Raw genomic sequence first — 71868 nt, forward strand, 5'->3', positions numbered from 1 at the left:
GTTTTCATTACTTATTCAATCTCCTTGTTCTTTATTGGTTTTTTAAGATTTTGTATTTCTTCCTGATTCAGTCCTGGTAGGTTATGTGTTTCTAGGAATTTATCCATTTCTTCTAGGTTATCCAGTGTGTTGGCATGTAATTATCCATAAGAGTCTCTTATGATGCTTTATATCTCTATTATTAGTTGTAATGTCTCCTCCTTCATTTCTGATTTTATTTATTTGAGTGCTATTATCTGGGGTTTAATCTGTCTGTACCTGCTCCACTCCTCTTGCTCCCTCTTGTGGCAGGATTCTTAAACTGTTATGTCTTCTCTGGTTCCTACCAGTCACTAGGCTAGCTAGTGGAAACCTCTCTTTTGTTTTCCAGAAGATGGCGCTATAGCTCAAGTTTATGGTTTCTCCTTGCCCACAGATAGTGGCTTGTTTCCTGAATGCTCCCAGTCTACTGGGGCTGTCTATCGCTGCCTCGTGTGGAAGTGCACACCAGGTGTCGGTGCAGAGTTGGGGAAGGTGTGGGTTTAGCACTTGGGGCCTTGGAGGTGCCCATGGATCTGATAGATTCCTGGGTTCGGTACGCCGAGAGGCTTGTGGGCGTACTTCTTGCTGAGTGCAATCAGCAGGAATGAAGTCCCTTCTCTGCTTCTTTCCCAATATCCTCTCTCCCCCCTGTCATGGAGGTCCCACCTCGAGGGGTGGGGGACCTGGGAAAGTTTCTCTTACCCCCACCTCCACTGCAATCAAACTCATTTTTTTTTTTTTCTAGAATAGTGTGCTGGAATCTCTCCTTGGGAAAGCTGGACTTTTGCAAATTCTCCTTCATGCATGGATATCTACCCAGGGCAGCACGCTCCAGGTTTTTTCCTGACTGTGCTGAGAGAGGTCTGGGCAGGTTTGCTGGCTCCCCATTTCCACAGTCCATACCAAGGTCTGTCTGCCTATTACTGAATGCAACGGGGACAAGACTTCTCCCAGATTCCTTGGCATATGGTGCTAGATCCCACAACACCCACAGAGGCCCTTATGTTCGTGGATGGATATCTATTTCATTGTTTAAAAGGGGGGGATACAAAGGAGAACTGTCTTACACCACCATGATGCAGACACTGCTCCTAGGCAGCACTTCTAATGGTCTTGCTTAGGGACACTTAAGCAGCTGCAGTCAGACAACAGGTTGGCTGGGAGCTGACTCTTTCCCGAGGGCCTCATTGATAGATCTGGTGGTCAGTTTGGACTGCCACATCTTGATTCTCCTCCACATCACCTCTCCAGCAGGAGAGCACAGACTTGTTTCCTTGGCAGCTGGGCTCCAAGAGAGCCAGTATCAATGCACAAATGCTTATCAAGCCTCTGCTTGCTTCAGACTTGCTGACGACTCATTGGTCAACACAAGCCCCATGGCCAAATCCAGAGTTGATGTGGAAGGACACCACATGGGGGTGGAGCCTGAGACACATGACCTTTGGGGGACAGTAATGTAACAATGTACCATAGTCTAGTAAGACGCAGATTGAGAACTGAGGAGGGAAATAACCAACTCCAGCCCTGTCTTCCTGTCTCACTTAAGGAAGAAGGAGGGGGAAGCTGAAAAGCACTTATGAAGGTCAGAGCCCAGGAACACAGGCTCATTGGAAGACTGAGACTTAATCACAGCAGCATGGACTTAACTGATGACCTTGACAAGTTCTGTTGTAGAAGAGTACTGGGGAGGAGAGAAAACAAGGTTGGAGAGTGTTCAGGAGGAAGGTGGGAGGTAGACAAAGAAGATAGTGAGAATAGACAACTCAGAGCGGTTTAGGGTAAAAGAAAGCAAAAAAAAAGGTATATGGAGGGAGACATGAGGTAAAGAGAGGGTTTTTTTCCTTTTAATGAGAAATATTGTAACACGCTTTTATGCTGATAGAAAAGACCAATAGATGATTCATGGGACTACTGTTTCTCTATAACCTCTGTAGGACAACTAGTAACATCTGCTTGAAAGTTTTTCAAGGCAAAAATTATTCAATACTTTACCATGCTTGAGGTTTAGATCTTTAAGGATTCCACCCAGCATGGGCTGAAACGGATCTAAAATTACTTTCATAAAGAAAAGTCTGGCTTTGCCTGCAGGTGCCCTTCTATCCAGGTCACTTAATTTTTGTAATTTTGTCACTGAATGTCAACTCTGCCCCACCCTGCCCTTCCCCACTGATGTGGATTCCTAAGCACATGGAGTCTTCCTGTGGGCAATATAAAACACCAGCGTTTCTGTTTCTTATTTGCAAATTGTCTATCTTCAAGCTTCTAGCAAAAGCTAGGCTGGTAGCAATGCTATTCAGACAAGACTGACCCACAAATTAGCTTCCATCTACTCCTCCAGAATCTCTAAATTCACTCCTTACATCAAGAATTGGACACCTAAGGGATAAATAGTAAATGTCATCCATTTATCACCTTACTGACTCACCTTTACTGAGTTACATTTCTGTTATTCCCTCAACTTTTCCTAAGAAGCAACCATATTCAGCAGTTACATGTGTGTCATGAGAATTTCAAGCAATTTCTATTCTTTTCCATGAGAAAAAGTTTTCTTTTTTTCTAATAAGAAAAGCAGTTTCTCTCTGACATGTGAAGGGCTTGGAAGTGGTCATTCCTGTCCTCCCAAGAAGAAAAGCTAAACAAACTGAAAATCAACAACCCTTCTTAGATCTGTGAGAAAACTGAGGTCACGAGGCAAGTCGCCACACTGAAAATTAGAGAGACAGGTGAATACAGAGAATCACAGCTTCCTGGGAGCAGGAGTCCACCGCTGGAGCCAGGATGGGTAGAAACACTTGCTAGAGGCTAAGTGTGGACCAGCTATAAGTTAAAAATTCCAGAGGCCAAGTCTTAGTGGAGCCCTTAACATTCATAAGTTTTACCTTCAGGAGCCCCATCAGGTCCTCAGAGTAAAGATCAGAGAAAATTCCCCTCATGTTTCCGGCAAGGGAAGAGGACAAGTAGGTTTTTTGAAACAAGTCCATAGTGTTCTGTTCTTTTTTGTTTTGTTTTTGTTTTTTTGAATTTTTTAAATTTTGTTTAATTTTTTTTATACAGCAGGTTCTTATTAGTTATCTATTTTATACATATTAGTGTATATATGTCAATCCCAATCTCCCAATTCATCACACCACCGCCCCCCCCCCCCCCGCCCACCACTTCCCCCCTTGGTGTCCATACGTTTGTTCTCTACACCTGTGTCTCTATTTCTGCCCTGCAAACTGGTTCGTCTGTACCATTTTTCTACATTCCACATATATGCGTTAATATGAGATATTTGTTTTTCTCTTTCTGACTTACTTCACTCTGTATGACATTCTCTAGGTCCATCCACTTCTCTACAAATGACCCAATTTCATTCCTGTCTATGGCTGAGTAATATTCCATTGTATATATGTACCACAACTTCTTTATCCATTCGTCTGTCAATGGGCATTTAGGTTGCTTCCATGACCTGGCTATTGTAAATAGTGCTGAAATGAACATTGGGGTGCATATGTCTTTTTGAATTATGGTTTTCTCTGGGTATATGCCCAGGAGAGGGATTGCTGTCATATGGTAATTCTATTTTTAGTTTATTAAGGAACCTCCATACTGTTCTCCACAGTGGTTGTATCAGTTTACATTCCCACCAACAGTGCAAGAGGGTTCCCTTTTCTCCACACCCTCTCCAGCATTTGTTGCTTGTAGATTTTTTGATGATGCCCATTCTAACCGGTGTGAGGTGATACTTCATTGTAGTTTTGACTTGCATTTCTCTAATAATTAGTGATGTTGAGCATCTTTTCATGTGCCTCTTGGCAATCTGTATGTCTTCTTTGGAGAAATGTATATTTAGGTCTTCTGCCCATTTTTTGATTGGGTTGTTTGTTTTTTTAATATTGGGCTACATGAGCTGTTTATGTATTTTGGAGATTACTCCTTTGTCCATTGATTCATTTGCAAATATTTTCTCCCATTCTGAGGGTTGTCTTTTGATCTTGTTTATAGTTTCCTTCACTGTGCAAAAGCTTTTAAGTTTCATTGAGTCCCATTTGTTTAGTTTTTATTTCCATTATTCTAGGAGGTAGATCAAAAAGGATCTTGCTGTGATTTATGTCATAGAGTGTTCTGCCTATGCTTTCCTCTAAGAGTTTTATACTGTCTGGCCTTACATTTAGGTCTTTAATCCATTTTGAGTTTATTTTTGTGTATGGTGTTAGAGAGTGTTCTAATTTCATTCTTTTACATGTAGCTGTCCAGTTTTCCCAGCACCACTTATTGAAGAGACTGTCTTTTCTCCACTGTATCTCCTTGGCTTCTTTGTCATACATTAGTTGACCATAGGTGCGTGGGTTTATCTCTGGGCTTTCTATCCTGTTCCATTGATCTATGTTTCTGTTTTTGTGCCAGTACCATACTGTCTTGATTACTGTAGCTTTGTAGTATAGTTTGAAATCAGGGAGCCTGATTCCTCCAGCCCCATTTTTCTTTCTCAAGATTGCTTTGGCTATTCAGGGTCTTTTGTGTTTCCACACAAATTGTAAAAATTTTTGTTCTAATTCTGTGAAGAAAGCAATCTATAGATTCAATGCAATCCCTATTCTGTTCTTTTTAACAAAATCCTGCCCTCAAGGGAAACTATTTTACCAGAGGCTAAACAACTTGGGGTTTTACCAGAGCCCAACTGACCTGGGGGAAGGGAAATATCCAGCTCCGTCCCCCTCTTCCTGTCTCACTTAAGGGTGAAGGGGTGGGAAGCAGAGAAGCACCTGAGAAAGTCAGAGCCCAGGAACACGGGCTCATGAAAAGACTGAGACCTAATCAGAGGATTATGGAATGCTTCTCCTCCCTGCCATGTCTTTACACCACATCATTTGGGCTCCTAATAACAGGAAGTCAGCAGAACAGCAAATAAAGATAGCAATTTGTGCTAAATTATTATGCATTATTGGTCCCAATTCTTTATGCTCCTGTGGTATTTTATGCCCACACCCTTTTTTTCTGGACATATTTTATTTTATTATATGATTGTTCTACAATTATTTCATACTCCTAAGATCCATAGGATTCTAATTAAAATTATTATGAAAACATATTTATAATAACCTTAGAAAATTTTTTAAATTACATACAATTCCACTGTTCTATCATATGAATCATTTTCATTTCTCTATGTTTTCTTCCAGTCTTTGTACATATGCGGACATAATTGCTATGGCCTCAAGGTAGGCAGGGCATATGTTTCTCTGCCCCTTGACTTTGGGCTTGGCCACATGACTTGCTTTGGCCAACAGAATATGCATAAATAAGTGAAGACTTGAAATGTGCTCTCTTACAGATGCTCTTGCCTTCCTGTGTGCCTGTAATCCACCATGAGAAGAGTTTTCTTTTAGTAGCTGCTGTCCCTTCAATCTGGAACCTAAAGCAAACACACGTGAGCACACCTGAGCCCAGCCCACAAGCTGGAAACATGTGCAGCCAAACCACTGCCTAAGCACAGCTACCCAGGTGAGTCCAGCTGAGATCAGCTAAACAATAGTTGACATGCAGGCCCATGAGCATAAAAATAAATGCTTGTTTTTGTAAGACACTGAGTTTGGGAATATATGTAATACAGCAGAAGCTGACTAACACAGAAAGTTTGTGAGTAGAGGTGAGCTGCTGCTATAACAAAAGTGTAAAAAATTTGGGCTGGGAAGCAGGTGGCCCAGAAACTGTTATAAACTGGAAAATGATGACATATTTTATATAGTGGTAAAATATTTGATAAAACTGTCACCTGTAGTTACCTGAAAGGCAAGTAACTAATGAAATGAGGACAAAATTTTAAGGCAGACTGTTGGCTGTGGACTAGCTGTTACTAGTTACATTTGATAAAGTACTAGAGTAAAGACAGCTACGAAATGAGCTGAGAAAAAACTGGCCACATTTCAAGCAGAGATTAGAGGGAATATAGAGATCACAGAAATTGCAGAGTAGGGAAAACGAAACTATTTCCCATCAAATCACAGGCGTGGCTATTAAAACACAGACTCGAGAAAAAGACCAAATCAAAAGTATGGCTCTTTTTAAGACCTTGGAAAGGACTAAAGTATCACAGAGCAGATTCTTCCAACTACACAAAAGGACCACTAGAAGTATCAAAAAGCTTGGCCCAGAAGCCTGAAGTGCCCCACATTTCCTTAACTGTTTCTAGAGAGAGAGAGCCATATCCCCCAAAGAGTGGTAGGTGTGTCTTTGGACACATGATGCAGATGGTAATCAAATGCTTGGAAAATTCACAAAGTTTTTAGGAGGGCTGTGTTTGCAAAAGGTGCCTCACAAACCCAGAGTATATAAAAAAAAAAAAACCCCGAGGGTGTTCACAATGAATAAGGATCTGTGAGCCTCTATATTTTAGAGGCAGGGAGCAGGTTGAGAAGGCCACTCTGCCACCAAGATGGGCATGTTCCCCTATGGCCTCTTCAGAAGAGGCTAAGGAGAATGATGGAAAGTGAAGGAGGACCTCCCAGAGTGTGGAGCCATAGTGGCAAAGGACATGAACTTTGGAGTCACTCCCAGAAGCAGACCCAGGGCCTAACCAAGAGACATTCCCAACCCCCCAGGACAGTGAAACCTGACAGCACTTGCCTATCAGAATTGCCTTTCAGAATTGCTATAAATATGCCTGCTCAGGCTCTCACTCCTCCCTCTTTCAAATCAAAGTGTGCACTGTGGTTATCCTGTCCCTGTGCTCTCATTCTACACAGGGTGTGCAGAGCTGGGGAGGAGGATAACTTGCCATCTTAGATCACAGGTCTCCTGATCAAGCAGACCTGATGTAGTCATGAAAATCTGGACTTTGAGCCGATGCTGTGATTAGATGAGACTTGGGGGTGGGGATGGATCTTGGAATGGGTGTGACTATATTTTGCACAAGGGAGGGTCATGAATAATTTTGCAGATTGAATTACTGTTTCCAATTATTTATCCCTTGTGGTAGTATTATACAGTGACACCTACTATGGACTGAATTGCCCTCTAAAAATTCATATATTGAACCCTTGCCCCTCAACATGACTTTATTTGGACATGGGGTCTTTGGGAGGTAATTACGTTTAAATGAGGTTGTAAGAGTGGGTCCCTAATCCAATAGGACTGGTGGCCTTATAGGAAGAGGAAGAGAGAAAGAATTCTCACTCTCTTTCCACATGCAGCACTGAAGAAAGTGCATGGGAACACACAGTGAGATGGCGGTCTCCTACAAGCCAAGAGAAGAGGCCTCAGAATGAAACCAACCTTGCCAGCACCTTGATCTTGGACTTCCCAGACTCCAGAACTGTGAGAAATAAATGTCTGTTGTTTAAGCCACCCAATCTATGGCATTTTGTTAAGGTGGCCTGGGCAGACTGAGACAACACTCTTACCATGGCCTCATGATGGAGAGAGAGTATTTCTCCAGCTCTTGACTTCGGGCCTGGCCATGTGACTTGCTTTGACCAACAGTATGTTAGTGGTTATAATATGATCAGAGAATTGACATGTACTTACACAGTGGGGCTCGCCTCTTATGCTCAAGTGATCAGCCTGGTCCCATCTCCCAAAACCCAGTGGTTTATGTAAAAAGTATTTATTTTCATGTTCACTGGTCTTTAGGCCAACTATGGATCAGATGATCTAGGCTGGGTTCCACTGGCAGCTCTGCTTCAAGCAGTGAATTGGTTGGGCTTGGTTCCAGGCTGTGGGTTGAGTTAAGGTCAGCTCCACATGTGGTCCAGAGACCAGGCTCAAGGAGCAGCTACCCAGGGAACACTTGTCATAGCCAACCGTTGGAGTATCAGAGGCAAGCCCCACTGTGCAAGCACAGGTCATTTCTCTGCTCACATATGTCCACTAACATCCCATGGTGCAGCAAAAGCTGACAGCTACATTATTTGAATTTTGAGACTACATTTTCTCAAACAATGTTGTTGAGGACAGTATTATGTCATTCAGTTTCCCTTATACAAGACACATGAGAAACTGACCTAGCATTCACTGCTAGGGAAGAATTTGTTTTTTGGCGAAGAACTAGTTTGCTTTTTCCTTTCCAGTAGAAAGACTCTTCTGAATGTAGAAAGAAAACTAAATACACACAAAAATATATGTGGGAAAATTACTTTGAGGATTATGGTATTACTAAGATCTCAGGAAAATCCTGAACTACAATAGATCATAAGTAATCTCAAAGGACAAGAAACTTGAAACCATGCCCTATGAGGAACTATTGAAGAAAACAGGAACATTTAGGGGAGATTTGAAGGAACAAAACAGAAGTTTTTAAATATTGACAAGGCTGTTATGTTAGATTTGTTTTGTGGCACTCAGAGGCTGAGACTAGGAGCAATAAATGAATATTATAGAAGGGAATGAGAGAGGGTTGTAGACATAACATATTAACTGAGAGATAAGAAGAACCAGCATGAATGGGCTGTACTGAGCTCAACTCCACTGGTGTAAAGGAAACTAGCTATTGAATTGTGTCATCTCTGAGGATAAAGGTAAAGTAGGAGATTTGCCATAGCCTTATCTGCAAGTTAAAGATAAGTAGCTTCCCTATTTAAAGAAGCCCTAGCCAGTCTGACATGTGAAGAGCTTGGAAGTCATCACTCCTATCCTCACAAAAAGAAAAAAAAAAAGCTGAACAAACTGAAAATCAACAAGTCTTAGATACATCAGGGAATTGAGGTTTCAGGACAAACCGTCACCCCGAAAACTGGAGAGACAGACAAATATGGAGGATTATAGTTTCTTAGGAGCAGAGCTGCAGCTGGAGCCTTGCAGGAACATGTAAAGGGCAATTGACTAATTATTGGCGACTGGGCCCAGACTAGCTTAAGAGAGAAATATTTCTGGGGGCCCCCACACTTCCCTGAGTTTTATGTCCAGGAGCCTCACCAGGTTCTCAGGGTGAATATGCGAGAAAAATCCCTTCATACATCCAGAAGGGGAAGGGGAAAATTAACCATTTTTAAATAAGCCCAGCGTGCTCTGTTCTCCTTAACAAAAGCCTGCTTTTAAGGAAAACTTATTTTACCAGAACTTAACCAACTCAGGTTTTACCAGAGCCTAACTGACCTGGGGGAAGGGAAAAACCCAAGTCCAACTTCCTCATCGTGTCTCAGTTAACGGGGAAGGAGGAAAAAACTGAGAAGTACTTGTGAAGGTCATAGCTCAGGAACCCAGGCTAAACCAATGAGACCTAATCATAGATTATGAGATGCTTATCCTCCCCCAAGAGTTTTCAACATATCAAAGAGGCTCCTATGTAATAACATGGACTTACAGCTAAAAGAACTGCAAGCCTCCAGTCCTATTTAAGAGTGTCTCTAGGGAAATCCAAAGACAACAGGGGAGACAAAAACAAAGACACTATAGGAAATTTTAGCCTCTAACACCTCAGCTAGAGCAAACAGTAAACACAGCCTAACTCCTAGCCCAATAAATATTAAACCTCATACTAAAGGTCCATTTACCTCAGTTCCTTTTACCCAATAGCTCATTTCTGGCTTTTAACAAAAAACTACAAAGCATGCTAAAAAGAAAAAAATACATTTTGAAGAGACATAGTAAGCATCAGAACTAGACCCAGATATGGCAGAGATTTTGGAATTTATCAAATTGGGAATTTAAAATAACTATGATTAATATGCTAAGGGATTTAATGGAAAAAGTATACAATGTGCAAGAAAAGATGGGTAATGTCAGCAGAGAGATGGAAACTCTAAGCAAGTATCAAAAGGAAATTCTAAAAATAAAATACACTGCAAAAGAAGTCAAGAATGGTTTTGATAGACTCATCAGTAGTTTGGACACAGCCAAGGAAAGAATAAGTGAACATGAAGATATGTCAGCAGAAACTTCCTAAACTGAAAAGCAAAGAAAAAAATAGGGAAAAAAATAACTATGAAAAGATTACAACAGGTATAACATACACATAATGGAAATACCAGAAGAAGAAGAGAGAGAGAAAGGAACAGAAGAAATATTTGAAGTAATAATAGTTGAGAATTTCCCCAGATTAATTACTGACAGCAAACAACAGATCCAGGAAGCTCAGAGAATACCAAGTAGGAAAATATCAAAAAACTACACCTAAAAATATAATTAAACTACAGAAAAACAAAAACAAAAAGAAAATCTTGAAAGAAGCCAAAGAGGGAAAAACTATCTTTCCTAAAGAGAAACAAGGATAAGAATTACATTGGACTTCTCTTTGGAAACCTTAAAAGCAAGAAGAGAGTGGAGTGAAATATTTAAAGTGTTGAAAGAAAAAGCATCCCTGTGGCAGAGACAAAAATCTAGGTCCCCCTTTTCAATGTGTGGAGCTGTCACTGGAAAGTGACTGCCTAGATATACTCTATATTTCCCAGCCCCTTCTCATATAAATATCACTATGTAACTGATCCTAACCAATGGAATGTAAGCAAAAGAGATATGTGTCACTTTAGGGTTAAAATAAAGGGGGGTGTACATTCTCCATTTTCTCTTTCCTCTTCACTCTGGTGGATGAAGAAAATCACAAGGCCTGAGGGTGTGGCAGAGCCACAGGATGGAAGGAACCTGGGTCTCTAAATCACAGCATGGAGGAGAGTCACGTGTGGACCAGGAACACCCACAGAGGACTGTTACATAAATGAAGGATAAATTTCTATTGTTTGAGCCTTTATACATTTGGGAATCTGTCTGTAGTCTCTACAGTATGCCCCCCTCATCCATGGTTTCACTTTCCACAGTTTTAGTTACCCATAGTCTACCATGGTCTGAAAATATTAAATGGAAAATTCCAGAAATAACTCATAAGTTTTAAATTGTGCACTGTTCTGAGTAGCATGATGAATTCTTGCACCATCCTCCTCCATCTTGCCTGGGACAGTGAATCATCCCTTTGTCCAGCATATCCTGCCCATTAGTCACTTAGTAGCCATTTCAATTATCAGACTGATTGTCTCAGTATCTCAGTGCTTGTTTCAAGTGGTACGTATTTTACTTAATAATGGCTCCAAAGTGCAAGAGTAGTGATGCTGGTAATCTGGATATGCCAAAGAGAGTCACAAAGTGCTTCCTTTAAGTGAAAAGGTGAAAGTTCTCAACTCAATAAGGAAAGTAAAAAAATCATATGCTGAGGTTGCTAAGATATGGTAAGAACGAATCTTCTATTCATGAAATTGGCAAGAAGGACAAAACCCATGCTAGTTTTGCTGTTGCACCTCAAACTGCAAAAATTATGGTCACAGTGTATGATAAGTGCTCAGTTAAGATGGAAAAGGTATTAAATTTGTGGGTGGAAGACATGAACAGAAAATGATTCAGTACTAACTGTGGTTTCAAGCAGCCACTGGGGGTCTTAGATCATGTCCCCTGCGAAAAGGGGGGGACTACTGTACTACACTCAGTATTACAATTCTCTTTGCTTTTTTTCTAGAGAAACCTCTACCTGTTCCTTAATCCTCTGAGTTGCTCTAACAACACACTGCCTCTCCAGGAACCTTCTAACCCTTCCAAGAACTGTCCGGAGCAGGGTTTTCCTTACCATTTTATCAAGATCTCCCAGGAATAGTTTCAGGCTTTACTGGGAATATGAATGTAGAGCTCATATCTTGATCTTCCTCTGAAGTGCCGGAATCCCAGGGAAGAGAAAGATACAGCCAGCAGTTACATGCCCTCCCCCCATTTGGTTCTTTATTTCTCCACTCCCAATCTCGGATTCCCTTGTCCACATATCTGAGGATTTCCACCATGAAATGGCAACTCTCCTTTCCCCTGCCACAGAGCATCCCCAGGAGGGCCAATGATGGGAGCTCTAAGTCCAAGGTTGCCTGTTGTCACTGTCTCAATTAGCTTTCACCACAAAAATGCTATCTAACCAGCCACCAGAGGACTCAATAACTTAAAACAAAACAGTGATCTCTTCTCATGTCCACAGGATGGCTGTGTAGCACAGGTCTAATTCTGGAGCCCAGGCTGGAGGGGTAGTGACTAACTAGGCATGATTTTGTCATGGCAGAGGACAAAAGCTACCAGAGATATAAGTGAGAATATGTGAGACCTTCTATGACCCATGTTCAGGATTCACATGTAGTCACTTCCACCTACATTCAATCGGCCAAAGCATGTCACATGGCCATGCCAAGTGAAGAGGCACTGAAGTACGTTCTGCACAACTGAGACCTCAGCAAGGTGTGCTATGTAACAGCAGGGTGTACTACCACAGAAACACAAAGAAGCAAGACCATTAATTCGATCTACCACAGTCCCTGAGAGATGGAGCAATGGGGGCCAGTAGCTATGCTGTCTGAGGGCCATGGAGCCTGTACTGAAGGTCAGAAATGTGTATTAACCAGCAGACACTACAGTTCAAGAGGTATTTTGTGGGACTTGGGCTCTTTGGAATCCCTATGGTTTGTGTATTGCAAAAATTCAACAGAAGGAAAGATGAAGTCAGACCAATCACATCATTAAAGAACTATCATGTTGATTCCATAGGTGTTCTGTTCATAATTATTAACCACTTACTAACAGATATCCATCCTACCAAAGTACCAAAGCCATGCACCATTTCAAAGACTAGCTTCAGTCACTCCCCTTTCAGACTAAGCCAAAGTCTTAAAGAGAAAGGAATCACTGAATGATAGAGCTGAGGGGAAGCTCAGACAATTAACTAGCTCAACCCCCTCTTTCTGAAGATGAGGAAACTCAGGCAGAGACAAGTGATGTGACTTAGCCACAAACATGAATGTCTGCAGTGTGTTGTGCTGACCCCAGCACTTTGTTCCTATGAGTAAGTCGTGTTAGCAGTTGTGGACTTCTACAAAGGTGGGCCTGTGACAATAACTGAGATCATGGGGCTGTGGGTTCAAAGTCAAGAATTCAGGTGGGACACTGTTGGTTGGCCTCTTCCCAGGGAAAACCTAATCAAAGCTGCATGAGAACAGTGGGGATCTCAGAGCCTAAAACCCTAGCATAATATTCCTCTTTGGTTATCTCATAACCTGTATCAATACTTTTTTTGTAAGAAGGTGAGCTGTCAGCAGTGCCCCTAGCACCCTTCTCCTTCCTGACTCCCTCCTCACCTTTCCATTTGAACCAGCCATTTTCTCAGAAAAGATGGGAATGTCAATCAATTTGAGCTAAGATGTCACACTTGCTCTAAAAATGTTAACTTTATACACAAAAAGAATTGTGCGTAAAAACAAACAAAAAAATCCTAATATCTACCTCTCTCCCAATATTTGAATCGACTGTTCTCCATCGATTAGACCTCTTTGGTCTTGGTCTTTGGTTGTCCGCCATAATTACACTTCAAAGACGCGATTGTCATACTACATTTTATATATTGAGAGCTCCACAGTTCCACTGTAGCCTCTCCATGGCAGACAGAAATCAAAGTCACATATAAATAAATACAGGAATGGCGACAAAAACTCGGAGAAATCTTTCCCTGCAGGCACTCAGGTCTCAGGGACAGTCTGAAATTTTTGACAAAATTCTCTCCTTGACCAAATTTTAGTCAGGCTCCTCTGAACCCTCTTTTCCACTAGGCCTCTGCATGGGACACATACACAACCCCTATGGTCCTCAGCCCTCCCAGCCCAGTTGTAGCAAGAATCCTGCTAAATCAGTTTAGAGAGAACCCCCCACCCTGGATATCCGATCAATCTGGCTTGCCATCAGCAAGCATCCCGTTAAATCGGTTTAGCAAGAGTCCCTCTACCCTTCTTGTCTCCTCTTAGTATTCCATCCACTGACCTCCTCACTCCGAGGTGGGTGCTAATTCCCCAACTAGTCTTTGCTGTATTCAGAGTTGAGCAGGAGAGCTCAGCTCTATTGCGATAGTCTTGCCAGCTATCTCAATAATCCCGAATAAAGTCCTACTTTTCCGCTTTAACAATTGTCAGAATAATTTCTTCTTTAATGAGTTCCCAACAAAAAACCAAACCCGGGATCTTTTTCTGGAATGAGAAGAGATTCAGGGCTTCTCCGCTCACTTTTGTTGTATTGTCCACAGAGCTGCACGCAAATTCTTTGAACATTTTGGAGAAGATCCTTCTATAGTTACTTCCTCCATGGCATTACACATTTGGGATTTAACACGCAACAACTACAAAAATCAGGAAGTTCCTTCCACAAGTATATTACCTACGAAGTTCTGCCAGAATATGCATATGCATGCTTCCCGAAAGATCCTAGACCCCTCCTCACTCCCCCCAACCCCCTCGCTGGTCTACTCTTCATAACACATTCCTTGAAGCATGCCTTAGCGTGCCTCGAGTGCTCGTCCAAGCAAGTGCAAAGCAGTGGTTCATGCAAATAAGCGCATGAACGTGTGCACCCTGGCTACATTCAGTTCAAACATAAATCCGGGCTCTTCCTGCCTCATCTATGCTGAGGTCGCACATGGTGCACAGGAAACTGCACCAGGGGGAGCGGAGAGGGCAGAGAGCACCACTACTCAGGCCAGCGAGGCGGAGCCGGGCGGAGGGTCGGGAGCTCAGCCAGGAGGAGCGCGCGGCGCGTACCGGCCGGAAGCCACGCCGGGAGGAGGGTCGGGAGCTGGCGCGGGAGCCGTCCCCCGGCGCCGCAGCGGCCCGCTGACATCAGCCGCGCTCCTCCCCTCGCCTCCCAACACCCTCAGCTCCCGGCCGGACCCTCCCTCCTCCCACCACGTGTCCTCCCCGCTCCCTCCCGAGGGGCCGCGCGCACGGGAAGCCGGAGAGACGGGAAGGATGGCGCTGTGACAGCCCGGCCGGAGCCCTCGGCGTCTCCACCGCGGCCCCGGCCCACGCCCCGGCTCTCGGCCCGGCGGTGAGTGCGCGCGGGCCGGCGGGCGGGCGGGGCGGGGGCCGGGGGCGACACGGCCCCTCCCTCGGGCCCCCGGCGGTTGGGCCGCGGCGGGGGCGGGGGGTCCCGAGGCTGCAGCTGCAACTGCCGCCGCCACTGCCTTTGTTGCGGGCCCGCCGGGGAAGGCAGGCGGCGCCGGCCCCGGCCGCTCGGCAGGTGCGCTGGGGCCGGGAGCGGGCCAGGCGGGGAGACGGGCCGGGCCGGGCGCGGGCAGGGGGGCGGCAGGAGCGCTCCCGGTGCGGGGCCGCGGAGAAAGGGAAATGGGACAAGATGGCTGGAGAAACCGGAGCGCGCCCGGGGGCGCGGCAGCGGCGGCGGGCGGGGCGCCGGGCGGGTGGGCGGTGGCGGCAGAGGATACCTCTTCGCCTGCACCTTCGCCGCGGGGCGGCGCCCCCATCCCCCCATCTCCCTCCCGGGAGCCGGCGGGGGAGGCCGCGGCCAAGTTCGGGCCCCAGCTCCAGGGATCTGAAGCCTGTTCCACCCGCCCCAGACCTATCCTGCCGCATTCGCCCGTCTTTTTTGAAAATATCGAAGAAGCAGACTTTGAACTCCGGAAGGATCTTTTCTTTGGAAGCCCGGGAGGATGCGGCCCACAAGATGCACGCTCACTCCACACTTAGGAATTGCCCGCGCCCCTAGAGGGCAGGAGCGCGGCCCTTTGTACTGGCCTAGGAGCTGGGCGAGAGAATTTGCAGGAGAGAGGGAATTTGCGGCCCAGAGGCAGCGAGTCTTCCCAGTGGCGGTGGGCCCCAGAGCCTGGCCCCAGCTGATTTCTGCACCTTCTTGGGTGTCCAGGCATTACCCCTCACTAAGGATCACCGACTCCTGGGCTTGGAAAGTCGCTTAAGGCAGAACACTCTTATTTTCTGACCTGGCTCATGGACAGAACCTTTGAATCTGGAAAATCCAGGCACTCTGGGCCAACCAACCTCCTGATGCTGAACTGGCCCTGTAGGAACAACCCAGTTGAGCGAGTGCTCTATCTGTGTTCAAATGCCTTCATTGAAAGGAAGCCAACACCACTGTCTTGCTGCCAATTCCATGTTTGGGTGGCACTGGCTGTGAGAAAGTTCTGCCATTTGATGAACTCTTTAAAACCTCTTCCTGGAATGTTTACTCAGCGGCCTGTTCTGCCTTTGGGTCTCTACAGAACCAGTCTGGTCTCTCTTACACAGATAGCTTTTTAAATATTTGAAGGCAGCCAGGTATGCTATCTGCCTGCAACCCTCTTCTTATCATAATTAAATATGTCACCTTCCAGCTTCCTGGTGCTTTCCCTGAAACCCTTCCTCCCCAGGCCTGGCCCTGTCCCCTTCCATTGTTCCAGCTGAACTGTGCTTGGGGCTAAAAAGGTTTGTGTAGCCTGAGCTGCCCCCATCACAGGCTTTAAAGAGTTCACACTAGCACCTGAGTTTTCTGAACTGAATCTTGCTTGCAGAGATGGAGTCCACAGCCTACCCTCTCAATATGACCCTGAAAGAAGAGGAAGAAGAAGAAGAGATTCAGAGCCGGGAACTGGAGGATGGCCCCACAGATATGCAGAAAGTCCGAATCTGCTCAGAGGGCGGATGGGTAAGTAAGAAGGTGTGGAGTCCACACATAGCTGTGAGGGGCAGGCCTGGGAACCAGGCTTGTATTAAGTCTCTTCCTCAAGCAGACATAGGAAGTAAAAATAGCCTAGCCCGGTGTGTTTGCATTCCTGAGAAAACAGTTCTGTGGCTTTAAAAGGCACAGTGAAGAATGGAGGAACTGGTTATGGGAACAGTCCCTTCAGGCATGCAGCTTCAGGCACGCCATCAGGATCGGAAGTCCAAGAGGCCACGACTGTGTCTCTCTCCTGTACCCATGGGTTCCCTATGTCCTGCTCAATGCCAGGCACCTTGTAGATACCAACCAAATCTCCGCTGACCTATGTGAAAGAAAAATTGTTCTGGCATTTGTTAAGATGATAAGGAAGACTATTCAGGACTATTGAGATAGGTTTCAAGACTGTCACAATAGGGGAGAGAGATCGGGCTCAGCAAGTGGGGATTTATAGCCAAGGAGCAGAGCGGAGGGCTCAGTGGATGGAAAATTACTAAGGGGAGACATCCACGGTGGGGAGTTCTTTCTAAACTGACTTAGCAGGATTCTTGCTAAAACTGGTCTGGGCAGACTGAGAACCGGAGGTGGGTACATATGTGTCCAAGATAGAGGCCTAGTGGAGAAGAGGGCTCAGAGGAGCCTGACCACAGTTTGGGTGAGGAGAGAGTCTTTATCACCTACCGCTGGTTGAAGGGAACCATTTAAACTATTTAAGTAAGTCTTGGGGCACTGAACTGACGTGAGGAGAGCTTTATGAGACGAGGCCAGTTGGTTCTGTGTGAACACCTCTTACAGTAGTTGACACAGGAGAGAGCTGCATTTCCAGCTGTTCCTGGATGGAGGGATTGGGATGGTAGGCAGCAGTGAATAGGGAGCATATCCAAACAGCATAGTGTGATAGCATTAGAGTAAACTTATAAAAGTGTAAATGCAACAGATATTTATAGTCATCGTTAGGTACATTATTCACAGTACTTACTGGACTTCATGATAATTGGGCATGAATGGTAAACATTTTAAAGAAGCAACAAAATGACATTCCTTTTCTCTGCTCAGTTTTCCACTGTGTATGAATGTCATCGGTATACGTATCCTTTGTTTCCAATGAGAGATCTGTATTCATAGAATCATGGTCCTTCCAAACTATCCAGTCCCGCTCCGCTCCCACTGCACGGGGTGCAGCAAGGTTATCTACCTTGCCCCTAGGATACACATGTACGCTGACATTTGTTCTTAAAAACACCTCTTGAGGTGGAACCTTCAAAGTGGTGCATTTTGTTGTATGTATGTTATACTTCAATAAAAACAATTTAAAGCAATACAACACCAGGCTCTGGGTTTGCTTATCTAGCTGTGGAGGCTGGATTGCATTTGTCTCTTCGGCCCACCCTGGCCTCCTCCCCAGTTCAGATCCATGCAGCTGGGGAGATTTTGGAGAGCAGGCGTCAGTCCCATCTAGCCCTGAGCAAGAACTCATGGCTTTGAGGCTGCATTGGCCAACTGAGAACATCTACACAGAATGGAGAAGTGCGCAAAACAGGTGCGGTAGAAGCGAACATGTGAGTGTATTGGGACAACACAGAGAGGAGCAAGGTGAAGCCCATGCTTGGCTGGGAAAGAAGGAGGTAACCAGAGGAGCTGGAGGAGGGGGACTGGCATGTGTGGCACCCAGGCAGTCTGCCATCCATCCGCAGCTACTGAGCACAGTGCTGGGTGTTATTAAGGCAAGATCCCTAGTCTCGCGGGGGTACTAGTCTTGTGAGGAAGATAGGGAAGTAAATCTAATTAACTGCACAGTATCTGGAGTTCTGTGGGGGAAGTCAGCTCAGGACGGGCTCTGCTGCAGGCTGGAGAACTGGAGAAGGCAGGCAGGGACCTGGTCTGGAGCAGTAGGCAATTTTGCCCCCAGCCCCATCCCTCCCAGGGGCGTCTGGGTGGAGATGTTTTTGGTTGTCATGACTTGGGGTGGGGCTTGGGGAGTGGGAGATCCTACTGGCATCTCCTGGGTGGAGGCCAGGGACGCTGCTACCCATCGGTGATGCACAGGACAGCTCCCACAACGAAGAATTATCTGGCCAAAAATGTCAGCAGTGCTGAGGTGGGAAAAACCCTGCTCCTAGAGCATTAAAACTAGGGGAAGAAAAGAATCGAATATGTATTTTGGTTGTTTGGGATTGTGTTAGAGTGATCAGTAAAAGCTTTTCAAACCAAAGAGTCATGCTGTATATTAGGGTAATATTTCGTGGGAGAATTGGAGTAGAAATCCAATTTCAAGTAGAAAAAAGGGAAACTGTACTTCGAACCAAGGCTTAGGAATAGGTGGAAGCAGCCAAGGGAAGGGAGGGTGTTGCCCTCCAGGCAGCCAGACGCAAAAGCACTGGAGAGGAAAGCTGGTGTGTGCAGAGTCAGGAGCAGCTCCTGCAGCTGGAGCCTGCAGTGCGTGTCAGGGTGTGGAGGGGATGGGTGAGAGAAGCAGAGGGGGCCAGGGGACCGAGCCAGCCCTGCGGGGGAGTGTGCTGCGCCCAGGAGTCTGAGCTCCCTCCCTAGCAGCTCTGAGGGAGAAGTCTTCGGCTCCTCTTTCTAAGGGACCCTAGGGTTTGGCTTGTCTTTCTAAGGGACCCTAGGGTTTGCTACCGCCACCAGGCAGAGGCCGCTTGGCCTAAGTGGCCTGCCGAGAAGGCACGGGCTTGGGAGTCAGACTTGCTAACTCTGTGACCTTGGGCAAGATACTTATCAGCCCTGTTTCCTCACCCATAAAACTGGGGTGGTGATCCCCGTATCCCTGTATTATTTAAAGGATTCAGTAAGATAACACGTTTAACCACGTAAGAGGGAGCGCCCTACACAGTGCCTGGCATACAGCAGGCACTCAATCAGTGCACCGGTCCCAGCCCTCGAAGTGCTGTCTTTGCTGGGTGGTCGTGCAGCTCTGTCAGCGAGCCTGGGCAGCGTGTAAGTACTTTAGGACGGTTACCCTTGGAGATAAGCGTTGGAACGCCAGCTCGTGGGACCGAGTGAGGCAGCGCACAGAAGCTGAAGGAAGAACACCTGTCTAATGAGTCCTTGACCTTCTGAGGGAAGGGAGGAAGGCGGGGATCGAGGGCCTCTACCTGTGAGGCCAAGCAAGGGTGTCCAGGGGTTGGATGCCGGCTGCCTGATTTCTGAGTCTGGCCCAGGGCTGGCCCTGTTTACCTTCTGCCGTGCTCGGCTAGATAAAAGGCCTCTGTGGAGAGAGGGGACGCCTGCACAGCAGGGCTGGCTGAAGGCTTGCTCAATTCTCACAGAAGGTTGCTGTGAGGAGGATTCCTAAGCCACTGCACTGTGCGCCTCTGGAGCATAATGTGGGCTTGTCTGAGGATCCTCCAGGGCTCAGTCATAAATGGGAGGAGATGACTCCAGCCCCAGCCTCCAGCTGCCTTCTCACCACTCCAGGGCTGCTGATATTTTTACCAGGCCCAGGACGTGTTACCTTCTACAAGGATCGATACGGGTAGCCCCTCTGAAATGACAGGCATAGCCAGTCCTGTGTCCTGTTTTATCAGCAAAGGGAAAGGGACTATAAATAGGTATGGCCTAGATCTGGAATTTCCTAGGGAGAGAAAAGGCCAAAGGGAGAGTTGTTTAAAAGCCTGGGAAGTGGGATGGGGTGGGATGGAAAATTCCTGGCTGCCTGGCTTTCCAGATTGATGAAGTCTGAGCGGAGCCTAGAGACCAATCCGTTTGTACCTCCTGGTATTTTACACTAGGGATTTTTGTCCATTCTTACTCCAAAGAGTAAGTTCAGTTTTGTGACAGATAAATTTTAACGATTATTTGAAGCTATTCCAAGTGGAATAAGAGAAGGGAAGTTCAGAGGTTATTTGCTTAAATCTTTGATTCAAGAACGCATTTTTAAGGGATTACTACGTACAGGAAGTGTTCTAGGCTTAGGGAAACAAAACGGAATAAGCGCAGGTTCTGCCCTCAGTGAGCCAATATTCTAGTGGAAGAAGCAGACAGGTAAGCCAAGAGGACTCTGCAGCGTGATAAGTGCCACCAGAGCCTTGAGCCCAGGGCGTCACAGGGCACACAGCCTGGGTTGGGACCAATTCCCCGGGGAACAGGATGTCTGGGCTGAGTCTTGGAAGGCGGGTGGGTGTCAGCCAGGCCAAGAATGGGGAGGACCTCCGAGGCAGCGGAGCACCATGTGCGGGGACACGGAGGGTCTGAGGATGGTTTGCTCAGGGAACTGCAGCAGCTGAGTACCGCTGAGCGTGTGCGGGGTGGGGGCGGAGGCCTGCGAGCTGGTTACCTGGGAGGCCCCTCTGCCCTCTGTAAGGGCGGGAGCCTCGAAGTCAGACAGTGCTGTGTCCCACTCTCAACCCTGCCGTTATTGGCTGTGTGACTTTGGGCCAGAAACGGGGCTGCTCTGAGCCAGTTTCCTCCTTAATTAAATGGGGCTGTGGGGGGAAATAAGGGAAGCAGTTACGGGGCCTTTCCTAGGAGGTTCTCCCTATGTGGAAGAGGCTGTGAGGTGGGGAGGGACGAGGTGGGCTTCGTGAATAAGGAAGAAGGGCCAGGAGATCTAGATGATTGATGGCCGGGTGCCTGAAGAAGCTGCAGGCGGTGCAGACACTGAACTTTTCTAAGCAGATTAAAAACAGTACTCTGATCCCCCAGGCCCTAGATTCAGCTATGGGGAATAACTGAAAGCAGCAGCCCAGATCCCTTACCACTGAATACGATGAACTTTGGAGTAGGATTTTTAATGACTGAAAGAAAACACATAGTAAAAAGAAAAGCAGATAGTTGAACAAGATGGGGTCGGTCTGGGTGGCTTGGCTGCATTTGGCTGCTCAGGTACCCCCGTCCCACTGGCCCATGGGGGTGGGGAGGTAGGTGAGCCGGGAGCGGGAGTAGAGCCCTCTTCTCTGTCCTTAGGGCTTCCTGCTGAGTATCTAGGCATCAAAGCAAAGCAGTTTGCTCTAGTATCTCATTACATAAATTGAAGCTCTAATTAGCCCTTCTGTCCTCCCCCTCCGCCCTCCTCCTCCTCCCCCTCCCCCTCCTCCTCCCCCCCCGGCCCCTCCCTGGCCGCTTTGGGTTCTGAGTCAAAAACTGGGGCTAGTGCCCTGCAGATGGAGACTAGTGCCCAGGAGGCCCCCAACACCCTCCTGGGCTGAGGATCTGTGACCAAGAGAGAGCAGGGTTGTGTTGGTGGGGCAGCTGTCTCAGGGTGTTTCCTTGAGCGTGGTTGGTTCTGGCTCTGGGTGGGGGCTAAGCCGTGATCAGCTCTCCCTGCTGTATGTGAGGATCCAGTGTGTCCCAACCAGTACGGGGGGCTTTTCTTCTCAAGGTGCTGCTCCTTATCTGTGGATGCCGGGGGAGGAGAGCACTCAGCAGGGCACGGAAGACCTTGTTTTTGTCTTGGTTTTGCTTCTCGGAGGAGCCGTGTGACTGAGGACAGACGTTTCCCCGGGCCCAAGCCCTCGCCTGTGAGATGAGGGTGTGTGATCTGTGTGTGCACGTGCCTACTAGTCGTTGAGAAAGGCCTGTTCACTGTTCCAGGTGCCAGCCCTATTCGATGAGGTGGCCATATATTTTTCCGATGAGGAGTGGGAAGTTTTGACGGAGCAACAAAAGGCCCTCTACCGGGAGGTCATGAGGATGAATTATGAAACTGTCCTGTCCCTGGGTAAAGCTTTGTTTTCCTTTGTCTCCTAGAAGCTCTGAGCCCAGAGAATTGTTTCCATGTCTCTCTTCTCTGGTGTATCCAACATCCCTCTCTCCTGAACTTGGAGTCTGTCCCCTCAATGCCTGTGCCCATTTAATTTCCTGTTTTTGATTTAGGCAGGATATAAATATTGTGTCCTTCTACTCAGCAGCTTGTGCCAGCTCTCAGAACGATCCTCATTCAACCCAGGCATTCTCATCAAAAAAAAGAAAAAATAAGATATAATCTAAGAATTGTTACCCTGTCAGCCTTAGAAGCTTGGGGACATATTCTCAAAGAATCCTTGCTCCCTTCCCAGCATTGATATCCATATTATTGGAATGTAACCATATTAGAATGTAACCATTTGGAGGGATTTCCCCATTTGCTCATCAGGGTACCAGAGTGCTCATTAGATCCGTGGCTGCACCCACCCACTTCCCTGCTAAATGCAGTTCCTTTTTGTTGTTGCTAGTACATTGGCAGAGATTCATAAATCCCCTTGGACAGACCTATTTCCCATCATATTTTTTCTTTAAGTATCCCTGAGCCCTTTCCCCCCACCTTTCATAAATCTGCATATTGAGAAGACTGTGGTGGGGTGGGAGTGGAGGGGAGGGTTTCTTAAGTATTATAAAGCACTTATTTTGGCAGTGTTCCAAGACAGTAACACACAGCTGTTACCTGTTTTATTTCCTATAAACAGAATTCCCATTCCCTAAGCCTGACATGATCACTCGGTTGGAAAGGGAGGAGGAGTCTCAGAATTCTGACGAATGGCAGTTCCAGGGAGGAACCTTTGCAGGTACTATGATTAACCCAATTCAACATCCGTCCAATGGGAGAATAATGAAGACGAATTTTAAGTTTCCAGGTACATTCTGTGGGGTATTTAAGAGTAAGGCAAGGTTGTGAGGCAGAAAGATTATGGGCTTTGGAGTTTGAGAATCTCCTTTCCTATGCTATGTGACCTTAGGCAACTTCATCCACCTCTCTGAGCCTCCATTTCTTCACCTGTCGACTGTCAGTGATAAATCTCAACATGCACCTTTGTATGCAGGTGACCCAAATTGAAGTTTGTATGGCTTTGGTCCAGCGCACATCCTGGGTGCCTTGGCACACCACACACCTCTGAAAACGAAGGAAAATAGTGTGACGAAGCATGCATCCAGGGTTATTTACTTGGCTTCCTGTCTACTTAATCTTGGATAGAAAAAGCAGTAGCAGGTGTAGTACATATTTGAGCAAATATGTCTAAAGAAGCACTTGGTCTTATATCAAGAAACATAGTTAGAGGGCAGGAGTTGGATAAATACAGCTTCCCAACAGCCAGAGTGGTTTGATTTGCCTTCTCTCTATAAGTAATAGTTTAAAATGCTGTATTTCATTGATTCCAAGACACGTTTTTCCCTCACCACTTTAACATCTCTGCAATTGAGAATGCCTCTTAAAATTGATGGCATGTTATAGTTTCACTAGTAGCTTTTTTTTTTTCTTAATGGCATATAATGGTGCATCTTGCAATTGATGGCATCTTAGTTTTGGTGAGATATGGTAATTTCTGTGAGTCGTACTCAACTTCTGTGGCCACCTTCTAAACAGAAACATACAATGAAACCCAGTTCTGACATTGGTATGCAAGAACCATACTTCTGCCTTATAAGCTTAACTTTGCTAAGTGTGGTATTGCTATAGATTTTCTTGGTTTAAAGGATATGATTCAGCCCATGATGATACAAATTCTGTAATATTATGTGGTAATATGGGTTATAATTGGCTTCTCGTCCAGGTAAAGATTATTTTGACCCAAGCATGGCCCACACAGTTAGTATGTGATCCAAGCTTGTTGCCTGTATTCAGTTTCCAGCTCTGCCACTTCCTAGCTCAGCTACCTTGATGCATTACTTAATTTCTCTAGACTCACCTGCAAAGAAGAAATAAACAAAATAAATAAAAAAGTTATTGTGAGAATTAGATGTGGTAATCCATGGGAATTGGCACGGGGGTAAGGATTTCGTAAGTGTTATCTGTTATTAGAGCTACTGCTTTTAGTGAATTTGAGATTAAGGTATTCTTGGTATTTCGACCAAAAAAAAAAAAAAAAAATCAGGGAATGAGCCAGAAATCATTTTACTTACGGGCACTATCTTTGCCCCTGTCTGTCTGTCTGCCAGAAAATGAAGAATCTGACGTGAAGCCGCCAGATTGGGTGGGCCCGGTGAACACGGCCTCCCAGTTTCCCCAGCCTCAGCACCTGGACAGCTATGGCCTCCGTCTGCCTCGGGACATCACAGAGCTGCCCGAGTGGGGCGAGGGGTACCCCTTCTACATGGCCATGGGCTTCCCCGGCTATGACCTCTCGGCAGACGACCTGGCCGGGAAGTTTCAGTTCAGCCGGGGCATGCGCCGCAGTTACGACGCGGGGTTCAAGTTAATGGTGGTGGAGTACGCCGAGAGCACCAACAACTGCCAGGCGGCCAAGCAGTTCGGGGTGCTGGAAAAAAACGTCCGCGACTGGCGCAAAGTGAAGCCGCAGCTGCAGAACGCCCACGCCATGCGGCGCGCCTTCCGGGGCCCCAAAAACGGGCGCTTCGCCCTGGTGGACCAGCGCGTGGCCGAGTACGTTCGATACATGCAGGCCAAAGGGGACCCCATCACCAGGGAGGCCATGCAGCTGAAAGCTCTGGAGATCGCCCAGGAGATGAACATTCCGGAGAAAGGGTTCAAGGCCAGCTTGGGCTGGTGTCGAAGAATGATGCGAAGGTATGACTTGTCTCTGCGGCATAAGGTGCCGGTGCCCCAGCAGCTGCCGGAAGACCTGACCGAGAAGCTCGTCACCTACCAGCGGAGCGTCCTGGCTCTGCGCAGGGCACACGACTACCAGGTGGCTCAGATGGGAAATGCTGACGAGACGCCCATTTGCTTAGAGGTGCCCTCGAGGGTGACTGTGGACAACCAGGGTGAAAAGCCCGTCTTGGTCAAGACGCCAGGCAGGGAGAAACTGAAAATCACAGCCATGCTTGGTGTCTTGGCAGATGGCAGGAAGTTACCTCCGTACATCATTCTGAGGGGCACATACATCCCCCCCGGGAAGTTCCCCAGTGGCATGGAAATCCGTTGTCACCGGTACGGATGGATGACGGAGGACTTGATGCAGGACTGGTTGGAAGTGGTGTGGAGGCGGAGAACCGGTGCAGTGCCCAAGCAGCGAGGGATGCTGATCCTGAACGGCTTCCGGGGCCACGCCACTGATTCGGTGAAGAGCTCCATGGAAAGCATGAGCACCGATATGGTCATCATCCCGGGGGGCCTGACCTCGCAGCTGCAGGTGTTGGATGTGGTGGTCTACAAACCCCTGAATGACAGTGTCCGGGCCCAGTACTCCAACTGGCTCCTGGCGGGGAACCTGGCACTGAGCCCCACGGGGAACGCCAAGAAGCCGCCCCTTGGCCTCTTTCTGGAGTGGGTCATGGTGGCGTGGAATAGCATCTCAAGCGAATCCATCGTCCAGGGGTTCAAGAAGTGCCACATCTCTAGCAACTTGGAGGACGAGGATGACGTCCTGTGGGAAATCGAGAGCGAGCTGCCAGGAGGAGGGGAACCGCCCAAAGAGTGCGACACTGAGAGCCTGACAGAGAGCAACTGAGGGATAGCCAAGGTAAGCAGTCGGGAGGAACTGCCCGGCGCCTACCCTGAGGGACGTGTTGGGTTCCGCAAACACCTTTTCTCTTGCCATTATTTTCCTCTGTTTCCGAGAACTCTTCGAGCCCACAGTGCAGTGCTGTAGGTAACAGGCCATCAGCATTTTCTCCTTTATGTGAAACTTTGGTTGCTTGGCTTATTTCGTGGGTATTTTGTATAATGCATGAAGTGAACAAGGAGTGAGCTCCCAGAACATTTAATCTGAGAGCCGTAATTATCGCTGAAATTATTTGGGCCTGAAAGAGTGTAGTCTGACATGGCTCCGATAAGAAAAAGTTTTGTCTGCAAAACCAAAATTTTTCTTCCCCTTATAAATCGTGCTGAACATTTAGGGCCAGTGTGTGTACCTGATTCACTTGGAGCGGCCGTGCTCGCCTTGGCTAGCCTGTAGGGCTGGGACGTAAGGACGCATGTGCCTTCGGACTGTGTCCCCTGGGCCTCGGGTCTCCGTCCTGGGGTGGTGTGCAGTAGCCCAGTGGGGAAGGAAAGAAATAGCTTATGCCTGCTTCTCCCTGGGAGTTCAAAAGTGTGTTTTAAACCATCATCTTATTCTCATGACATTCACATGGAGTGAACAATTATAATAATTTCACAGACGTTTGAAGGGTGATATTTTTAAATTCAAACTGCACCAAAAAATAAAAAAATAGAAAAAACCAGAATGCTTATCTCGGACTACAGTGAGTAAAGTCTAAGGACTGAGGACGACAGGCCCGAGAATTTTCAGTTGAGTATAGAAGGGCAACAGCTTTAAAAGGAAGTGGGGAGTGGGGGGGCTACCAGATATCACTAGAGGAGTGAGCCTCCCCACCTGGACCCCTTAAGAGAGGAGAACGACCACCTACAGTGGGCAACGTACAGAGAGAACAGACATTTCATTTTACCTTCTTGTTCTCATTTCCCTCACTGTCAGTTCATTTGTTCCTCCAGACAGTGTTTAATATGAAGAGAGCACTCCTTTTACAGAGGACCTAAAAGTATCTTGACGGTTTCTTTTTCTTTCCTTTAAAGTATAATTAGGTATTTCCACCCTACTTGCTTCTTTCTCCAAATGAAATGCTAAGAGAAATCTTCTGTTACACCGCCCCCCTTCATGCTGTGTAAGTTGAAGAGTGACTTATGTCTCCTTCCCTGCCCCCAAATCAAACTGTACTCCTAACATTGAACCGCAGTGTTATTCTGAGACCCCTAGAATTACAGAGCCAAGGAGAAGTTCTTACTATTACAGCCAAAATCACCAAAATTGCTTTTCTCCCCTCATGTTCCCTTATTCTTTCACTCCGTGAATTCAGCCTCCCTTTTCTGGTAATCATTACACTGCCTCCACTGGATATCAGGCTTTGAATTATAGTGACTTTTTATCCTTTTTACCTTCCCGCCCCCCCCCGCCCCCTGTTAGATAACATTTTTGTGTGTTTTTAATTTTCTAAGCTATTTGCTACCCAAAGGACTGGATCAAAAACTGCCAGAAGAGGAAAGGGAGAAAAACAATGCCGGGCTACAGCTATGTACGTAGGCATTTATGTCCGATCCCAGCCATGAGCTTTGGCTCATCTTGACAGCCACGGTTCTCTGTACAGCTGCCCTGTTTTTGAGCTGAGGAAGTGCTAGAAGTAGACAGGGATTCTCATCGAACAAGACATTTTGGAGACAACATGGGCATAAAACAGCCTCTTCTCATCTGTTTGGAAATCTAATGGAATAAATATGTTCTTGAAAAGTTATACAATGTCTAAAATCCAAGGGTTAACTCACACTTAGGTTCTCTCTGTTTTCCAGCAAATGAACTGTATTTGGAACAGTTGAGGAGGAAAATCCTCAAGAAGATTCCTCACAGCGTGGATACACAGGGAGCAGCAGGAAGAGGCCATGGGGCTCAGAACAGCCCAGGTCTGGACAGCAGCCTGAGCATCCTGTCTTGGGACGCCGCCCACCCTCGCCCCACGTCCATGAGGTGTCAGAAAAGTCTAGGACCCTTCACTTCATCAGAGACATGATTAGAAAAGAAACTGCTTCTGCCTCATTTCTTGTTTTAGAGATTACTCCATGTGTCCATCAAAAGAAACCTGTAGATAGATAGGAATGAACAAAGGTATTTCCTGGAGAAGAGGCCATTTGTTCAGCACCAATAAGAGACTCATCATACGGGCCCAACTCCACTGGTATTCCTTCTGTGGAGAAAACCTCAAGTCAATGTTTTTTCTTCTGCCTTTAAAAATGCTTCCATTAGTAGAACCTGTCCCCACACAGGTCAAGACTGCAGAGAAGGCTTTGTAGAAATGGTCATTTATGTACACCTGCTACTTAACGCATTTCCTCTTTTGGAAAAATGAGATGCTAATGATAACAACAAAATTCAGACATACTGGCCTGGTGCCAGCAGATGGCTTTTCTATAGACAAACTAGGTTAGTGAGGAAGATGCAGATTAAAATAAACTATGCCGTTTCATTTATCTTCCCCATCTGGTTGGCAGCTAGACTTTTCTAGGGTCTCATTTAATGGCCCTATTTTTCATTATTATTATATTTAATGATAGGGTAGCATTTAGTACACAAGCTCTTCTGTTTCTCAGGCTGCCTGCAGAAGAAGTCACCATAAATTATCTGCTGTCTACATGGTACAAAGCTCATTGACCCATCTGATACTTGTTTTGTTAATTCCTTTAATATTTTTTTCACAAGCGTGGTGAGAGGGCGTGGCCCGTTAGCCACAGCTGTTTGAAGACTTCTTCTATCCTGCAGAAATAGGTGGGAGGTCTTTGAATTTTTACACTAAAGTAATTTGCATTCCCACATAAGTTGAGTGTTATGAAAACATTCCTTCAAAGCTACCTGTGCTACGAAAACTATGCCAGAACCTCATAGACAAAGCCATTGTTAGAAATGTCATTCCAATGTCAGATCTGGTTAACAGGCTACCATAACCACTTTTCCTTCCTGTAGACCCAGCTCATTTGTATATTATACTGTTCTTGGCATTTTGAAACACCTATTTCTACTCAGGTATTCAATTTCCTATTAGTGATTCACCTTCCCCATTTTTTAAAACCAGTTTTCCTCCAAGAGGGGAAATTTCACCTAACTTCTGATATCTGAATAACTTTCAATGTTTGAATCATTTCCCCATTTGCTTTTACCTGTACTGTATTGTCATATCAAACGGCATCTAAATCCAGCTACTTTTCATTCCAGAAGTTTTCATTCCCTCCAATTCCACTTAATTTATCCTCCACTATCCTGGATCCTAGCCCTTTCCTCTTCGTGTCCTACTTTACTTGCTTTGGGAGCTTAAAGGATTTTATAAGACCTAATTTTTGGTTCCTGCATTGGAGCCATAGTTGTCTTGCAGGGAAGAGTAGAAAATGGGTTCAACTCCTGTTTCATTCCACCAACACCTCCTTGAGTCTCATCGTCAGCTGATAGATGATGCCTTAACAGGTTGCTTAGCACTGGAACTTCCCTAGAGTAATGGCTCTACTGTCAGGGTTTTTCTGGGCTCATTCTTCCACTGACTTAATTATGATCTATGCCTAACAGAGCCCCAGTACAACTATTTTGCAGAATGGCTATTACCCTAGAGTTACTATAGCACATATTGAGACATAGTTGTACTCCCCAGTAGATAGGAACTGACTCCGACAATAAACTTTGATAATAAAGACGATAGGCTCTGGTGGTTTTATTATCTGCTAGCCTTATGAAAAGTCACATTTCAAACTCTTCATTTACACTTTATTCTCCACTCAGTTTGGTACCAATATATTACACCCTTGAAATGAAAAAGTCTGTTCATGGGATGGCAGTGTAAGTAATGTTGGTGTCTTTAAAGACAAATGTTACGTGTGTTTTTTTTTTTTTTTTTTTTTTTTTAAAGGCTTTTTTTTTTTTTTTCCTACTTTATTTATTTATTTATTTATTTATTTTTGGCTGTGTTGGGTCTTCGGTTCGTGCGAGGGCTTTCTCTGGTTACGGCAAGTGGGGGCCACTCTTCATCGCGGTGCGGGGACCGCTCTTCATCGCGGTGCGCGGGCCTTTCACTATCGCGGCCCCTCCCGTTGCGGGGCACAGGCTCCAGATGCGCAGGCTCAGTAGCTGTGGCTCACGGGCCCAGTTGCTCCGTGGCATGTGGGATCTTCCCAGACCAGGGCTCGAACCCGTGTCCCCTGCATTAGCAGGCAGATTCTCAACCACTGCGCCACCAGGGAAGCCCCGTTATGTGTGGTTTTAAACTGGCTTTTAAAGGTGGGGGAAAGGGCCCTGGCAAAAATAGCTTTTTCCCTCAATCAGTCATATTTTGGATGCTCTCAGGAAAAATCACACGAAGGAAATTCATAAAGGGATATTAATTTTAAAAGGATGGAAACATGCTAGCAGCTTGATGAACAGAAAACTTGTGTCCTGTTTTCATAAATTTCTCTACAAATGAAAGTATGATGAACCTATATGCCCTTTCATGGTGTGCTTTTAGTCTTGACAATTTACCATGCCCGTAGATTCAATTAAATGTTAATCTACTCTCCAAGAATAATCTAGACATTTTTCCTTTTTTAAGCCGTGAGAATTAAATGCTGAACCAATCTGTTGGTCACAGCATCTAAGTCTGACCCCTAAAACCAAGCTTCCTTACCATTATTCAGGCTGGAGGCATTTTGGTCTGAGTCAAAAGACATGATGAAACACAGGTATTTATCTACGGTCAAAGTGAGCAATCATTTAGAAGACACTTTGTGAACTTCGATCAGGAACGTCGTGATCACTTCAGGCAATGGGAGAAGTGTCAGAGAAATTGTGTGCTTGGTTGATCCCAGCAATGGGTGTCAAAGGTGGTAAGAATGTGTGCTAAGCCAGCACTCTGGTACCTGGTAGAAAATAAGGCAGGCCTTATCAAACCTGGTTTTGCACAATGATACACCTACAGCTAAAAGACAATTGATTACTGAAATCCCTACAGGAAAACTAAGCTTTATTCTAAGCCTGAAATTATCTGGTTTCTAGTAGCTTTTTTCCTCTTTGTAATAGTTATTTTTCTAAATGATGCTTGATAATAAGCACTGATGATTTCTTAAGAACCTAATTATAGAAGAGACTGCACTCAGGATCCCACGGTTGACCGCGGTGCTACGGCTGGAGGCCACCTTTGGTGGAACAAGGCATTTGAACTCAGGGGCTCTCTTGAAAAATCCTAAGAAGTATCACTCTATCTACCTGACTGCCTGGCCCTCAACCCAATCTCTCCACTGTACAAAATAATGCTTGAGGAAAACTGGCATGCAAAGCATATCTTGGAGTGTAGGCCCGAAACTTGGGAGGCGAAAAGAGTCCTCTGGTGTCCTGTGGTCCCACCAGAGCAGGCAACTAGGGATTTAGGCCAGGTCCTATAGAGTAGTGGGGAATTTTCCTGTTGGGAGGCCCCTCTGCTATACAGATTTCTATGGAACTTGCCACTGCGACGGGCAGCAGGGCACGTCTGAGGCTTCTAGCTGCCTCTCCATCTATGGAACACATGAAATTTAACACATACTTAGCATTAAGGCTCAGATACATGGATAGGCCAAACCAAAACCACTATACGCAGTCAGATACCAGTTCAAATTCTTACAGACCCTAAACATTCTTGAGTTATCTAAAACTCTAAAGGACTTTTCAGACTTGTGCCGAGAACTGAAACTAGGCTGTTTTTTTCTTTTTAGTCTTAACCTACATATCACAAGAGGAAGAAATGACATGCCTTAATTGGAACCTGCTTTTAATCTTTCTCATCTAGTACATTCTTTTGAAAAGTCTCTGCTAAGATCTCATAAAGCAAGGTTCTTCATATTTCTGTAGAAGGCAGTAGTCCTTATATGTTTACTTTAATAAACAAACAAAAAAATTTTTCTCCCAAAAGGTTTATTTGTTGCATTTAAAGTACAAAACCAAATACACAGATCCAGATATTGAACCATATATACATATCTATACATATGTTATTCAGACCTACTTAAACCCATCTGTACATTCTAATGTATCCACCAATAACACCTCTTGACTAAAAAGCAACATATCTCTAAAGAAACAAACAGTTATTAGTAACACTGCCATTTGAAAGTATAGAAAAAGGTATTTCATAGGAATAGGAGAATTACCAAGTATAAATCCAATATGTTTACATGGACTTCTTAAAACAGTCTACAGGAATAATTAATAGATGAACCTGCCAATCAAAGTCTTTGGGCATAACAACTCTATAAAAGAAACGAGTTATGAGAAGATATTTTATAAGGTTAATTACATTCTAAGATTGTTTTGATTTGGTTTTTAATTTAAAGAAAGGACTTTATTTTGTCTAATAGCACAGCATTTCTAAGTCTTATTTTCTATGGAGTTGTAATGAATCTTTAGGCAACTACCTATACCTGTTAAAAATTAAACTGGTCACAAAATATACATATATATATATATATATATATATATATATATATATATATAAAACTGGTCACTAAAAATGATAACCAATTTTTAACACTGTGTTAAAAGCACAGTTCTTTCTTCAGGAGGAAAGCAGAAATTTTAGACTTGCCAGATACAGAATACGTGACGTCTCTAAACACACAGATGTCCTGCTGATCGTGGGGACTAAGTTATAACAGCTTCTTTGTTCTAGAATGTCACCTACCTCACATGCAGACCACAGGATACTAGGCCTCAGATGTCTAAACAGCACCATTCCAGGCACAGAACTTTCTCAGTGCCTACTCCCATAACTGGGAACACACACACACATACATACAGAGATATGGGTCATTATTAAAATCAGATTTGTTAATGGCTTCACAGTAGCAACACAAAATGTACTATCACATTTCCATAGGAAAGGTTATATTTACTCTACACACTTCAGTCTTGAAATGTGGACCCCCAAAACATTCAATTCTCAATAATCAATGAATTTGCTGAGGGTCCCACACCCTCAAATCCTAATTCAGCAGAGCAAAAGCCCCTCCTTGGCTGCCAAGCGCTGGCAGTGGACTTTGTCTTGCTGCAGCTCTTCATGATTTGGATGCCAGAGTTTCATAATGATCCTTTCAATGTTGAGAGCATATACAGTGTGTGTAGGAATGACTTCCCTGTGTACCTGGGATTAAAAAAAAATCAGCACGTCTCCAATTATACTTCAGTATACTTACTTTTCCAACATAGAAAATGAAAGTAAGGTTTATATCAACAAAACACTCACACAAAAGACACACAAACCTGTAAGTTTTAAGCCAGAACCTAATTAATCCCAAATCAGGTAACACGAAAACAAGGAAATAACAAGGCTCTGAAATAGAAATAAGGGGACAAGGAGATTTTTTTTCTTTCACTGGGGAGGTGAGGGATGCAGGAGGTAAGTTAGGAAGGACTCTTGAGCCCGGGGTTTGAAAGATTAGGTTACTATTAATGGCTTTAATAACAAACAATAAAAACTGAAAAACAAAAGCCAGGAAATGGAAAAGCTAGCGAGTATCTCTGTAGACTTGAAGAAACTCTGAACCTATCCATAGATCTAGGTGAACCTTAAGGAGGCAAGAGTTACCTGCAAAGCTTCAAAAAGGTCGTACATGTTCACGGGAGGCAAAGATGTGGGCAGCGTGTCCCCCGAGCACGCCAGCAGGAGCGCAGCCTGCTGCTCGGCGTCGTCAGGGGGCAGGTGAGACGCTGGGTTCTGGCCGGCACAAGGAGCAGAAAAGGCTGGAGGGCTGGAAGCAAAACATTTCAGAAATATTCCCAGTAAGTAAGATGGACACACCTGAACAAACAGAACAGGGATGGGCTGCTAGAATACTTCTTATAAACTATATCGCAACGTGAATCAGAAATCCAATTATCTTTCAGCCAATGTATACATGAGTAGTCTATAATTTTAATTTTTAAAGGCAGCCCATCTGCTGGGCTGGAAATAAAACGCAGTGCCAACTGCATTTACCCTCCTCCCTCCACAGTGCTAAAATACTAAGTCAGGATACTGAGTCAAAATTGTTCCCCGCCCTTAAAGAGCTTCTAGTTGGAAAAAAATAATAGACCTTCATTAAAGGAAAATGAAATTGGAAACAACCAACTTGGAGAGGTAGGTAAATGATACTGGAGACAACAGGATCAAAAATAACAAGAAAATAAAATAAAGCACAAAAAAAGCAACAGGCAAAAATGGAGGGTGGAGAAAATTCATCCAGATCTTGCCAATTTCCCAAAATAGAATCCAGATATAACATCAGCTGGGAAGTCAGACATAATTTTTGTATGGTAATACAGTAGGAGATAACCTATGCAATTTTGGAGAGCATGCAGGAGGTGAAACAACAGTGCGGAGGGAACTAGAACGAAAGCACGAGTGGAGCGTAAGCGTGGGCTCTGGCAGCAGACAAAGGCAGCGCTGATAGAGAAACAAGCGGCCGACAGTGAGACAGGAGCCTCACAGGGACAGGCTGGCAGTGGGGGAGGGCAGCTGGAGGCCCGGCAGGGTCACACACAGGCTCACACACCGCTCCAGCGCTCACCCGCTACGAGGGGCCACTCTTTTACTCTTTTCGGTTTGTTTTTCTCTAGAGAAGAATGACTCACAAATGAGAACAAATAATCCCAAACAGATATGCCTGAATGAGATTGAGAAAGTAAATCTTCACCTATGGCAATCTAAACGGTGAACCCAGTTTACACCAGTGATCTTCCAAATGAGCCCTGTGAGCCGTCTCAAGGTCTTCAGAACCATGAAACAGGCACCAGAACCACGGCCTCTCCATGGTGTCAGCACTGTCTGCTCTGTTCAACTCCCTGCTCAGCCTTCCCGCCCCACATCCCTCACCATCACTCCTCCTGCCTTCCCTGCCCATTACTTCTTCCCCGGCATCACTCCTGCCAGCCTTCCCAATCACACTTTTTTCTCTGAAGTTTTATCTCCCTTGTCATCTCTTTACCTCTCTTCTCCCTGAAAAGAGACAACACAGGGATGAAGGTAATCCAGGTCATCTCAGAGGGATGACTCAGAACATCAGAGAGGTCCTGGGAGCCCACAGTGGAGTGCAGACAGAGAGGTTCCAGAGATTGGAGCTGAGAGACCAGATCTGCACAAGAGGATGCCAAGAGCAACCTGACGACACCCAGCACAGGCCGCTATTTTGAGCTACAGCTAAAAAAGCCAGATAAGGACCTGGAGAATCATCTACTGCTCCTCCTCCCACCACCAAGAAACCCAACCTTGACCCAACAAGCACAGGTCACGTTCCTGAGTGAGAGCCGGCCCACTCCCCCCACCAGTCAGGTGCTGCCCCTCAGGAAGCATCCAGACGCACTGCCCCAGGGAACGACTCCACTGTACTTCGGAAAGTGGGGGGCACTCACTTTAAACCGCATGCAGCAGCCAAATTCTACAACTTCACTTCCAATATAAAGAGTACCAAAAGAATTCACTAGTTATCACGCAAGGATGCAACTTAAGAAAATAAAACCATACTGCTCTCAGAGGTACCTTAGACGCACAGAGCCCCAGTAACCAATTTTAACAGTGGTCTATTACAAAAGAGTAGTGTAACCAATTAGGAAGGATGGATGCAAAAATCACAAGAAACTTCATATACCTTTCTATTAAGTTGTTGTAAGCTACTACACTATTCTTCAGGTATGGTTGTGGGGTCACGTTACTACCAAAGGCATATTTAAAATGACCATCACGTAGTCGATAAGCTTTCCTTCTTGACACAACTGATGTCAGTATATCTTTAAGGTGATTCTGTAAAAACAAGAAAAAAAAGAGAAAAAAAAGCATGAACTCCTCTTTAAAAGCAAACCATAAAACTTCCTTTGACCAAAAAATGTTTATTGGCATTTAGTGGATGGAGATGTGAGACAGGCAAACAAGTGCTGAAACCAAACGAATGTTCACTAAAGAGCCACAGAGCCATACATACCAGGGCAGGAGGGTACAGAAAAGAGCAAAGGGAGACATGCTATTTTTATTTAGTTCTATTTAGGATGGGCTTGCTCTACCTGAAATTTATTAAAGTTTTTATATCTCTGAATTGGCTCCTCTCTCTCAAAAATGATGTTCAGATAGCTTTAAATAAAAGTACAAAAATAAGTAATTTTTTTAAGCAGCAAACTACCTTGAAGCTTGGTTTAAAATGGTACAATATGTTTCACGATCAGGAACATATTGGTTATAGTGCCCAATCTACTAAAACCCTTGCATAAAAAGAACCTTGGCTCTCTCAAAAGCCACATAAACAAAAGATATATAGGAAATAAACAGAAAGTTAGGTATTTAATATCTCTTCACCTTTGTGAGAGCCAAGTACCTAAGAGAGGGTTAGAGAATGTCTGCGAAAAGAGAGAGAGAACCAGTCCCAGCCTACCCTTATTAACAGGGGTGCTGGGGTCGGGGATGATGTTTCAATTCTACCAATAAGCCCAGCTCATGTCAGGACTTCATGGTACAATTTATGATTCAATGTTTATAACTTCATGAGACAGCTATTATAATCTCTGAGGCACCGGCAAGGAAACGGAGGCCCAGAGAATTGGAAGGAATGACCCAACGTCTCCAGTTAGTACCTGTGCACTCTAGAGCCCAGTGTATGTTCTGTCGAGTAACTAAATGAGTAAAATGAATGAATGAAAGAGTGTGCTGAGACAAGAATCCCACAGTTCAGGCGCCAAGTCTAATAATGCTCTTCAAATGCCGTACCACAGCAACATCAAGTGATTTTAATCTTTAGGATTCTCAATCTCATTTTGTTTTTTATTTTTGCTTAAAAACTGTCCCCTTGTTGAGAAATTAAACATCCAAAGTGTATGTTGCAAGTAACCTTTCTGAAAAGCTTAGTCTGTTAACTGAAAGCAATTGTTTGTATTGTGATGTTTCTCCCCTCTAAAGAAAACAACTTTCAACGATGACAATTCTGAGATCAGAGTCATATTTTAGTTCTTTTCTTGCAGTACCAACTTTGAATAACTCACACAAGCTTGTCACATTCAATGTGTAAGAGTGTTTCTGCCACCAGCAAACCAACCTCCACCGCATACACCACAGCTGAGACAGCCTCCTCGGTGACGTTGTCCAGCCCATGCTCGTAAGCAGTCACTATCATTCTCCCTTCAAGCTGACCCCGGGTGGGAAGCATCATTGTGTGGGAACAAAGTTTCAAGTCATCATCATCTTGGGGATCCTTGGCCACAAACTGCTGGGCTCCCGAGAGAGGATTTTGAGGCTGGAATCTATGCTATGGGTAAGAAAACTTTTCAAAATTATTCATTATGTGGCAAGTAATAAGACGCAAACAAAAGTAACCTATGAATTGGACCTGAGATCCCACAAATTAATGCCACCAAAACTATACCACAAGAGTTAAAAAAAAAAAAAGTAACTCATGCACAACTAATCACAGATTCACACCCATTACATAGTAATAATGAGGACATGAGTTATGGGGAGTAACAGTACTATGCATAGCAGTTTATTCTATTCAATTAGTACCTCGGTAATCACAGAATATACGGCTCTGTGCTAAAAATAACAATTGGGGAGAAGGAGAAGATATAAAACTATTTTCAAACAAGTCAGAGTATTTTAAGTATACTTGTAAGTAAGCAGATTCTGAAAGTAAAAATATATAATTAATGCTTAAATAAAGCCCTAAAAAAAAACCTAGCTAACCAATATAACAGATCTAATAACAAATATTCCAAGATAATGTAGGGCAGTGTAACTCTTTACTTACTATTATCTTCTACTAACAATTCTCAACACAGAATCTTTCTAAGACACAGTCGTTAGTTTTTTTAAAGATAGTTTTTCCCAATCTTTTCCACTCATAAAACCTCAGCCTTCCTCTGGGAGATGCTGATAGCCGAATTATATTCTCCATAATCAGTGGGAGATATGCCTCAGTAGCTTTTGCTTAAGCCCAGCTCACAAGATTTTGTAGCGAATATGGCTTGTCCTGTTTGAAGTTTGTATTATAAAAGCAATACTTGTTGTTTTTCCATTTTCCAAGTAAGTATAAAACTGTATTTTATATCAAACATGCTTTTTTAAACCAAGCATACCTCTCTGGAGATATTGATGCCCTCCAGATCGAATATTCTTGACTTAAAACATAGAGCCAAGGTAGAAATAAATAAATGTCTGTTGATGTTAATAAATAAAGCTATCAATACCCAGTCAAATCTATAAAAGGGATACTTTTGGGAAACTTTGTTCCCTGGATATAAACCAGAAAAAAAAAGCGAGTTATTCTAAAACGTTTACAAATTTTATAGCCCAATGCCTCCAAGATTTCTCTGAGGATCCCCAGAAGGCTCAAGGCCTAGTGGGGCGTCAGCAGCATCCTGCCAGAGGCCTCTGGGCCTCCTGGACCCTTGGAACAGAAGTCTTCAATCTGGATAATAATGAAACATTATTCATTCCACAAAGATATTTAAGAGGAAAAAGAGCACAGGCATAGTTGTTGAATCACTGAAAAATCATTAGGTACTAATGATAAAATATTAATATTACACAATAACAAACTAGAATAAAAATTCAGACACAATCTTTGAAGCCCTCTTTACCAAATTCAAATATGATAACACCGTTTTCTCCCCAAATCATGTCCTTTTTTTTCAACTTCACTACCAGAATTGTAATATTCATTAAAAAACTAAAGCCAGTTCCATCACACCAGTGCTTAAATCAGTCGTTACCAAGATCTACTGAACAACCTACGTCAAATTTCTGACGAACAGAAGAAAGCTTTTTCTTTCCCTTTGGTTTTCCAGGTTTGGCTGCAGAACCCCCTGTCCAGGGTAAAGATCCAGCACCCTCTATAAGACAGAAAAATAACAATCATAAGAGAAAAGAACGACAATTGATAACTGCTAAGTTTGTTTTCACTTTAGGCTAAAAAAGTATGAAATGCTCAAATGATGAAAATGAACAAATGCTTAAATTCAGACCTTCTCATTCTCCTTCTCTAAACAAAACTTCTCTCAAATCACATTTTTTTTCTGGCTGTAACCAAAATTGTTCTTTTAGGAAGACAAATTTGTTTTTCACATTTTTAATTGTTTACTGGGTGTTCGTTCGTCTGCTTATTAGTAGCAGTAGTATTGTAAAAGCAGGACAGAATTTTCTAGTTCAAGATGGTGACCTGAGCACATGTATTTGTCTCCGCTCTCTTCCAAGCCCCTACTGAAAATGGTAGTAGAAAAAGTAAACGGCACACGCCCACAACACAGATAAAAAGGAAAACGAGTGGCAGACCAAGATGAGATCTCAACAGATTTCAAAGACGGGCTAAAAAGGAGCCAACTTAACAAAGCGGACACTTGGAAGCTAAGTGACCTAAGCTGGCAAGGTTGGTAAATAGGTGGAAGTAAATAAGCCTGACTAGTAGATATCCACAAAGAATCTGGATTTGGAGAAGGTGAGCGCAGTGGAAACCAGGAGGGATAGTACAGCTAAAAACAAGATTAATGGAAGATCTATATTGAAAAGTCATCCATACATACCCCTTCCCTCACCCCGAGGACTGAACTCAGTACAAAACAAAAATGCAGGGTCCCTTGCTCAAAAGTTAAGAATTTCAAGATAACCACAGTACAGCACTAAACCAAGTGCAGGCCCTTCCAAGTTCATGGACAGTTCCTGGCCCCATGAAACCAGCCCCACTCACTCCTGTATATAGTGCAGTATAAACAGGTGGCAGGGACAGGAAAATGGAGAACTCTTCTCTAGTTATATAGAACAAAATGTCTGGGATTTACTGAGGTAGCTGGTATGAATGTTGGTACCCTAGAGCACAGTTCTCTGCAGGCTGGCATTTGAGGAACCTCACTGTAATGGCTGGCCTCCCGTCAGCTCACTGTAAAGCACAGTCTCCAGGTTTTATGCTTCATTCGTAAATGCGGATTCTCAGACATTTGATGATAAGCTTAACATGGTAAGAAAGACCAAACTAAAAAAATAAATAAATAAAAACTGAGATCCTAGAGATACAGAATTCAGGCAACACAAAGAACTTGAATAATTTCTAATTCAGATCATCAGAGAAGTTTGAGAAGATGGGTATCCATAAAACACAAAGAAGACGCTACAAAAATTGCTGAATTAAAGAATGCACTGGACAGAAAGGCTGAAAGGATTGAGGAAATCTCACAAAACACAGAGCAATAAGGCAAGACAGATGTTTACAACCAGTCAATCCAGAAAGACGTTTCAGCACACTCTAAGGAGCCACTGAGGTCCCATAAGAAGAACAAAAAACAAAAGCAGTTGTCTCTGAGAACAAGCTGGTCTAGGAGTGGGAAGCTTTTCATTCTAAGACCCTCTGTACTATTTTTCTTTAAACCATGAACATATATAGTTTAGTGTTAAAAAAAAAAATCAAAAGTTATACAAGCTCATTACAGTACACTTGAAAAAAATATCCCAAAGAATTTTTTTAGGAAAAGAAACAAAAAAAAATCACCCATCATTCTAGCAAAACATTATTTCATCTTGATGTTTTTGGAAGAATGAGCTTGTAAAGCTTTGAAAAAATATTCCTGGTTCCTCAGCTAAAAAAGAACTGTTTGGGAAGTCAAGTTCCTCTTCTCCATCACTCTAAGTGTCTTTGGCACACCTAGATCACACCTGGTAAGGCCGGTCACTCTTAGATGATTTCCCTGATGAATGGAACTCGATGTTAGGCAGTGCTGCTGCTGAGTGGCCAAATACCTCGGGTGAGGAAGCAAAGCACGGCAAGGACTGACTCTGACCCCCAAGGAAGGAGGGCTTCGCAGCAGCACTCAGATTTTGGTTTGGATCCAACACTTCTACTTACTAGCTGAAGAGGGCCTCAGGTAAGTTTTTATTTTGTTTTGTTTTCTCTCCTCTGAAGTTTGTTTCCTAGCATATAAAAAAGAGGCCAATACCTCTGAAGAGTTGTTGTGAGGATTAATGATAATGCACGTAAAGCGTCTAAGGCACTGCAGTTAAAGTATTCAATAAATAACATTATTAAAATCATCCTTCCTGCCTGACTTAGAAAAACAGTAACCAACCTAACCACAATTATTAAAGTACAAAAAACTGTTATTTCTATACTTTACTTTTAATAGAAATCACCTCTTTGTTGCAAGCAAATATTAATTTCATTTTAAGGGAAGATATTTTGGGTGTTTGAGAAATAGTCTCTAAATTCCAATGTTTCTTCATTTATTTTTAACCAACAACAAACATTCAAGAATATCAAAGGCTTTATTTAATTAAAATCAGCCACCTATACTAATACCACTTTGTATTTGTTTGGCATTTTTTATTTTTAAGAGCACTTTTTGCATATTCTTTCATCTGTTTTTTTTTTATAATCCTGCAGGGTAGACATTACTGTCTCTATTTTATAAATGTGGACGCTAAGAACACTCAATAATTAACTACATTTATCTAAGCTAGTGGCAAAACCTAAACTTGAACCCAAGCCCCTTGACTCCTATCAACCAAGGTTTTTATTTCCGATCGTCCCACTGAACCTTCTGGGTGTGTGTCACTTTAGAATATACCTACCTAAAAAGTAAGATCTAATCCTCACAATGTTGGCTTTTCTGATCAAATTAAACTTTATACAATGAAGTGGATTATCTTTATGATCTAACTGGCAAAAGTCCACTTCTATTTAAATTAAATAAAACATTAGAAATGTGACACAGTGTAGGATGTGCAGTGAGGGGTGTGGTGAGGGGTGGAAAACAGCCTTCCCTCTCTAACACCAATCTCTAAACAAACGCTCACTGTTTATTATTCTTCACACCAATGGCGACTTCTTTGAGTGTGGAGAACAGGCCTTTAGGAGATCTCATCTGAATTCTCTATCTTACAACAGAGCTTAGCAGAGGGGGATGATACAAAATACTAGTCATTTCTAGATAAACATGGGCTTTTAATAAATGATCATCAGAATCACCACAGGCCCTTTAAACAACAAAAAATTCAATTTAATCTACAGTAAGAGGTACCTGTAAATTCAAGTTTTTAACAAGAGCCCAGGATAAGCTTTATCATGAGGCAAAGTTTTAACGTAGTTATTTGTTTTTGACTGATTAAAATAAAACTGAAAGAGGTGACTTGTACCACTTAAGCTCCAAAAAATTAGGGACAAAGAAATCATTCTGTCTATACCTATTTATTTAGGTCGAAGTGACAGACTTCGCATCCACATACCTCCCCAACATGCTGCTATTCACTATCTTTGTTCTTCACCAATAGTTTGCCAAACACATGCTGAAGCTCCAACCTTCCAGGTGCTAATATCTCACTTAATTAAGAAGAGGAGAAAGTCCAGGTTCTCAACATATGCTGTGGTTTCCCCTCCACGTACTTTACCTTCCCTGTATCTATGGAAATGCTCTCCTAACCACCAAATTCCCTCTCTTCACTCCTCAGCTTCTTCCTCCTGACCACCTACCCTCCTCCTCACCTCTCATTTATTTAAGTAATCTAAACCCAGCTGAATGGGAGGTAAAGACCAAAAGTCAATGAAAGGACAGAGAAATCACCTGCTTTAAAAAGGTTCTATAGAAGAATCTGTATTACACAATAAAATGTTTCTTCTGAGCAGTTCAAAGAACATTTCATTTGCAAACAAGTCTGTTAAAGGAAGTGAAAGTCTAGTAAGCCCAGCATTCTGTGGTTTTACTGACTGACATCCCTGGAGGTATTTCTACTCCCTTACCTGGTGTAGACACCAAAATCTGACAACGCGTGAGAATAGCCAGGAGGAAATCGTTGTGAGAATGGACTGAAAAAGGGAAGATTGTCACAAGTCAAATACAGAATATTTACAACATAAGGAACCCACTGTTTCAGTCTAGCTTTTAAGGACTTTGGATATCCCCTACTCTGCCATTCTTTACATTTAATTTTAAATATCCACATTATTTAAATGACCTTACACACCACTAAAACCAAAATTTTTTTTAAATTTTTAATAAATTTTTAATTTATTGCAAATCTGGGAAAACTTCAGAACAGTAAAATAACTCCCCAGATAATTATTTTACCATTATCCTGTGTGAGAAGTCTATGAGCTTCAAGGTCAAACTCTTCTTTGCTGATCTTCTGCTTGAACCACAACTTTAAGTTAGCCCAGTATCTGCAGAGGCAGAAACAATATTAAGAACCTCAGGTTTTGCTTCTTCCCCAAGTTCACCTTATCTGCCTCAACTCCCAGGGAAGGAAGGAAATTTTGCATTCCCTAGTGTTATGGACTGAGTTGTGTTCCCCCCAAATTCATTCGTTGAAGCCCTAACCCCCAGTGCCTCAGAATGTGACTGTACTTGGAAGTAGGGCCTTTAAAGAGGTAATTAAGTAAAAATGGAGTTGTCAGGGTGGGCCTTAACGCAATGTGACTGGTGTCCTCATAAGAAGAGATTAGGACACAGAGAGAGAGAGAGAGCAGGCAAGAGCCAAGGGGAGAGGCCTCAGAAGACAACAACCCTGCTCACACCTGGATGTCAGACTTCTAGACTCCAGAACTGTGAGAAAATAAATCTCTGTTGTTTAAGGTACTTAGGAGTCAGAATACCATCAGAAGAAAGTCCTCCCTAAAAGGGACTGAGCAGTAGTCACAGAATCAGACTCATGAGTCAACCAGCCAAAAACCACTGCTGTACCTTTCCTTTCTCGCTGTTGCCCTTCTAAAAGACCTGCTCACCAGAAACCTACACTTAAGATTTATATTTTAAAGTATTATTAAAATGATCAAATATTGCATATTTAAAAATTGCTGAGAGGAGATCTTAAAAGTTCTCATCACAAGAAAAGAATCTTTTAAACTATGTATGGTGAGAGACGTGAACTAGAGTTACTGTGGTGACCATTTTGCAATATATACAAATACTGAATCATTATGTTGTACCCCTGAGACTAATATAAAGTTAAATGTCAATTACACCTCAATTTTTAAAAAGATTTATATTTTAAAATGTGTATGTGTTTTATGGGCTGAGGAGCGGACATTAATACCAATTCTGGGTGACCTCTTTCCTTTCAAATGAACTCAAGTTTTAATCTAACCTGGCTGAATGGGATTCTAAAACAGCTTGCCACAAAGAAAAATACCTGAGCATATGAGAAACTTAGTGGTTTTTAAAGTGAAAACCAACCACTAATCATAAAAATTTTTAGTTAACTAGTAGGAAAAAAGGATCCAATCTTTTATACCTTAACAACATTATTAGAAACAGGAGTAAAATACTTTACTTTTCACATCCACACCCCTTGTTTCCGTGCTGAAGAAAGCTACTCCTCCTTCAAGAAACAGGGCTAAAAATTACTTAGTATGTTTTACAATCACTTTCAATTCACCATTAGCTACTTTCTAATGCTCATTTGAGTTTCTAACAAAAAAGAAAAAAAAAAAAGCAGCGGTTCCTAAATGAGATGGTTTAATGCTCTTACTGCCCTATTACACCCATGGCAGGGTTTCTCCTGTTCTCCCATATGCAGATTAGCTTAAGTCTGGCTAAGTACATATGTAATTGCCTGGGTTCCTGTGCTTTGACCTCGTCCCCCCTTCCCCCCACACTGGAGAAAACCCGTAGCTTTAGTGGCGTCTTAAAGCTTCCCAAGACCCATTTCATTCAACAACAAAACATGTTAGTTCTAGAGCCTGGTACCATGTTTCACCTGATAGTCACACCCAATAGTCAATAATAACTTCCCAACAGCAAACACTTAAATGCCCCACCCCCTGCTTTTTTTTTAAAGAAGAACTAAAAAATGAAATAAAGCTCCACAGAAAAACAGAAGTCTTTTCCTATCCCATTTTATACAACAAAAGAAGATAGTAACATGAGAAAAACTTCATTATTTTAAAAGCCCTGTGTTCCTATTTTATAAGAAAGAGGCAAATATATTTATATTTGGAGTGTCTGAACTTGTTCCAGAACTAAGGCAAGTCTCTGCCAACATGATGCTGTCTATCTTTTCCAGTGGCAAACTTTCTAGCCCAAATAGACAGCACTGGCTATCAAGTTGAAGACTCGCTCCCCAATCCTGGTCCCTGTATTAACTTGCTGTATAGCCATGGACAAATGACTGTTTTCCTCAAAAATACCAAAAACAAAGTTAGTCAACCTCTATGTAGGTGAGAATGATGGGTGATGAGTATAAATGGGTCAGACTAGGAAGCACTTGAGATACCTGGAGAAAATTAAATAACATATGGCTAAATCATCCAAAAAACTAGGCACCCATTTGAACCCAGAACTCTACTGGGTACTATACAAAGTGAGTTAGCCAGCAAAGCTCATTTCTTTCTACAAGCTGACATGGGCACACAACCTGACATAAAGAACATTAGGACCACTGCATAAATAGAAAGCAACTCATATCTGAGTTCCTTAAACACCTTATTATATATTTTACCTACGAACAAGGACCACATTTAAATGGTCACGTTGTACAAACCAAAGCAAACTACTCATGGAGGAAATGTGAGAAATTACTGTATAGCAATATCACAGACTGTTCAACCAAGAAGCGCTTTTCAAGGAGCAGAAGGGAGAAAAGACAATGAGAGAATGGAAAAAACTAATAGAGAACAACACTGTACCATTAACTGTTCCTGGCACAAAAGCATATTTTGATTGCATTGTTAGTGGAGATTCAGCTAAAGATGCACCAAATTTAGCTTTGGCAGCTCTATTTGACCAACGTTTGATAGCCAGTGTTGACCTTTGAAGACCAAACAGGAAATGCTAACTTCAACATTTCTGGCGACCCCAAACTTGTGTGAGGAGTGTGGGATCACAGAGTTCACCATCGCATCTAATCAATCAATTATACACACAAGCCAGGTTTATTTTAACATGGAAACATTCACTTTCAAATATTTGTAAGCATCTTAGATGTACCCGAGTGAAAAGTCTTTTGTACTTAAAAAGTGTAGGGCTTCCCTGGTGGCGCAGTGGTTGAGAGTCTGCCTGCCAATGCAGGGGACACGGGTTCGAGCCCTGGCCTGGGAAGATCCCACATGCCGCGGAGCAACTAGGCCCGTGAGCCACAACTACTGAGCCTGCGCGTCTGGAGCCTGTGCTCTGTAACGAGAGGCCGCGATGGTGAGAGGCCCGCGCATCGCGATGAAGAGTGGCCCTCGCTCCCCGCAACTAGAGGAAGCCCTCGCATAGAAAACGAAGACCCAACACAGCCAAATAAATAAATTAATTTAAAAAAAAAAAAAAAAAAAAAGTGTAAATTTTAGCTGTCAGTATTACAAAAATAAGCTATAGAAATTAATGAAGGTAAAAGCAGTCAATTTTACTCATTAAAATAATTAAGAATTTTTAATTAAGTAAGCAAGGAAAAAGACAAAGTCAACATGAATATTAAATTATAACTTTAGGTAGAACATTTTATCTTTGGGAATGAATGTTTACAAAAAATTAAATAATTATGCCAAAATAACAGATTAGATGATTAAATTTTAATTCTAGTGTTTGTAGTTTGATTTATTAACGTTCCTAATATTAAAATAATTTTTAAAAATTATATTTTGTTCTTAGTTATTCCATTTAGACCATGAGTGTTCCAAGAAGTCTTACATGGGAATTCTGTGTATTTATCTTGTTAGGACGAAAAGTAGACTCTGCCACCCCAAAATTTCACGAGAAGGAAAAACTCCAAAAATCACGTATGACATCCAAGTTAAGTAACTTCAATCTCCAGCCATAATGAAAAGTAGAAAGATGAGAAGGAGAAAGTGTTGGAGAAAAAGAAAGATCCCCCAAACACCTTGCTCCTCCAGAAACATCATTTCAAAGTGAGTATCTGTTGAGTAATGCAAACATGTAGAATGTCACAGAAACCATCTAGCAGCAACACAAGACTTATACTTTTAAACGTTTAAAATTTGCTTCTTATATTTTACAAAAATAAAATTGTAATAACAATGTTTTGAAAATTTCCAAACTCGACCTTGTACCTTGGAGGGTTCCTTCTATGACTTCAGCCTTGTATTGAGTAATTGATTTTACACTCGGCCATTTCAGCATCTGACCCGACTGTGTACTCGGTCCCCTGCTATAACCTGGGTGAAAGCCTGTCTGAGAGTCTCTGGGGTCCTTTGCAACCCTCTGTAAGGTATCACAGCCAGAAATCAGATGCGAGGGCCCCAATCCTGCCATGACTTTGAAGAGTTACTTAACCTCTCAAAATCTCAGTTTTCTCATCTATCAAACGGGAATGATAACTGCACCTACCTCACATCTCTGTTGTGAGGATTAGATGAGATAGTACATTTAGAGCGCTTAAAAGGTGTTCAGTAAATGTCTGCTACTGCTATCATCATTATAACTGCAGTAGTGTTCCGAGACTATTTCACCGGAGGGTCTGTCTGCCTTCCGAAATTGCTGTCCACGCTCTTGCCGACAGTGCCTCCACAACACCCGCGCTCAATAAGCCTCCGCCTCCAGGAAGCCCTCCGGGAGCGGGCCGCCTGCGCGGTGCCGGCTCAGACCAGGCTGCTAGTCAGCCACACGCGTTCCGCACCCTCGCACGGGCCGCAGTCGCCCAACAGGCCCTTGGGCGTGAAGGCGTGGAGTTAGCTTTTCCCGCCCCACCCAGGGCAGAGCCTCGGGCGAAGGCGCCCGCCAGGTTCCGCAGGGAACCAGGGAGGCCCGGCCCCTCCAGCCGGGTGAGTCGGGGTTGCCCGCCGGCCCCTTCCCGGGCCCGAGAAACCCAGAGGCCCCGCCACCCGCTACGCGAGGGCTGCACAGGCCTCGCGGCCGCGGGGGACAACTCCATGGTGGGTCGGCAGCCCAAAGCTGGGGGAGCACCCGCGCGGAACCCCGGAGGCTGCGTCCGTAGAGTTCTTACTGTTTCACGTTGTCCCCCAAGGCCTCGCTCAAGTTCTTCTTGGCCGCCTCCAGCTCGCTCACAAAGGTCGCCATTGCTCCCCACGTCTCAGCCCGACCTCAGACCTCTCGGCCACAACGACCAGCAACCGAAAAACCAACTCGGCGAAGGCTTCGGCTCTGGAGGCTCCGTCTGCTCCCGCCTGCCCCGCCCCCAAGCTCTAAGAAGACGTTTGTTTGGTTTTCGGCTCCGCCCGCCTTTCTGGAGAGAAAGTGCTGAGCCAAACTCGGTGTTTTCGTGGTCCTCCTGCTCCCGCCCCCTCACATCACGTGACCCGCTTCACCTCGCGCTCCCGCGCCCCACCTAAACCCGCCCCGCCCGGCCCGGGCTGCAGCGTCACCTGCAGGGCTGGCGTATCCCGGGCTCTCAGTCTTACCGCTGCGCGAGTTCGGAATTCGGTCCTTTTACCTGGATGAATATCTTCCCCCTCCAGGTCAAAAAGTAAATGCAGTATTGACTTTATTCTCTTTCTTTGCCTTATTTTTTTTGCCGATCACTTATCATCTAACATGCCACTTAATTGACTTATCTTGTTAATTTTCTGCCTTCTCCAAATAAAATGTGTAAGTTCCGCGAGGACAGGATTTGTGTTTTGTTCACTGCTGTTTCCCCAAGTTCCTAGAGCAGTGCCTGGAACATAGTGGGCTCTCAGTAAATATTTGCTGAGTGAATGAAGTAATTTTGAAAAACAGGAAAATACACAGAAGGATAAGAGGAAAAGAAAGAAAACAAAATGTTACCACCCCGGGAAAAAACTCTTTTAAGTGAGAGAGATTCCCCGTTCCCATAATTTATAATCATACTCTATCTTCAATTGTGCATCTTGGTAGAGTTTTGTTATATTTACTTAATATGATAACGAAATGTTTTCCTCTGGTATTACATTGTCTTTATAATCATAATTTTGGTGACAGCATATTAAATACCCCACAGGAGGAAGGCACACAGTAACTTGTTTCCCAATTGTTAGGCTGATTATTTCCATTTTTTTCTATTAAAAGCAATATTGTAATACATTTTATGCATAAAGCTTTTCCTCATTTAGGATTATTACTTTAGAACAGAGTCCCATAAATAGAGTTACTGATTTAAAGACAGGAGTATTTATAAGAGTCTTTGTGCATATTGTCAAATTGCCTCCCCCAAATTTGAAATAATCCTAAGTGGCTTTTAAATCTTGCGTAATTTCTCCGCAGGGGCTCCTTCAAGCTTGTCCATTCTTTCAGCAAATATATAGTGAATTCCTATTATGCGCCTGGCAATCTTTTGGGTCCTGGGGATACAAAGATGAACAAGGCAGGTAAAGTCTTCCTATCTGTGTCATAAAACTCTACAGAAAGTTTGACTTTTTAAAAAGTAGTTACCCACTTATGCTTTCCATGGCTCCCCACTGACTACTGAACAAATTCCAGACTCCCTAACCTGGCATTCAAATTTTCTTATGACCTGGACTCAGCTGACCTGTCCACCTCACACACACCCAGGCCTGTCCCCATCACCCCTTAGTGTGCCCTCCGCATTCTAGTTACTTCGCTTTCTATAACAAACCACGTGACTCAGTCCTTTTATATATATCTCCCTCTGCTAGTTTTGAGACCTATGGGTGGCCACCTACATTTTTTGCAATCAGGTTCAAGTATTAAAGGACCCATTCAGTGGGACTAGGAAGGGGCACAGATGTTTGGGTATATCTTCCAGGAACTGTCCCCACTGTATGGCTACCCCGTCTCTATGGCTACCTGTCCACTAAGAAAAACATGACTCTTATCTCTTGGAATCGATGCTTGAAAACATGCATACCTCTACACATCTAGATCAATTAAATAGTCCATTCTCCTTCAGCACTTTGTATACCAATTAGCATTAATTTCAGTATAGTGATTCAGGTAAATGTCCATTTAAACTGTAGTGTTAGACAATATAACAAACACAAACGGACATCTGACCGAACAATATACTTAATAGAAATCAATATTAAAACCATTTGTAATTTGGTAGTTTACTTTAAAGAAACTAATTTTAAATCTTTTAGTTATAGACATGCTTATAAAAATGTATACCACATATAGACAACTATTAAATAGCTTCAGAGAACGTGTGTGAAAGTCGTTTATAAAATATAAAGAATTCTACAAATGTTAGTTTAATCTAGTATTTTACATCTTTTTAAAATTATTATTCTATAGCAATTTGCTCTTCCCCAAATGCAGGCTAGTCTGAGAGTAACTAGTAAAGTCAACTCAATAGGATATTGGGCACAGACTATATAAAATAAGAGTTCCCTTTATTTATATTATCCATATTTTTTCCATGTCGTTAGGATGAACTGTTGAAGGTTGGTAGTATTGTTCATATATTGCCTATTCTTATGCAGCATCTTTCAAAATATAATTATGTAAATTATAAATATAATTGTGTACAAATACAATGCAAAGGAAAACCCCTCAAAAAGGCTATTTTCATAGCTATTTTACTTGCATATCCATGAAAGCTTGGCCTCTGCTTGCTTAATTCTTCCCAATTCTTTATTTTATAAAGCACTAGTTTTTTGTTTTTTTTTTTTTTTTTTTTGGTGGTGGTAGGATTTGATGTTGATGGAGTTGTGAGATATCTCAGCTCTGGAGATGACGATGATAATGATGATAATGATTTCTCCCAGATATGATATTTAGGTTTCTTAGACCTGTATATAAACCACTGACTCATTCTTTATTCTGGCTAGCGCCTAGTGCAGCAGAAATATTTGATTGACTTTCCTAGTCTGCTCATTGGCATTGATTCATTAGCTTTCTTCTCGAAGCACTGACTGCAAATGTGTGAGTTGTTTCCATTTCAGACGTCAGCAGCTCTGCTTTATTGGAAGGACTCTTACAGTTCAGCTTTAAAATATTATTGATAATATTTTAGTTGCCCTGTTGAAATTACCCTCATAATGTTCACAACAATTTGTAATACTTATTATGTAGTATACTATGGTACGTATGGTACACACATATGGTACCTATATATACAGTTATACTCTAGAACATAGTGGCTCACACTCAACATATCTGGTAGAATTAAATATTTTAGAAAATTCTACATAATAGTCTTCCTCTTCTATATCTATGTTGATCTACAGATATTAATATAGTTAAAGGGTATAGACTAGCGTGTACTAGGTCCTAGTAAAATTTATGGTTGAAAACACTTGGAGAGGCATATCACACTGACACCACATATATTTATTTTATGTCTGCCCAAATAAGATATAAAGAGGTTCTTAATCTTTTATTTTGCGCCATGGGCCTCACTGGCAGTCTGGTGAGCCCTTCTCAGAATAATATTTCTAAATCCATAAACTACATATGATTACATTTAAAACAGTTTTATAGAAACACAGTACTATCCATGGGCCCCAGCTTAAAATCCTCTGAAGCTTTATAGGTACTTAGTTTGCTCAGGCTGCGATAACAAAACATCACAGATGGAGTGGTTTAAACAACATAACTTTATTTTCTCACAGTTCTGGAGGCTGGAAGTCCATGATTAAGGTGCCACCAGCAAGTGTGGTTTCCGGTGAGGACTCTCACCTGGCTTGTAGACGGCCACCACCTCTCTAATGTCCTCACATGGCCTGTCCTCAGTATGTGTGTGGAGAGAGAGGGGGATTGAGAAGGAAAGAAGGGAGGGGCAGAGAGAGAGTGTGTGTGTGTGCGCGCGCTCTGGTGTCTCTGCTTGTAGGGACACTAATCTGTTGGATCCGGGCTTCACCCTTATGACCTCATTTAACCTTAATTACTTCCTTAGAGGCCCCATCTCCAAATATAGCCATGATGGGGTGGGGTGAGGCAAATATTCAGTCCATAATAGTACTACAGGGAGTTAATTATAGTTTCTCTTTCCTTTTCTCAGAAGCTCTTGGAGATTAAAGTTTTAGGACTCTGAGAAATGGAAGGCATCTAGGGATTCTAGTGATAAAAGACACCTAAGCAACCCCTAAGAATACTGAAAAGTGAGCACTGTTTTTACAATGTGTCTTGGCACTATCATGGTTGTAATTAACTTGGTGAAAGCATTTTCCCTGGAGTTAGTGAGTCTTACAATAGAGGAACAGACGTTTAAGGAATAGAAAGAAGAGGCATGATCTGTAATGTAGATAGAAGATAATTAGAAGCCAGTCAACTGTACAGTACATTAAAAAATGTAAACTCTACAAATATTAGCTTAGTCTAGTTTTTTAAATCTATTTTTTAAATTATCTTAGCAATTTTTCTTTCCCCGGTTAGAGGAGTATAAGTAAAAGTATAAGTATTGTTGCAATTAAAAGAAAATTTAGAATTAGGACAATCAACTGAGAATAGAGATACAGTAGAGTTTACATTTCAGCTAAGAGGGCAGACTACGCGGCCGAGCTGGATGACTAATTAGCTTCCAAGGACACAAAGAGGCAGCCAACCTTGAGCACAGTTCCATAGGTCTCCCCAGGATATTTCTATGCCTTGAAGGGAATCTCAGAAGCTCTCTTCATTCTGTTGCCTCTTCTTACTCTGGGAGCCTGACAGCAAAGACCCCGTTGGTCCTATGTTAGTAGTAAGAATGCTACAGACAGTCTGTTATGAAACAGGGTCCTATTAAGGATGAAGTTAGTCCTGGGCATAATATCAGAGGTATTTATGGGATCATTCTTTAAATTTTTCAGAACATGAATTATTAAACTATGTATGTTGAAAAAGAAATCTCTGTAAGCAGCCTGCCAAACTGAAATTTGGAAAACTTGGCTGAAGTCTTTGACCAGGCTTCTTGTAGATAAGAGCTTCTCCAAGGTGCTAAAAGATATTTTTGTATAGTGATGGAGGTCAAGCTTTGGAGACATCTTTGGCACTGGGGGCAGGTGGAGATGCCAAACTGACGCACTGTCTCTGGAGTTGCTAATAACATAGGGAGACGATGCTGGATGGAGACTAGGCTCCACACGTCACCCTCTGGAAGGAGGGAAAGCCACAGTGCTGATCCAGAAAGAGGAACTGCTCTCTGCTGTTGCCCTGAAAAGTCAGACCCCAGGGATGGAACTTGATAAGTGAATTTTAGAAGATTAGGCCAGGGCTCATTGTTTGAAATCCAGGAGGTGATTTGCTGATGGAAGTTACAGCGGCAGTTGTACCACACAGAGCATCCTATCTACTTGCAGGAGTCTTGAGCCCACTCTTTACCCCTGTCAGAAGCCGCAAGCCTGCTGGAAGCCAGGGCTTCCTCCACAGTAAGGAGCTCTGTCTTGCATATCTTTTGTTAGCTTTATGCCTAATTTCTTCGAAAGTTTTTGATACTCTTGTAAAGATATCTTTTATGTCTGTTACTTATTTCCTTTATTATGTTATCTAATTTCTTTTGTTCATGCATTGGAATGCCATGGAGGCAAAATAGCGTAGTGTTAAAGTACAAGTTCTAGAGCTAGTCTGCCTGAGGTTTGAATTCTGACTTTTCCTATTTTAGGTGTATGACTCTGAGCAAGTTACTTAATCACTCTGTCTCAGTTTCCACATGTGCAAGGTGGGAATAGGAATAGTACTTACCTAACGGTCATTGTAAGAATTAATTTTAGAGTCAAGATGGTGATATGGGAAGACGCGGAGTTAGCATCTCCCCACAACTAGGGCACCTGCCTGCCACTGGTGGGGAACTCTGACCCCCAAGGAGGCGGGAGGAACCCCAGAGTGAACCAGTAGGGTGTAGGAGGACCGAGGGGGGTGGAGAAGTGGAGGCCAGACAAGATCGGTGCCCCTGAGGCTGGGGAGATCAGAAGAGGCAGGCGGGAGGGGCACTCCAGGAGGAGTGGAGGGCGACTGCCCCGCCCACTCGGGCACGGGGAGCCTGCTGGGTGCCCAGGTGAGGTCCCCTGCCCTCTCAGACCAGGGGTGGGGGGCACGCCTGGGCCCCTTATGTTCCTTGAGCCTAAGCCCCACCCCCCCACAGCCCCCAGGGCCTTTTCCAGCCCTATGGGTCCTAAGCATTGGCCCCGCCCTCCACAGCCAAGGCCTTCCCCTCCCCCACCGCCCTTTTTGTCTTTTTTTCTTTTCCCTCCTCTTATTTTTTAATATTGTGGTACTGATGTACCTTCCAGTTGTTGATTCATCTATATTTTTATTTTTACATTCTTTCTAACATATGTTAGTTTCCTAGTCTAATTTTATTTTTTACTTTGTTATTGTTCTTTTTTTCTTTTTTTTTTTTTTTTGCTGCCCCAGGCAGCTTGCAGGATCTTGATTCACAACCCCGGGGTCAGGCAGAAGCTCCTGAAGTGGAAACTCTGAGTTCGAACCACTGGACTAACAGAGAACCTCAGACCCCAGGGAATATTCATTGGAGTGAGGTCTCACAGAGTTCCTCATCTCAGCACCAAGACCCAGCTCTACCCAATAGCCTACAAACCCCACTGTTGGAAGCCTCAGGCCAAGCAACCAGTAAAACAGGAACACAATCCCACTAATAAAAAAATTTAAAAAAAATGAGACAGCAAAAAAATACGTCACAGATGAAGGAGCAAGGTAAAAACCTATAAGACCAAATAAAGGAAGAGGAAATAGGGAATCTACCTGAAAAAGAATTCAGAGTAATGATAGTAAAGATGATCCAGAAGCTCAGAAGTAGAATGGAAGCACGGATTGAGAAAATACAGGAAATGTTTAACAAAGATCTAGAAGAACTAAAGAACAAACAAACAGAGATGAACAACACAATAACGGAAATGAAAAATACACTAGAATGAATCAATAACAGAATAAGAGAGGCAGAAGAATGAATAAGTGAGCTGGAAGACAAAATGGTGGAAATAACTGCCAAGGAGCAGAGTAAAGAAGAAAGAATGAAAAGAATTGAAAACAATCTCAGAGATCTCTGGGACAACACTAAATGCACCAACATTCGAATTATAGGGGTCCCAGAAGAAGAAGAGAAAAAGAAAGGGTCTGAGAAAATATTTGAAGAGATTATAGTGGGAAACTTCCCTAACATGGGAAAGGAAATAGTCACCCAAGTCCAGGAAGCACAGAGTCCCATACAGGATAAACCCTAGGAAAAACACACCAAGACACATATTAATCAAACTAACAAAAATTAAATTCAAAGAAAAAATATTAAAAGCAGAAAGGGAAAAACAAAAAATAACATACAAAGGAATCCCCATAAGGTTATCAGCTGATTTTTCAGTGGAAACTCTGCAGGCCAGAAGGGAGTGGCAGGATATACTTAAAGTGATGAAAGAGAAAAACCTGCAACCAAGATTACCCAGCAAGGATCTCATTCAGATTCGATGGAGAAGTCAAAAGCTTTTCAGACAAACAAAAGCTAAGAGAATTCAGCACCACCAAACCAGCTTTACAACAAATGCTAAAGAAAATTCTCTAAGTGGGGAAACACAAGAGAAGAAAAAGACCCACAAAAACAAACCCAGAACAATTAAGAAAATGGTAATAGGAACATCCATATTGATAATAACCTTGAAAGTAAATGGATTAAATGCCCCAACCAAAAGACACAGACTGGCTGAATGGATACAAAAACAAGACCCATATATATGCTGTCTACAAGAGACCCACTTCAGACCTAGGGTCACATACAGACTGAAAGTGAAGAGATGGAAAAACTTATTCCATGCAAATGGAAATCAAAATAAAGCTGGAGTAGCAATATTCGTATCAGATAAAACAGACTTTAAAATAAAAACTGTTACAAGAGTTAAGGAGGGACACTACATAATGATCAAAGGATCACTCCAAGAAGATATAACAATTATAAATGTTTATGCACCCAAAATAGAAGCACCTCAATACATAAGGCAAACGCTAACAGCTATAAAAGAGGAAATCGACAGTAACACAATTATAGTGGGGGACTTTAACACCCCACTTACACCAATGGACAGATCATCCAAAATGAAAATAAATAAGGAAACACAGCTTTAAATGACACGATAGACCAGATAGATCTAACTGATATTTATAGGACATTCCACCCAAAAGTGGCAGAATACACTTTCTTCTCAAGTGTACATGGAACATTCTCCAGGATAGATCACATCTTGGGTCACAAATCAAGCCTCAGAAAATTTAAGAAAATTGGAATTGTATCAAGCATCTTTTCTGACCACAACACTATGAGATTGGAAATCAATTACAGGAAAAAAACTGTAAAAAACACAAATACATGGAGACTAAACAGTGCGCTGCTAAATAACCAAGAGATCACTGAAGAAATCAAAGAGGAAATCAAAAAATACCTAGAAACAAATGACAATGAAAACACGATGACCCAAAACCTATGGGATACAGCAAAAGCAGTTCTAAGAGGGAAGTTTATAACAATTTAATCTCACCTCAAGAAACAAGAAAAATCTCAAATAAACAATCTAACCCTACACTGAAAACAACTAGAGAAAGAAGAACAAAGAAAACCTGAAGTCAGTGGAAGGAAAGAAATCATAAAGATCAGAGCAGAAATAAATGAAATAGAAACAAACAATAACAAAGATCAATAAAACTAAAAGCTGGTTCTTTGAGAAGATATACAAAACTGATAAACCCTTAGCCAGACTCATCAAGAAAAAAAGGGAGAGGATGCAAATCAATAAAATTAGAAATGAAAAAGGAGAAATCACAACTGACACTGCAGAAATACAAAGGATTATAAGAGACTACTACAAACAACTATATGCCAGTAAAATGGACAACCACGAAGAAACAAATTCTTGGAAAGGTACAATTTTCCAAGACTGAATCAGGAAGAATTAGAAAATATAAACAGACCTATCACAAGAAATGAAATTGAAACCATAATTAAAAATCTTCCAACAAACAGAAGTCCAGGACCAGATGCTTCACAGGCGAATTCTATCAAACATTTAGAGAAACACTAACACCGATCCTTCTCAAACTCTTTCAAAAAATTGCACAGGGAGAAACACTCCCAAATTCATTCTACGAAGCCACCATCACCCTGATACTAAAACCAGAATAAGCTATCACAAAAAAAGAAAATTACAGACCAATATCACTGATGAACATAGATGCAAAAATCCTGAACAAAATACTAGCAGACAGGATCCAACAACACGTTAAAAGGATCATACACTATGATCAAGTGGGATTTATCCCAGGGATGCAAGGATTCTTCAATATATGCAAATAAATCAATGTGATACACCGTATTAACAAACTGAAGAATAAAAACCATATGATCATCTCAATAGATGCAGAAAAAGATTTTGACAAAATTCAACACCCATTTATGATAAAAACTCTCCAGAAAGTGGGCATAGGGGGAACCTACCTCAACAAAATAAAGGCCATATATGACAAACCCATAGCAAGCATCATACTCAATGGTGAAAAACTGAAAGCATTTCCACTAGGATCAGGAACAAGACAAGGATGTCCACTCTTGCCACTCTTATTCAACATAGTTTTGGAAGTCCTAGCCACGGCAATCAGAGAAGAAAAAGAAATAAAAGGAATCCAAATTGGAAAAGAAGAAGTAAAACTGTCACTATTTGCTGATGACATGATACTACACATAGAAAATCCTAAAGATGCCACCCGAAAACTACTAGAACTAATCAGTGAATCTGGTGTGGTTGCAGGATACAAAATTAATGCACAGAAATCTCTTGCATTCCTATACACCAACAACGAAAAATCAGAGAGAGAAATTAAGGAAACACTCCCATTTACCATTGCAACAAAAAGAATAAAATATCTAGGAATAAACCTGCCTAAGGAGGCGAAAGACTTGTACTGAGAAAACTATAAAATACTGATGAAAGAAATCAAAGATGACATAAACAGATGGAGAAATATACCATGTTCTTGGATTGGAAGAATCAATATTGTGAAAATGACTATACTGCCCAAAGCAATCTACAGATTCAATGCAATCCCTATCAAACTACCAGTGGCATTTTTTCACAGAATTAGAACAAAAAATCTTACAATTCATATGGAAACACAAAAGACCCCAAATAGCCAAAGCAATCTTGAGAAAGAAAAAAGGAGTTGGAGGAATCAGGCTCCCCAACTTCAAACTATACCACAAAGCTACAGTAATCAAGACAGTATGGTACTGGCACAAAAACAATTATAGATCAATGGTACAGGATAGAATGCCCAGAGATAAACCCACACACATATGGGCACCTGATTTACGACAAAAGAGGCAAGAACATACAATGGAGAAAAGACAGCCTTTTCAATAAGTGGTGCTGCGAAAACTGGACAGCTACATATAAAAGAATGAAATTAGAACACACCCTAACACCATATACAAAAATAAACTCCAGATGGATTAAAGACTTAAATGTAAGACCAGACACTATAAAACTTTTAGAAGAAAACATAGGAAAAACACTCTGACATAAACCACAGCAAGATCTTTTTTGACCCACCTCCTAGGGTAACAGAAATAAATACAAAAATAAACAACTGGGATTTAATTAAACTTAAAAGCTTTTGCACAGCAAAGAAACCATAAACAAGACAAAAAGACAACCCTCAGAATGGGAGAAAATATTTGTAAATGAAACAACAGACAAAGGATTAATCTCCAAACTATACAAACAGCACATGGAGCTAAATATCAAAAAAACAAATCCAGTTAAAAAATGGGCAGAAGACCTAAATAGACATTTCACCAAGGAAGACATACAGATGGCCAAGAGGCACAGGAAAAGATCCTCAATATCACTAATTATTAGAGAATTGCAAATCAAAACTACAATGAGGTATCACCTCACGCTGGTCAGAATGACCATTATCAAAAAAGCTAGAAACAATAAATGCTGGAAAGGGTGTGGTGAAAAGGGAACCTTCCTACACTGTTGGTGGGAATGTAAATTGATACAAACACTATGGAAAACAGTATGGAGTTTTCTTAAAAAAACTAAAAATAGAATTACCATATGACACAGCAATCCCACTACTGGGCATATACCCTGAGAAAGCCATAATTCAAAAAGAGTCATGTACCACAATGTTCATTGGAGCTCTATTTACAATAGCCAGGACATGGAAGCAACCTAAGTGTCCATTGACAGATGAATGGATAAAGAAGATGTGGCACATATATACGATGGAATATTACTCAGCCATAAAAAGGAACAAAATTGAGTTATTTGTAGTGAGGTGGATGGACCTAGAGTCTGTCATACAGAGTGAAATAAGTCAGAAAGAGAAAAACAAATACTGTATGCTAACACATATATATGGAATCTAAAAAAAAAAAAAAGGTACTGATGAACCTAGTTGCAGGGCAGGAATAAAGAGGTAGACATAGAGAATGGACTTGATGACATGGGGTGGGAGGGCAAAGCTGGGGCGACGTGAGAGTAGCATCAATGTATGTACACTACCAAATGTAAAATAGTTGGCTGGTGGGAAGCAGCAGCATAGCACAGGGAGATCGGCTTGGTGCTTTACGGTGACCTAGAGGGGTGGGATAGGGAGGATGGGAGGGAGGCTCAAGATGGAGGGGATATGGGGACATGTGTATGCGTATGGCTGATTTGCTTTGTTGTGCAACAGAAACTAACACAGTATTGTGAAGCAATTATACTACAATAAAGATGTATTTAAAAAAAAGAATTAACTTTAACATGTAAGAGTATATGAACGCTCTTGGCACAGTGCCAGACATATAGTAAATGTCAATATGTGCTATTATTATGTTGCTCCTGTGTATAGCAACATTGCTAAACTCATTAATACTAATAGTTTATCTGCAGATTCTAATAGTTTTCTTAGATGTCCTGTGTAGACAATCGTATTATCTGCAGATAGGGGAAACATTTTTTTCTTTCCCATCCTTAGGCCTCTTATTTCATTTTCCTGGTTTTATTATGTTGGCTAGACTAGCACTAGCTAACAGAACTTTCTATAATGATGGAAACGTTCTATAGCTGGGTTGTCCAATACAGTAGCCACATATGGCTATTTAGCAGTTGAAATATGGCTAGAGAGACGCAGGAACTGAATTTTTAGTTAAATTTAAATTTGAAAAACCACCCGTGGCTAGTGGCAACCATATGGAACAGCTCAAGGCCAGATCCTCTGTTACAGTGCAGAGTAGTGGTGCTAATAGTGACCATCTTGGCCTTGCACCTGGCTTTCATGGCACTCCTCACATTTCACCAGTAAGTATGATATTTGCTGTACACTTGGAAAGATACCCTTTATTCCTAGTTTGCTGAAAGTTTTACCGTGAGTTATCACTGAATGTATAAATGCATTTCTTCATCTATTCAGGGGATTGTGTGGTTTTTCTCCTTTAATTTTATGGTGTGGTAAATTACACTGACAGATTTTTTTTTTTAAAGATTTATTTATTGATTGATTACTATGTTGGGTCTTCGTTTCTGTGCTAGGGCTTCCTGTAGTTGTGGCAAGCGGGGGCTACTCTTCATCGCGGTGCGCGGGCCTCTCACTGTTGTGGCCTCTCTTGTTGCGGAGCACAGGCTCCAGACGCGCAGGCTCAGTAGTTGTGGCTCACGGGCCTAGTTGCTCCGCGGCATGTGGGATCTTCCCAGGCCAGGGCGCGAACCCGTGTCCCCTGCATTAGCAGGCAGACTCTCAACCACTGCGCCACCAAGGAAGCCCGCACTGACAGATTTTTATCTGATGTTAAACCACTCTTGAATTCCTGAGATAAATCCTCCTTGATTGTGATGCATTTTTAATATACTGCTGTATTTGATAATATTTTGTTTAGGATTTTTGCATCTCTGGTCATAAACAACAGTAATCTAAACCTTCTGAGTACTGTCTTTGGGTATAAGCATTGCATCATGACATGAGTTGGGAGTCTTCCCACTTTTTCTATTCTCTGAAACAATGTTTAAAAAGGAGAGCGGGGCTTCTCTGTTCTTTGAAAGTTTGAGAAAATTCCTCCTAAAACTATCTGAGCCTGTTTTGGTGGAGAAGAGGACAGTTTTTTTTTTTTTTTTCAAATTAAATCCATGGTTATTGGGGATTATTCCATGGTTATTTTTTCTTGAGCTATTTTTGTTAAGTGATGTGTTTTTCTGTATGCTTTTCCAAAGCGGCTCAGCGTTGACCCGTGCTTATCTTGCTGGGGGCGGGGTGGGGGGGTCCTGTAGGTGGATGGGTACCACCATGATTAACATCACCACCCTTCTTTGCGTATCTGTAGACACAAGATACATTGTTACTATTTTCCTGACGCGTTAAAGAATGGTCCCCACATCTGGCCTAATTTGCAGCGATTTTATTCCAAAGAAAACTCAGGAAGGTCACGTGATGAAGGAAAAGCCGGATTCCTAATATTGCGTCCCAGCTTTTCCACCACTTCTTGGTAAAGAGGCAGTTTCGATTGTTGGATTTGCAAATCCAGTTGGGTGCCGGTCTCCTGCGGGCAGCCTGAGCTACCCTCCGCCTGGGAAGTCGACGTCGAGCCCCACCAAAGTGTACCCCGCCAAGGTCGCTCTAGAGCAGCCCCAAATAATTCCTGCGTCCCAAACGTGGATCCCCCATCCCGGGGCCGGTCGCGGTCCTGCCTCTCCCCGAGAAGGCCTAACAGTGGTGGCGCGCGGGCCCATGGACAGAAAGCGGCATCGAGCGGGTTTCGGGAGCAGAGAGCGATATGCCGCCTTTCGCGCGGGCAAGCACACCTGCTGGTTTCGGTCCTGGCAGCCTCCGCCTATGTTGAATCTCTCGGGCGGTGACCAGATGCGTCCTGCGCTCGCACACGTTCAAGAACCCACCTGCGCAGGCGGCCCTTGTACAGCGGGAAGGACCTTCCGTGCTGTCGCCCAACTCCCGAGCGCGCCTGGAGAGAGCCCGGGGTCCGGGCGCCCGGCGCACGCCCCTTAGATTTCAGATCCCGCCTGCGGCAGGAAACAGGGGTGGGTGAGGCGGCTAGGTGGGTTTGGGAGGAGGAATCTTTATGCGAGGCAGTGCAGTGCCGTCACAGCACCACAGCAACTGTCTCTGAGAAGCAAAGAGATTTCAGAGCTGGTCCCCACCGCGACCGAGCGGTCCCCGCAGCAGCGCCAGCCGCCTTCCCGAGACGAAGAAGAGACAGCCCCGGGAGCCCTACACCACCTGGCCCGGCTGATGTCTGCTCCACCGCCACCAGGGGGTGATGCGCCCTCATCCTTCCTCCAGGACGCTGCGGTTGACAGCGAGGACCGTGGGTCTCAGGCAACCCAGCCCGGAGTCTCAGCTCGGGATGCTACGGTTGGCCATTGGCGGGGCTCAGGTGGTCACCTAACCTGTGCGCATTCCTCCTGCAGATTAGAAGGAGGCCCTGGGAAGTCCTGGCATTCGGACTCACACATCCTGGCGGTCCAAAGGTGGGAGTTCTCAGGCCCTCCAAGAACGTTAGAGGTCAACGTCCTCTGGTGTGTTCAGGCTTAACTGGTGGGCAGTGACTGTGGCATTAGGCCACCAGAAGGTTCCTGGCAGCGATGGGCTCAAAATCATTGCCAGATTCCGGACCAGGTTGTCATGTACAGGAAGAATTCGTTGAATTTCCGCATTTGGGAACAATCTGAGAGCTGAGGACAAAACGGGCCTTACAGCAGTGGTGAAGGCAGGGCCATACAGGGACCCCACAGAGGTTACCCAACCCTGAGAGCTTGAGCCCAGAAGAAGAGAGAGCAGAGAGTCCACTGTGAGATGGCTTCCTCATCAGGTCCTAGTCAATAATGATAGCTGCCCTTGATTGACTGCCTACTGGGAGCCAGCTGGAGCTGCTACATTACCTCCTTTAGTCCACACCATAACCCAGTGAGGTTTGAGCTCCTGCTATCCCCAGGCCATGGCTGAGGAAACCGAAGCTCAGGAAAGTTAGGTTGCCCTAGGTTACACAGTAAGTGGCAGAGTTAAGACTGAAACCCAGGTCTGACTGACACCAAATCCGTGTGTTCTCCCCTTTGCCATAATAACCATAAAAATCAAAGTTAACTCCACTGAGCATTGAATATCTGCTAAACAGTGTGTGAAATGTTTTTGCAATGCTTTATTTCATCCTTACAACAACCCCATTATTATCACAGTACCTTATACAGGTATCCCTTCCTTTTTGAAAGTTTGCTTTACACTTCTTGGCTTTTACAGAAGACCTGCATTAGTACCTGTTTTCACTAACTGAAAGAAATTGGAAGAGGGATTTCGCCTTTACCCAAAAAGCAACAATCAAGTTCAACAGGAGCCCTTATAGAGGCAACACACTCCATAATCCGGGAGAGTAGCACCACCAAACTCCTTCCCTGGGAACTACACTCAACATCTCAGCATCAAGCCTCTAAGCTTTGAACTGTGTCTGTGAGCATCTGTGCTTTATCTTGATTTGTTTTGTGCATCTGTTAGCAAGATGTGTCCTAAGGTAATTGCTTTTCCCCTTTACAACATTTCAGCTTACAAAAGGTTTCATAGGAATGCTCTACGTTCAGATAGTGGGAGAAACTTGTATTTATATAGTACCTTATTATTACTATAGTACTTTGTTTAATCCTCATCAAAACCCTATGAAGTAGTTACTATTATTATCACTCTCATTTTACAGGTAGGTAAACTAAGTCATAGAGGGCTAAGAAACTTGCCCACAGTTACACAGCTAATAACTGGTAAAGCTGGATTTGAGCCCAGGCAGTCCCACTCTAGAGCTCATCACTAGCTACCATGTATTATTGTTCACACTATTATAGGTGCTCCATCCCATCTATTCTCAAGGATTTCATCTGAGACAAGCTGAGAAAGTGTGAAAACTCATTGTTGCCCTCAAACCAGTGTGGCTGATGCCATCCCTTCAACCATCTGTGTTATATATTATACTACAACTCCATGCAACCCCACAATTCCTGTGCACTGTGGTGGTGGAGCTCAGGCAGGCCCCATGTCCACATTATAAGAGACCCTCTACAGAATACACTGGCCTCTCATCAGGTGCATATCAGCTAGGTTAAGAGATTTAGGCAGAATAATCTCTTTCCTTCCTTCCTTCCTTCCTTCCTTCCTTCCCCCCTCCATCCCTCCCTCCCTCTCTCTTTCTCTCTTTCTTTCTTTCTGTCTCTTTCTTTTCTTTCTTTCTTTCTTTCTTTTCTTTCTTTCTTGCTTGCTTGCTTGCTTGCTTTTTCCACAAATGTCTGATGCCTGGGTTTATTGCCTCCCCCAGTTACCAAGCGTATTGAAGAGTCCAAACCTAGAAAATAATATCTGAATGGTTGACCCAAGTTCAAGAAGATGAGGCACGTCCCACCCAGTCTTCTTCCATATAGAAGTAAGACTACTGCCACTTTGCTGCGTTGTTTGAAATGGATTTTGCGGAATTGTATCTGTATGGTAGAGCCTGTTCCAGTTGGCTTTACTCTTACTGTTTCCCAGTAGGGTTCTGAAGGTTTAGAACTTAAAAAGGAAAGAAAGAAAGAAGGAAAGAAAGAAAGAAAGAAAGAAAGAAAGAAAGAAAGAAAGAGAGAGAGAGAGAGAGAGGGAGGGAGGGAGGGAGAGGGAGAGAGGGAGGGAGGGAGGGAGGGAGGGAGGGAGGGGGGAAGGAAGGAAGGAAGAAAGAGGGAGGGAGGGAAGGAAGGAAAGAAAGAAAGAGAGAGAGAGAGAAAGGAGGGAAGGAAGAAAGAAAGGAAAAAAGGAAGGAAGGGAGGAAAGAGAGAGAGAAATAAAGAAAAGAAAAGGAGAGTAGATTTTTTAAAATGCCAGAAGTGTACCTTTTGCTACTTCATCATTATGCTCTGTTGGGAACCTATGACTAAATTTGTGTGTGAAGAGGGTTATAGCCTGTGTAAACCAGATTCATGAATTGTCTGCTTCCATGGCAGTGACTTTAACCTGAGGAATGCCTGTCTAATACCAAATGAACAGTACCTGGAGGTCATTTTTTTACTCACTATGATGGACTGCTGAGTAGCCTCACACCCCACAGTACCTATTGTATTGCTGGGAGGCTGGTATGGCAGGTTTTTGTTGTATGCCAATAACGAGTGCCTCAGCCTTTTCTGCTATGTGCCAGTGGAAAGAGGACACTGTCTGAGTGTGTTCGAATGCCCAGCAGAGCCAGCTTCTGATCAGATAATAATGTTAATAGTTTTCCCCCTAAATGTTAATAAGTGATTCACAGTGCAGGGCACCAACAGCACCAGCCAGGGTAGAGGCCTGTGAGTTGGGAACCCCAAACCTTCCTGGTGAACCTGAATGTTGACCTGACTGAATTAAAGGTGTCAAGTTCCAAGATGTTTGCTAAGCTCACATCAGAAATCGATTTTACAGGATCACTTTATGAAAAGAAATAGAGACATGTTGAGGGCGTTCCAGAATGGAGGCAAACGGGCCTCTGTCACATAGAGGAGGTTGAGCCTGGACCTTGGCTCCAAAAGCCAAGTCTCATCTGGTAACCAGGTTTAAACTTCCCTTTGGTTATCCTAGAGCTTTAGGAAAATTCACGCCCACCAAAGCAGCTCCTGTCCTGCCCCACCTGGTGGGCTGCCTCGGCCAGCACAGGTGCCCCTCCAAAGAGGCTCCCACTCCAGGGGGCCAGCCCTGCCCACCAGCCCACCCACAGCAATCACAGCCCAACCACAACAAGAGAGCACATGAAGCCCACACAGGGGATACCACTGGAGCACCTGACTGATGACCAGGAGGGTTGTGCCACTGAGCCCCACAGGACACCTTCTACATAGGACCACTCTTTCAAGATCAGGAGACAGAGCCGATATACGTAATAAATAGAAACAAACACAGAGAGTTAGGCAAAATGAGGAGACAAAGGAATACTTTCCAAACAAAAGAACAAGACGAAACCTCAGAAAAAGAATAGCTAAATGAAACAGACATAAGCAATTTACCAGATAAAGAGTTCAAAGTAATAGTCATAAAGATGTTCACTAAACTTGGGAGAAGAAGAAGTGAGAACTTCAACAAAGAGACAGAAAATATAAAAAAGAGCCAATTAGAACTGAAGAATACAATAACTGAAATGAGAAATATGCTAGAGAATCAACAGCATATTAGAAGATGCAGAAGAATGGATGGGTGATCTGGAAGACTGGGTAGTGGAAATCAGAACCACACAAAGAGAAAAGAATTTTTTAAAAATGAGGACAGTTTAAGGGACCTCTAGGATGACATCAAGTGTACTAACATTGACATTGTGGGAGTCCCAGAAGAAGAAGAGAGAGGGAAAGGGACAGAAAACCTAGCTGAAGAAATAATGGCTGAAAACTTCCCTAACCTGGTGAAGGAAACAAATATCCAGGTCCAGTAAGCACAGAATCCTAAACAAGCTGAACACAAAGAGACCCACAGAGACCCACACCAAGACACATTATAATTAAAATGTCAGAAGTTAAAGATAAGAGACTCTTAAAAGGATGAGGGAATTCCCTGGTGGCCTAGTGGTTAGGATTCAGGGTTTTCACTGCTGTGGTCCAGGTTCAATCCCTGGTCAGGGAACCGAGATCCTGCTAGCCTTGTGGCACAGCCAAAAGTAAATAAATAAATAAATAAATAAATAAATAAATAAGCAGCACGAGAAAAACAACCAGTTACATACAATGGAACCCTCGTAACATTCTCAGCTGATTTTTCAGCAGAAACTTTACAGGCTTGAAGAGACTAGCACAATGTATTCAAAGTGCTGAAAGGGAAAAATAAAAATTACAGCCGAGAATACTCTACTCTGCAAGGTTATCATTCAGAACTGAATGAGAGACAGAGTTTCCCAGACAATCAGCAGTTAACGGAGTTTATCACCTCTAAACCAGCCCTACAAGAAATCATTAAAGGGACTTCTTTAAATGGAAAGAAAAGGCCATAAGTAGAAACAAGAAAATTATGAAAGAAAAAAATATCACTGGTAAAGGCAAACATATAGTGAATCAACCACCTATAAAGCTAGTATGAAGATTAAAAGACAAAAGTAGTAAAATCACTTATATCTAAGTGATACACAAAAAAATGTAAAATATGATGTCAAAACTTAAAATGTGATGGGGGAGTAAAAATTTAGTGCTTTTAGAATGTGCTTGAATTTACGCAACCGTCAACTTAAAATAAACTATGTACATAGGTTGTTATATGTGGGTCTCATGGTAACCACAAACCAAAATTCTATAATAGATACACAAAAAATAAAGAGAAAGGAATACAAACATAATACTAAAGAAAGTCATCAAATCAGAAAAGAAGCGAGGAAGAGAAAGAGAAGAAGAAACAGAGAACAACAAAAACAATCAGAAAACAATTAACAAAATGACAATAAGTACATACTTATCAATAATTATCTTAAATGTAAATGGACTAAGTGCTTCAATCAAAAGACATAAGGTAGCTGAAAGAATACAAAAACTATATATATATATGTGTATATATATATATATATATATATATATATATATATACTGTTTCAAGAGACTCGCTTCAGATCTAAAGATACGTACAGTCTGAAAGTGAAGGGATGGAAAAAGATACTCCATACAAACGGAAATAAAAAGAAAGCTGGGGTAGCAATACCTTATCAGATAAATGCAACGCTATGTTCATTGCAGCACTTTTACATTGGCCAAGATACGGAAGTAACTTGTGTCTGTTGATAGATGAATAAAGAAGATGTGGTATGCATACATATATATATATATATATATACTTGTATATATATATATGTGTGTATATATATGTATATATATGTGTGTGTGTGTATATATATGTGTGTGTGTGTGTATATATATATACACACACACACACACACAATGGATATAACTCAAGCCATAAAAAAAGAATGAAGTCTTGTCATTTGTAATAACATGGATGGACCTAGAGGGTATTATGATAAGTACAATAAAATAAGTCAGACAGAGAAAGACAAATACTGTATGATTTCATTTATATGTGGAATCTAAAAAACAAAACAAACTAAGCAGAAACAGACTCATAGATACAGAGAACAAACTGGTGATTGTTAGAGGCGAGAGGGGTGAGGGATTGGGAGAAATAGGGGAAGGGGATTAAGAGGTACACACTTCCAGTTATAAAATAAGTCATGGGATGTAATGTACAGCATGGTGAATATTGTCAATGATTTTGTTATAACTTTGTATGGTGACAGATGGTTACTAGACTTATCATGGTGATCAATTTGTAATATATATATAAATGTCAAATCACTATGCTGTATACTTGAAACTAGTATAATATTGTATGTCAACTATACTTCAGTTTTAAGAAATTAAAAGAAAAAAAAACTCACACCCAAAGTGCAAACCTGGTTTGAGCTGTGCTGTGGGGATCAGGGAAGTGTCTAAGGGACTAGTAAAAGAGGAGCAATAACCTCTTTTAGGCTGACGTAGTGGCTGGGCACTTCAGGAAGGGGTCAGCTGTGGCATGAGCAGTGACCACAGGCAGAGCAAGAAACAGCGTCCTGCCAGGTAGGGGCAGAAATACAGTGGTGTCACAGACTGACTTGGACCCTATATGAAGCCCTCTGACCCCAAGACTGCCCAAGGTCCCAGTTTCCCTGATAGTGAGGCTGGAGGTTCTGTGTGAAAGGATGGGCAGGACAGGCAAAAGGCATTATTATTTGGACATGATGATAAATTTGACCTCACCTGTACTGATGAGCAGGTGAAGCCTATCACATATTGGCTATAATCAAATAGCTCAAGGGTATAGCTCAAGCCCTGGTCGAATATTCCATTCAAACTAAGCCTCACTCCCAACCACATGTAAGTTCTCTTTGGCTTTAAGTGTTGGACAGAAGTCTTTATGTTGCTGCAGAGAAGAACGTGTGTCTGAGCAATCTCTCCTACCACCAAGCAGCCTGGTGATCAGAGGTCCAGCATGCCAGGTCACTTTATATGTAATGCATGTCATATTGGATAGCAACTTCTTTGAATAAAAGGCTCTTCTCTGGCTGGTGCATTCATGAGTAGCAATGATCAAATAAACTTGTGTTTTGTCTTAGTCTATGTTGTCTTTGAAATATTTTATCTCTAGCCTCCCTGAAACAGAGCACTGGGGAAAGCGAGGCAATAACCTCAACTGAGCAAGAAACAGTGTCATTTTGAAACATCTGTAAATACCTGTTCTACCTTTTTCAAAATCCTCACCAACAGAGTCACAGTATCCCTCTAGTCATAATTTCAAGCACCGTGTCTCCATAGTGATGATTCAGGCTCCTGTTGCCATGGTGATCGTTCTATGAGCTGAAATACTTCCATCAATCCTTTCCCTCCTTCCCATTACCATTGTCAAACTTTCAATCTAGGCCCTTATTATGTCTTCAGGACCTAGCACCGGGCCTGACAAATAATAGGTGGTCAGTGTATTGAATGAACGTGTCTGACCAAGACTATTAAAATAGTTCTTACCTGGGCTTTCTGTCTCCAGGCCTTATCCTCTGGGTTAGTATGCTTTATATTCTTTCATTTTTTCCTTTACTGCAATTTTTAAATTACTGAATCAAATACATGCTCAGTTTAGAAAACTCAAACAGTGTAGATGTCTACAAAGTTAAATAGTCCTCTCTTCACCAAAATAAATTCTAGCTGCATCAATGATTTAAACATAAAAAATTAAAGTTCTAGAAGAATTTATAACTTGTGATAAGGAAGGCCATTTTAAGTAAGAACAAAATCCAAAAGCCATTAAGGAACAGAATTAATGTATTTGACCATATAAACAATTCAAAAAGCTGCATGGAAGAAAATGCCATAAACCAAACCAAAAGGCTAATGGCAAACTGGGAAAATGTATTTACAAAGCAAATGGTAAAAAGTTAAACTTCCTCAATTGTCAAAGAGTTTATATGTGTCAGTATGAAAAAAAAATGACTAACCCAGGAGAAAAATGTTCAGAAGAAACTAGTGTTAATAGAAAAAGGCACACAACCATTGAGAAAACAAATGACATGATGTAAAACCTCACTCATAATGAAATAAATGCAAATAATCAAAACTACAGTGACAAAAAGATAAGATTTTTTTTTTACTTATCTGATTGGAAAATAGAGATATTTGATGACACCTAGCACTGCAAGCCTGAGGGGAAAATGAGCAGTCTCATAAATCATTGGTGGAAATGTACATTGGTGCATTCTTTCTGACAATATCTGTCAGAATTTAAAATGTCCATCTCCTTTCACTAGTAATCCCTCTGCCAGAAATTTACCCAATACATATAGTTGCAAATGTTTAGCAAAATGTATGTACAAGAATGTTTATTGCTACATTGTTTTGCAAAAGCAAAACAATTGTTTTGCAATAGCAAAAGGCTAGAAATTGTTTTGCAATAGCAAAAGGCTAGAAACATCCAGCATTCAAAAGAAGGGGACATGTTAACTAAATTACTGTAAATCCATAAGATGGAATAAGGATGCCTCTGTGAAAAGACTAAGGTAGTTCTGTGTCATCAAAAGCAAAAGAACAAGTAGCAGTGCAATGTGTAACATTTTTATTAGAACCAATAAATAGATGCTTATATTATGTGACTATATGTATTAAAACATTTTTCTGGAATGAGTTATAGGAAACTATTACCCTTGGGATGGGAGCTGGTGTTAAGGGAAGGAAAGAAGCTCTCACCTTCATTTTGTATCTTTTACTCATTAAATTTTTCATCTTATACATGTTGAATATATGACATTTAAAAAACTGTCAGCCGCAGTTTCCTTTTCTCTACTTCTCCCAAATGCAGTGCCCAGAGATACTTTTAGGGTTTTTTCTATATGTATATAATAAAGATGCAAATATGCACCTTTGCATATGCACAACTATAATTTTTGTTATTACAAAAATGGTATTATATAGAGTTCTACAATTTGCTTTTCTTATTTTATATACCATTCACATCTCTCCATGTAAAGACATACTGCATAAAATTTCACAGTAAGAATATACTATAACTTATTTACCCATTCTTCTATTAGGTTCCTCCCAATTTTTTGCCTTTACAATCAATTCTACGATGACCATCATTTTGCATAATTATTTGTGTACATGTGTATTTCTGTAGGATCAGTTCCCCAAAGAGGTATTCTAGGTAATAATATAGATGACAGGAACACAAGAGGTCAAGCCAAACTATGCAAGTGATTTAAAGCCTGTGCTCCCATCACATCTTTTAACTTTCCATTGGACAAAGGCAAGTCACATGGCCAACCCTGTCAATAAGGTGGGAGAATTACACTCTGCCCATCATTCAGCCATGACAAGGATAGAGGAGGAAGGAAGACTTTTAGATATATGTACAATCTGGCTTAGTCTGACGAATAAATAGAAAGGATGTCTGTATTTTTGGTTTTGTCTTTTTCTTCAAGGATATTCATTTCTTTAGCAGATGCTATTCAATGCCCCACGTATAACACCCTTAATATTTACCTCTACAAGACAAAGCTGCTTCCTGCAAGTATCCACAACTCTGAGGACTTGTCTTCAGCCCAGCAAGGAGGACAAGCAGGAAATGCTGGAAAGTTAATGCCCTGGAAGCAGCTCAACCAAAGATGGGAAGGGAATTGAGGGGTAAATACTCTAGATTCCTCGTGTCTCAATCAGGATGATGCAGGCATTCCTACACAATCATCCGGAATCTCCCATCAGGACTGAGTGCCAGTGGCAGGAGATGGTAACTGTCCTGAGAATGAACTCTTTTTGGCTTCCTTCCTCTCCCTGACTCACTTCCCACTCCCCTGCCAGTGTTTTCCTAGGACCACCTCTCCAACAAAGCACATGTTCTCAAATCCTTGTTTGGGGAACCAAAACTGAGACTGCTCTACCCCAAAGGTTCACAGATTAACCTCTTGTGGTTTGAAAGTTGAGTGTAGAAATACCTGGAACCTGTTTATGGGGGTTCTAACTTAGCAGATCAAGGGGAAGGCACCAAAGCAATACTTTTTAAAAACATCCCAATATACTTGACCTAAATGTCCTTTTGGAGATGACATTAACTTCGGGCAAGTCCTTAACTTAACTTTTTATAACTTCTTTTTTTCATGCTGCACTATAACAATGAACTCTGAAAAAAGACTTGGAAAAAAATGAACCAAATATAAGATGGTTGTTCTTTAGAGAAAAACATAAAATTCACCCTTTACCTTCCGGCCTAGCTTGCATCCTTATGAATTCTGTGCAAGTTCACTTTTACTTCTTGCCAGTTA

At 42.7% G+C, this 71868-nt stretch overlaps 2 protein-coding genes across 7 annotated transcripts; one reads left to right on the top strand and one right to left on the bottom strand.

The window, feature by feature from the left end:
• The first annotated feature begins 14619 nt into the window (after positions 1–14619).
• POGK (pogo transposable element derived with KRAB domain) lies at positions 14620–29626 on the top strand. 6 transcript variants are annotated; one of them, XM_057527548.1, is made up of 6 exons: positions 14620–14823; positions 16298–16431; positions 21991–22117; positions 22842–23009; positions 24310–25793; positions 27617–29626. In XM_057527548.1, exons 2-5 carry the CDS (start codon positions 16300–16302, stop codon positions 25779–25781), a joined length of 1899 nt encoding a protein of 632 aa, XP_057383531.1. In that variant the 5' UTR covers positions 14620–14823; positions 16298–16299; the 3' UTR covers positions 25782–25793; positions 27617–29626. The 6 variants fall into 6 exon arrangements, with proteins under 6 accessions (XP_057383531.1, XP_057383545.1, XP_057383537.1 ...); XM_057527562.1 differs by having other exon boundaries at positions 14625–14823; positions 22842–22940; positions 27617–29625; XM_057527554.1 differs by lacking the exon at positions 14620–14823 and adding an exon at positions 15255–16064.
• A 2084-nt stretch (positions 29627–31710) lies between these two features.
• TADA1 (transcriptional adaptor 1) lies at positions 31711–47828 on the bottom strand. Its single transcript, XM_007172456.3, has 8 exons — positions 47689–47828; positions 42873–42964; positions 42545–42610; positions 38560–38657; positions 36866–37075; positions 35435–35586; positions 33397–33559; positions 31711–32952 (listed from the first exon to the last, which is right to left on the bottom strand). Exons 1-8 carry the CDS (start codon positions 47760–47762, stop codon positions 32800–32802), a joined length of 1008 nt encoding a protein of 335 aa, XP_007172518.1. The 5' UTR covers positions 47763–47828; the 3' UTR covers positions 31711–32799.
• Positions 47829–71868: the final 24040 nt, after the last annotated feature.

The sequence above is a fragment of the Balaenoptera acutorostrata genome, chromosome 1 (assembly GCF_949987535.1).
Source record: "Balaenoptera acutorostrata chromosome 1, mBalAcu1.1, whole genome shotgun sequence".
Taxonomy (NCBI): Eukaryota; Metazoa; Chordata; class Mammalia; order Artiodactyla; family Balaenopteridae; genus Balaenoptera; species Balaenoptera acutorostrata.

Coding starts and splice junctions, on each gene's coding strand:
- POGK (XM_057527548.1), top strand. CDS start 16,300: ATGGAGTCCACAGCCTACCCTCTCAATATGACCCTGAAAGAAGAGGAA. Junction 16,432..21,990: donor TCTGCTCAGAGGGCGGATGG/GTAAGTAAGAAG, acceptor TCACTGTTCCAG/GTGCCAGCCCTATTCGATGA. Junction 23,010..24,309: donor GACGAATTTTAAGTTTCCAG/GTACATTCTGTG, acceptor TCTGTCTGCCAG/AAAATGAAGAATCTGACGTG.
- TADA1 (XM_007172456.3), bottom strand. CDS start 47,762: ATGGCGACCTTTGTGAGCGAGCTGGAGGCGGCCAAGAAGAACTTGAGC. Junction 35,587..36,865: donor CTGTGGTGTATGCGGTGGAG/GTTGGTTTGCTG, acceptor TTGTTTTTACAG/AATCACCTTAAAGATATACT. Junction 32,953..33,396: donor ACCTTTTTGAAGCTTTGCAG/GTAACTCTTGCC, acceptor TTTTAATCCCAG/GTACACAGGGAAGTCATTCC.